Genomic DNA, 72089 nt, shown 5'->3' with positions numbered 1-72089 from the left:
CTGAAAATGACATTTACCATAGTCTGTAGTTCACATTGTTAGGGGATGGGAGTAATTTTTCACATTCAAACATTTGAAGTAAGGAGCTATAAAATATATCTATGTGAAAACCACACTCAGCTTTGAAACTGCTGAAGAACATTAATTTTTATTAAGAGAGACCATAGTTTTAGAATTAGTTACATTCCAACCATGCTGGGGTTACTATGGTGCTCTACTGGAAGCCACTACGTATACTGCATCTCTGTGTTGCTCCAATCACTGTCAAACTTTCTTCTCCAAATAGAGGGACGCTACCTTTCATAACATAGAACAAATAAGAAAATGTGCAACTCGCACTAACGACTTCAACTAGAAAGTTCAAAGGGTAGTTAAAAATGTGTTATTTTTACTTACAGAAAAGTTATTTTAATAAAAGTCTTTCGGCTTTTCCTGGTTAGGGGTCATTACATCGGAACTCCAGTCCGCTCATGATTGGCAGTGGATTTTATGGGGCAGAATTGCCAGCCCGACGCCCAACATTCAACGAAGGCACGCCCATTCATGCTCGTACCTACCTGCATGTCTTTAACGTCACTTGACCGCGGGGAGGACATGCAGACTCCACACAGAAGGCGCTCCAGCCGAACATCGAACGGGAGAACCTCTTGCTGTGAGGTGGCAATGCTAACTACTGCACCACCGCAGCTGCTATGAATTAATATAATTCAGTTATATTTACCATGGATATCGGTTTAAAAAAGTCCTAACACTGAGTGTGTGACAGTGTGTTTCAATGTGGAACATAATTCCTGAACTTTTCAAGACCCAAAATAAGAAACATTCCTCGCAAGAAGGTACAGTTGAGAGGTATGGGCCTGGTCCCCAGTTTGCATTTTATTATACTCCACATGCAGATTAAATCATTGAGCAAGCATTGTACAGACGTCATATATTTTCAAAGTGAGCACATTTGCATTGAGAGAAACATGAGGAACACAATGCTGATGTAACTATTGTGCTCTCCTACAGTTAGAACCGCTCAGACAAGAAAGAGTATTTTAGAGCTTTGAGAGCCACTGATCTTCACCACCTATTTGTTACTATATGCTACTAATCCTCCCCCACCTATTTGTTTATTCATGCTACCGATTTTCCCCATCTATTTGTTAATTCATGTTACTGATTCTCCCCACCGATTCATAAGTTCATGCTACAAAAAAAAAAAAAAAAATACAAGGCCTTAGTAGTTTACTCCCCATATTTTGTCTACATCTGCAGTCTCCTCCCACCTCTCTACATTATCAAAACGGACAACATTAGACAGGGTCACATACCTCCCATGACATTGTATGCCCCTTGAGTGTCCCAGTTTGTGGAATACTGAACATTATTGAAACAAGTCTTTGTATGTTAAAAAAATCTATCTTCTGGTAAAAGCAGAGTGCATTTTTCACAGGTGTGGTCTTTTGGGTGAAAACACACAAGTGCTGCAGCTCCTGTGACCCCGACTATTTTTGGTGCTCCTTAAACATGAAATTTCATACGAAAGCAAACAAGCTCTTTCCACAAGCAAGGTCTTTTCCTTTCAACATCATGGGAGCTGAGCGCAGGTGTTTTGAACTTACATGGGAGACATGGGAGGCGAGTGTGGGTCTTTTAAATGGAACACAATAGGAGAATGCGATCTTTGACTGTGTGTGTGTGTGTGTGTGTGTGTGTGTTCTATATGTTTGTATGTATAGGGAGGGCACTGTCTGGTTAAGTAACTTGCTCAGACTCGCACAATAGGCAAACAGATGTTGAAATAATCAAACGCTGTACCCTTAACTATAGGAGTCAGCTCATTAAAAGCCTGGAACCTTAATTGTTCACACCACCTGCCAGAACTCCATTAACTTCTCTTGTTTGGTAAATCACTGAGGATTTGTCAGTCAATGTCAGTCATTAGTGTTTCATAGTTTTTATTGTTCAGAAAATGCATGTCCATGCAACACCTGCAGTTCTGTTATCCTTTTAAGTGAATTAGAGTTGTCTGGCACTTAAGGCTCAGAGCTGTTAACAAACTGATTTACTGTAGTCAAAAGTACAGGGTCTTAATCCTCCCACCTCCATTTGCCTAGAGTGTGATGGTGAGCAAGTAACTCGGACAGTACTCCTGGGTCACTCCTGAAAAAGGACACTTTCTCCAGCGCGTTTACCTGGTTAACAAATAGATTAAAAAAAAAATGTCCCTTTTTGTGCCTCTGCCTCTCCCACAATTATTTTTTGGTTTTATGTAGAATTCTTGAACAGGGAAATTGAGAATTATGTGGGTCTGTTCCTTGTAAAATTGTGGCTTTCTGGCAAACTGTTGTGGATTACAGTCACTAAATAATGGTAAGCATGTTGAGTTTCAAACTTTGTGTCCTTATTTAGTGTTTGCTAATGCAACTCTCTAAGTATGTAAGAGAAAGAGTTAAAATCGATTCTTGATGGTTTAGTCTCTGTCGCTGATTCTTGAACTAAAAGGTTGGAAGGGCTGTGCACTGATGGGATGTGGAGTGGGATGCACTGTATGATTCTCACAGTAGTGAGCTGAAATACTTTTCTGTGTTATTACTTATGTTTTTGCTCATTCAGTTTACTGTAAGCAAATATCTGAATATATGCCTTTACAAGAAGCTGTAATTGATAATCATATATGTGTATATGTCTGTATATGTTTGTGTGCATATCTTGTATATCAGAGTTGTTATGGTGGAAAGGAAGGAAATCCATTGTAGTAAACAGGGGTTCCATCATCATATGAGCTATGTTCTTTGGGTATGAGGCTTGTTTTCTTTGTTTTGTTGACTGTTGATGGTGTGCTTATTTGGCTGTATGTAAAATGTACAGCATAAAGTCTGTTTAATGTTAAAATATGAACTATGGTTCATAGGTTCATAGGTTCATACTAGGCTATCTGCCCTGGGGCAATTATAAGCCTAGCCCGATTCTGCATGGCTTACGCCACCCCTTGATTTGAGTATACTGTGCCCTTTTTAAGGTTTAGTTTACTGTGCTTCTGTCTAATAGTGACACAGGAGTAATCCCTGGGACAAACCTACGATCCCCCATCCACTTATCGAGATTCCTCTTGAAGAGATTCAGTGAGGTGCTCTGCCTCACATGAACTGGAATTCTATTCCAGAGCGAAGGGAGCCTCTGAGTTATGAACCTGTCCCTCCAGCAAGTTCTATTTATTTCTGTGCTGAAGTTCAAGTCCCTCGAGTGTGTGGCTCTAAGGGATTTAGATTTACTGAGGTGGAGCATGTCCATTAATTCTGGATTTGACATAGCTTTGTATGTCAGGCATAGATCGCCCCGAAGTAGGCGGTATGCAACTGAGTAGAGCTGGAGTTTTTTTAACCGAGCAGCATATGGCATCTGTTTGAGACCCATGATCCTCTTGGTGAGATACTTTTGGGTTCTTTCTAATTGCTGCAGGTGTCGGGTAAGGTACATCCCAAAAGGGGCGTTGTATTCTATGATGGGCCTGATGAGGGATGAATAAAGGGGCACGATTACCTCTCTTGATCTAGATTTGAAACCCTTCGTGATGAATGGATTTTTAATTTACCTTGTATTATGCAGGCACAAAAGAGAAAAATGCACTATGTTGGGCTGCAACAGTTTAGTACTTAGTGCAGATGGATTAGAGCTATGCTGCTGCTATTGAACTGTTTCTTGTAGTGCAGCTTTTGATTTCTTCAGCCTTCATTTGTCTAGTGTAAATTTGACCAAGTCATTTCTGCAAATAGTGCTCCTGGACTGCTCCTGAAAAGAGACACATGTCCAGCAGGCTCTATCAAGCTGTTAGCAAATTCATTTCACATTTGTCTTCTGAATTCTTGTTTGCTTCAGATAGCCCCTAATTAATGCTTTACAATATGCTATCCAGCCATGTCTTCCTTACTTGTCTTTTGTAATTTAATGGATTGCGGGATGTTTTTTCAATAAATGTGAGTTTCAAAGGAGGAGAAGTTTAATGTTGCTCTCACTGTTTTTAATGTGAGAGTGTTTTGTTTTGTTTTGTTCATCAAATGGCTGTCAGTTTTTTGCACTATAATAGCAATTTTAAATTAAATACAAATCTCTGTGATCATTGCAAAAGTAAAGAAGACAATAGCATGCACACTGACAAGTTTCAAAAGTGTTTTATGGTGACTGGGAGAGAGAGCCTTGTAATGAGATATTGGTGTGGCTGTGGGGGGTATCTTGTCCTTTACTCTGCCTAGGATCCTATTTGATCATGATCCATCTCTGCTCTTATTGTTCAGAAACTACGCAATTATTCAACTTTTTATAGTTTAAGGCCATGAGCAGTACCCCAAAAAATGCAGGGCTATAATACCTTCCACACATTTAGATCAGCTACTGAAGCCACTGGGGATGCACAGGCCAGTGCATTTATTTGTGCCGGTCCCAAGCCCAGATAAATGGGGAGGATTGCATCAGGAAGGGCATCAGGTGTAAAACTTCACCAAATCATTTCATGCAGTCACCAGTAAATATTTCTATACCAGAGCGGTCGAGGCCCGGGTTAACAACGACCGCCACCAGTACTGTTAGCCAACAGGGTGCTGGCGGAAATTGGGCTACTGTTGGCCGAAGGAGGAGAAGAGGCGGAAGGCATGGCCAAAGGCAGGAAGAGAGGAGAAAGGCTAGGACTGTGGTAGTGAGGGTCAGAACTTTGAATGTTGGCAGTATGACTGGTATAGGGAGAGAGCTAGCTGATATAATGGACAGAAGGAAGATTGGTATATTGTGTCTGCAAGAGACGAGATTGAAGGGGAGTAAGGCTAGGTGTGTCGGATTCAAATTGTTTTATCATGGTGTGGATGGGAGGAGAAATGGCGTAGGAGTTATTCTGAAGGAACAGTATGTAAAGAGTGTTTTGGAGGTGAAAAGAGTGTCAGATAGAGGGATGTTTATGAAGCTGGAAATTGATGGTGTAATGATGAATGTTGTTAGTGCATATGCTCCACAAGTTGGGTGTGCAATGGATGAAAAAGAAAAATTTTGGAGTGAATTGGATGAAGTGGTGATGACTGTACCCAAGGGTGAGAGAGTGGTGATTGGTGCAGATTTCAATGGGCATGTTGAAGGGAACAGAGGGGATGAGGAAGTGATGGGTTGGTATGGTGTTAAACAAAGGAATGCAGAAGGTCAGATGGTAGTGGATTTTGCGAAAAGGATGGGCATAGCTGTGGTGAATACGTATTTTAACAAGAAGGAGGGTGACATACAAGAGTGGAGGAAGATGCACACAGGTGGATTATATCTTATGTAGGAGGGCCAGTTTGAAGGAGATTGGAGACTGTAAAGTGGTGACCGGAGAAAGTGTAGTTAGGCAGCATAGGATGGTGGTTTGTAGGATGACGTTGGTGATCAAGAAGAGGAGGAGTGTGAGTGCAGCACCAAGGATCAAATGGTGGAAATTGAAAAAGGGTAATTGTGAGATGGAGTTCAGGGATGAGTTAAGACAGGCACTGGGTGGCAGTGAAGAGTTACCAAATAGCTGGGTAACTACAGCAGAGCTAGTAAGGGAGACAGCTAGAAAGCTGCTTGTTATCACATCGGGACAGGGGAAGGACAACAAGGAGACATGGTGGTGTAATGAGGAAGTAAAGAAGAGTATACAGGCAAAGAGGTTGGCAAAGAAGAAGTGGGATTGTCAGAGAGATGAAGAAAGTAGACAGGAGTATAAGGAGATGAGGTGCATGGCAAAGAAAGAGGTGGCGAAGGCTAAAGATAAGGCATATGAAGAGTTGTATGAAAGGTTAGACAATAAGGAGGGAGAAAAGGACCTGTACCGATTGGGTAGACAGAGGGACCGAGCTAGGAAAGATGTGCAGCAGGTAAAAGTGATAAAGGATAATGAGGGAAACATACTCACAGGCGAGGAGGGTGTGTTGAGGAGATGGAAAGAGTACTTTGAGGGGTTGATGAATGAAGAGAATGAGAGGGAGAGAAGGTTGGATGATGTAGGGATAGTGAATCATGAAGTACAATGGATTAGCAAGGAGGAAGTAAGGATAGCTATGAAGAGAATGAAGAATGGAAAGGCTGTTGGCCCAGATGACATACCTGTGGAAGCATGGAGGTGTTTAGGTGAAATGGCAGTGGAGTATTTAACCAGATTGTTTAATGAAGTCTTAGAATGTGAGAGGATGCCTGAGGAATGGAGAAAAAGTGTTTTGGTACCGATTTTGAAGAATAAGGGTGATGTGGAGAGCTGCAGTAACTACAGAGGGATTAAACTGATCAGTCACAGCATGAAGTTATGTGAAAGAGTAGTGGAAGCTAGGTTAAGAAGGGACGTGATGATTAGTGAACAGCAATATGGTTTCATGCCAGGAAAAAGCACTACAGATGTGATGTTTGCTCTGAGAGTGATGATGGAGAAGTACAGAGAATGTCAGAAGGAGTTGCATTGTGTTTTTGTAAACTTAGAGAAAGCATATGACAGGGTGCCTAGAGAGAGTTGAGGTATTGTATGAGGAAGTCAGGACTGTCAGAGAAGTATGTAAGAGTGGTACAGGATATGTACGAGGGTAGTGTGACAGCGGTGAGGTCTGCGGTGAGAGTGACGGATGCATTTAAGGTGGAGGTGGGGTTACATCAAGGATCAGCTCTTGAGCCCTTTCTTATTTGCAATGGTGATGGACAGGTTGACAGATGAAATCAGACAGGAGTCCCCATGGACTATGATGTTTGCAGATGACATTGTGATCTGTAGTGAGAGTAGGGAACAGGTGGAGGAGACCCTGGAGAGATGGAGATGTGCTCTAGAGAGAAGAGGAATGAAGGTCAGCAGGACTAAGACAGAATATATGTGTGTGAATGAGAGGGAGGATAGAAGAATGGTGAGGATGCAAGAAGTAGAGGTGGCAAAGGTGAATGAGTTTAAATACTTGGGGTCAATAGTTCAGAGTAACGGTGAGTGTGGAAGAGAGGTGAAGAAGAGAGTACAGGCAGGATGGAATGGGTGGAGAAGAGTGTCAGGAGTGATTTGTGACAGACGAGTACCTTAAGAGTGAAAGGGAAGGTCTACAAAAGGGTAGTGAGATCAGCTATGTTATATGGGTTGGAGACAGTGGCATTGACAAAAAGGCAGGAGTTTGAGCTGGATGTGGCAGAGTTAAAGATGTTAAGATTTGCACTGGGTGTGACGAGGGTGGACAGGATTAGGAATAAGTATATTAGAGGGTCAGCCCAGGTTGGAAGGTTTGGAGACAAAGCCAGAGAGGCAAGATTACATTGGTTTGGACATGTGCTGAGAAGGGATGCTGAGTATATTGGGAAAAAGATGCTAAGGATTAAGCTACCAGGTAACAGGAAAAGAAGAAGACCTAAGATAAGGTTTATGGATGTGGTGAGAGAGGACATGCAGATGGTTGGTGTGACAGAACAAGATGCAGAGGACAGGAAGAAATGGAAACAGGTGATCCGCTGTGGTTACCCCAAAAGGGAACAGCTGAAAGAAGATGATGATGACTGAACATAAAGGGACCAAATGTGGAGGTGTCTTAATTTACATCAGAAACAATTTCACCTAAGGGTTAGTCAAGCAGTAGACACATTTGAGTTCTTCTATGTACAACTCATCATAAAATGAAGTACCATACTATATCTTTATGAGCTATATATCCCCCTGTATGACCCTGGAAATCCATACCACTTACTTAAATGAACTTGATTCACTTTCCATTCAACACACCATTTTCATGAGTAACTTCAATTACTTCACTATAATCTCGGAAAAATACACCACTTCTAACTTGCAGGCACAAAGATTCCTGGACTTTGTCAGAGCCACCTTGAGTGACATTTTTTCCTGTAAAAGCACATTTGAAATTTCACCAATACCTAGTTGCACACAGGACAACTAGTTTGTAGTGACAAGCACTGCCCCCCATTGTTGCAAACTGGATGCTCTTGACATTGCTTTATATTCTCACTCCAACTGTCTAATCAATAAAAAGGGTCTGTTGCCATGGATATGAACTTCCCCACTATCTTCATTACCAGCTTGGTGGAGAAGGGTATCGTGAGGCAGTGTAGAAATTGCCTCATGTTTACTGACAACCAATTAAGTCTAAAACAAACTGATATCGTATGTGAGAGATGTAATTACACAATGTCACTGGAGGCAAAACTCTCACATAAAAGCACTCCTAATGTCAATAAGGTTGTCGGTAGCACACACTCTGCACCCATCACACACAATTCAAAGCAGACACATAGACCCACATATACTGAGGCATTTAAATGTAACCTTCCTAAACCTGAGAGACGTCCTAGATGAACTACACATAACAAATGCCCATAGCAGCCCCGAATGCACTCTTTCAAAACAACACATACGGCCATATCTCATGGAGCCTCTAGTTCTAAGACCATAAGGCAAGTGACAACACATTCTGGTCATTGGAGACTCCATTGGGAGACACATGGCCCTCTCACCAGGCTGAGTAAGGAGATAGTCATGGTGAGTTGCTTATCAGAGGCTAGGACCTGCCACATTATGCATGCTCTCAGGTCATTGGACCACAAGTACTAGTATGAGTCCATCATAGTCCATGTGGGTGTAAATGACCTGAGATATACCTCCATAGACTGGATGAAAAGAGACATCATGGAGGTCTTGGAATATGTGTCCCAGGTTGGTATGAGCCTAGCATTAAGTAGCATTTTACCTTTTATGAGGATGATGCCACAATACAAACCAAAGATGACTGACTTTGAATATTAGCTAAAACATTGTCATCCCCCATAGTGTCTTTTTAGGCAATGCCAAACTGAAAACACTTTTGACATAGCAAATCAAAATCAAGAAAATCTAAAGGTATTACTGTTCAGTGCCTGGAGTCTAAACAAAAACCTCCACTCCCTTGAAGCTCTGTTCACTCTAGAGAATGCTGACGTCTGTGCAGTTACTGAAACATGGTTTAAAGCCATGGAGAGCACACTGACTGTGCAAGATTATAATGCATTTCACACATTTAGACCAGCTACTACACAGACAGGGACTAAAGGTTGGGGTGTCTCGGTTTACATCAAAAATAAATATTTCTCAAGGGTGGTCAAACAGGACAATGCACTTGAGCTTCTCCATGTTCAAATCACCCTAGGCAAAATCCAATACCACTTCCTTGCAAACCCTCTATGACCCATGAAACCCATACCATGTATTTAAAATTATTGGAAACACTTGCCATCCAACCCAATACCATACTCATAGGCAATTTTAACTACCCCACTATTAATTGGGAATCCTATATGACACCAAACATACAGGCACAGAGATTCCTGGATTTTGTAAACACAAACTCCCTGGACCAGACTGTCAATAGACCAACTAGAGGTACAACCATACTAGATCTGGTCCTCCTAGTGCAATGTCTTCTCTGGTAAGGTCAGACCATAAATGGTCTCCATTGAAGTAAAAATAAAACCTGGAACCCCAGCTATCTCTGGAATATTCATCAACTACTCTAAGCCTAACTTCCTGCTACTAAATGATAACCTAACAAAATTTCAAGCTCCCATAAACCCTGAGAAAACTGTTGCCTATGCAGAACTGTTCACAGAAACCCTATACAAGCATGTTAATATCTGCATAGAGACAGCTGTACACACCAGGAAGAAGTACAGAACTAACTCAAAAAAACAAGCCACCATGGTGGAATCACAAAATCAATAGGCTGTATAACAGGAGGAAGAAAATCATAGTAAAAATAAGGAGGTGTAGCTCACAGTACAATTAAAGCACTCTCATCAAACTAAACAACTCAGAGGACAAAGTTTACCAAAGCCAAATTTGAGTTAAATTTGCCTCCCAGGGCAAGGAAAACCACAAGGCATTTTTAACTATGTCCACAACCTCAAAGGCATTACACAACTGTGTGGAGAACTCATTGTGTGGAGCAGATTATACTGAGACAGAAGAGATAGCAAACCTACTGGCCGACAAATTCAACTCCAACTTTACCCCTTTCTTCCCCTCAACTTTCCATCAGGAAATTCAATCAAATATGGCTCCCCCTGCTATCACTAGGGAACAGGTCCTTTATGATCTCTCTAAGGCCTTAAACTCTGAGCTTTGACCAGCTAAGACCTACATGCAATCAAGTGGACGTATAAGTGAATTTAAGTAAATCTTTATCTGCACTTTTTTCAAATAATACAGCATTTAAATTGATTTATTTGTGTTGCATTGAATACTATCTAGCTGGAAGTTGTGGCTCTGTTTTTTCAGTTAATGCTTGTTAGAATTCCTGAATAGTAAGTGATAAGTGGGGGTAGTTCACTTCATTGTTATTCGGTTTCTGCCTTATATAAGTGGTACATTTTGGATTATTTTCTGCTTAAACTCCGAGCTTTGGCCAGCTAAGTCCTACATGCAATCAACTGAATGTATAAGTAAATTTAAGTAAATCTTTATCTGCACTTTTTTCAAATAATGCAGCATTTAAATTGATTTATTTGTGTTGCATTGAATACTATCTAGCTGGAAGTTGTGGCTCTCTTTTTTCAGTTAGTTCCCCATGCACCCTCCCTGCTTTTGTTTTGGTGTTGATCTTGGTGGCTTTGAAACTGCCCGCCCCTCTTGTAAATTTGCATTTGGATACTCCTCCTGAGCCCGTCTCATTTGCTCACTCAAAAAAAAAAAATCTGCACTTTTTTCATCTGCTTTTACTGTATTTGTGTTTCTTCCTACTTTATTTTACTTTTGCGTCATCTACTCAGTTGTATTTATTACTGTTTGGTGTAACTATCATTCCAAGCCTTTTGGTTTAAGGACTTGGGCTTCAGACCAATTGTTTTACATTAAGAATGTTTGTGGTCTGCACTGTTGTGTCAGGACAGGTAGCTTACATCCTTCTAAGTTGGGAAACTGCTGATTGAAGGCTCAGTGTCTGTTATTCTAAAAGTGTATTAGCTCTGGTTTAAGCACTTGGGCTTCAGGCCAGTTATTTTACATTAAGAAAGTCCATGGTCTGCACTCTTGTGGGAGGAGAGGCTGGACTCTGCCCTTCTGAGCTGGGAATTTCTGGTTACAGACTTATAGTGCCTGTATATTTGAACTGTTTCTTACTGAAATTGGTGCGCCTTGTTTGCTGTAGCATAGACTAGATCCAAGCCTGCTGAATCTAGCTTTGTTTGTATAACTTGAGCACTAATTCAGGCCTTCTTTTTTGGAGAAGGTTCCCCTGCACCCCAGTGGCAGAAGTGTGCAGTTAGAACTTGTCTGATTGACGACTACAGGAACAGGGCTCAGTTTTGAGATTTTTTTACTGGTTAATTGGGTAATTTGTTTAAAAGCCTTTTCTGATTGCGTGTAGTCATCTAAAGCTGTTTTAAGTATATTTTTACTGTTTGTAGTCGTTTAAAGATGTTTTAAGTGTATTTTTTACTGTTTTTGCCTTATCTTTTCAAAAAAAAATTTTTTCCTTATTTCCCACCTTTCTAAGCTAGTATAGTCCAGTTTTCAGGCTAGTGCTGAATTCAGGGCTGTGTTACAATTTTCTGAGTTGCCCATACCTTACTTGGATAGAGGGAGGTTTCTCTGTTCACCTGTGAGAGAGGGAGCTTTGAGTAGCCATCTGTCCCTGGAGGAGTGGTTCCAGCTCAGAAGTTAATAGTTTATAGGTCATTTTGGGCTAATTTCTATCTCTTTTATTTCCTTGCTGTAAAAAACGCGTTTGCACAGTTTTGCACGTCTGGGCAGTGCCAGTTAGCTAGGGCTCAATTTATCCTGGCTCCACCAAGTCTCCTCTTCAGTTTTTCCCTTGAAAGTAGTCTAACTCTCAACCTAAGCACTTAAAAAGCATCCTACAGTCCAGCAATTGCTCAGACCTAAGAGCAAGCACTAATATACCCTGACACGATTGCCCAGCAGGGCAAGGCTCATTATTCACCCCTCAACAACCAAGCGACTAAGCAGCTCACCCTACTATTCAGGCATGACCAAAGGGCAATTTCAGGTATACTCTCCAGTCCAGCTGGTGAACCTGGGTATCCTGAGGCATTGTTACAACTGCCTCATGTACACAGACAACCCTCTCCTTCTACCACAAATTATTAACATATGCGAGAGATGCAATTATATAGCTAAATTGGAGGCTAAGCTCTCTCATCCAAGACTAGAACAGGCAGTCATGAGGAGAAGGTTAACACTTGCACAACACCTCCAGCCTCATATAGACATACTAAACCAGCACTGGCAAAAAATACACATAAATACACAAAATCATACACTGAGGCTCTAAATAAAAACCTGCAAAAGCATCACAGACCTCCAAAGCAGACACCCAAAATACCTGCACCTCCCGTCACAAACCAGACAACACATAAAACACAAAATCAGTGTGCCACACAATCATAGCCCTTAAGGCGAAATAACATACCTAACGCACTAGTAATAGGTGACTCTATAGTCAGGCACACTGACGTCCCACTCACTAGGCTGGACAAGGAGAAGGTTACTGTTAGCTAACTGTCGGGAGCCAGAATCCGCCACATAACACAAGCACTCAGGTCACTCCAGAACAAGTACAAATATGACTCTGTCATTGTTCATGTTGGTGTGAATGACCTGAGATGTACGTCCCTGGACTACATGAAAAGAGACATGGAAGAGCTCTCTGATCATGTAGCCCAGGCGGGTAGGACCCTGACCCTGAGTAGCATCTTGCCCACACCAAGAATGATACTGCAGTATAAAGAACAAATGATCAATTTCAACAATTGGCTAAGCTTCTGGTGTCTTTCAAAGGGGATCCAGTGTCTGTCAGCCTGGGTTAACATGCTCGACAAGCCACGTTGCTTCACAAGAGACGGCTTGCACCTGTCAGCCCTAGGCTTTCAAATACTGGCCAAGGCTCTTGCTGCCCCCATAGTGCCTTTTTTAGGCAAGGCTCAAAAGTCAAACCCACCTCCATAAACAGCACAAATAAAAAAATGAGGGTTATGCTACTCAATGCCAGGAATTTAAATCTCAGAATGCACGAGCTTGAAGCACTCCTCAGTATGGAGAACGTCGACATTTGTGCAGTAACTGAAACCTAGTTCAAGGCTCCACAGAGCACCCCAGCACTACTGGGCTACATCTCATACCACACATTTCGGCCATAGAACATGGACCAAAACACAAAAGGAGGGGGTGTATCCATATTCATCAAGGATACCTACACCTCCAGGTTAGTGGTGCAGCATGATACCTCCGAGATCATCCATGCGCAACTAACATCAGACAAATCTGCAATGCAAATTGTGGCCTGCTACAGATCACCCTCCATGACCCAGGACCACCACTCCGCCTTTCTGGAGACACTGGAAAACATGAAGGTCCTATCGAACACCCTGATATTGGGCAATTTCAATTACCCTACCGTTAACTGGGAAAACTACTCAAGTACAAACTCCCAGGTCCAGCGCTTCCTGGAATTTATCAACTCAAATGCCCTGGATCAGCTGGTAAACTCCCCTACCATTGGTGAAAACATATTGGACCTGGTCATTACCAACATGGGTGACAGGTGTTCCACACTGGAGGTCAACCTGTCACTGGTTAGATCAGTCCATAAACTAATCACTCTGGATGTCCACACCACACCACCACCTCCAACCAAGGAAAAAACAGTGAAAAACTTTTCTATAGCAAACTTCACCTTACTTAAGACAGAGGTGGTAAGTTTCACAGCCCCCACGCTAAAGGATAACAGTGTCCAAGATGCAGGAACATTTACAAATGCACTCTATGAGCACCTACAAGGATGCATGGATCGTGCAATCCCTAGCAAAACCAAGACTCGCTCCCCTAAGAGAAGGAAACCAGTCTGGTGGACCCCTGCCATAAACAGGCTAAACAATAGAAGGAGGAAACCAGTTTAGAAAAAAAGCAAATCCCAAGAAGGAAAGACATCCCTGATCAGTATCAGTAAGAAACTAAGGTCCCTCATAAAATCCTCCAAGGCTAACTTTGAAAGAAAAATAACCAAGGATTCGAAAGATAACCACAAAGCCTTCTTTAGCTATGTCAAGAACCTAAGTGGCAACTTGCAGATATGCTCTGAGCTAGTGCAAAATAGCACAAAATATACTGAACCCACTGATATTGCAAACATCCTGGCAGATAGATTCAGTGCAAACTTCACCCCCTCTCACCCCCAAATGGGCCCACAACAATACCGGAAAAGTTTAGTGTCCCAGAAATCACAGACGCACAGGTGAAAGCAGCCCTTTCAAAAGCCAAAAGCACAGCATCAATGAGGCCAGGTGGTGCCCCAGGCTGCGTCTTACACGTACTACAGAACGAACTAACCCCTCACCTAAACACACTGTTTAACCTCAGCCTCTCCACAGGCTACATGCCCATAGAATGGCGCACAGCAACAGTTATTCTGCTCCACAAAGGAGGGGCCACAACTGACCCTGGTAACTATCACTCCATAAGCCTGACTATCTTGGTCTGCAAGGCTATGGAGCGCATCATCATGGAACTCATTAACAAAGACATTGGGAACCTCCAAACACTTGACCTGACCCAGTTTGGTTTTGTTAAGGGCAGATCATGCCTACTAAACCTGGTTGACTTCTTCGAGACAGTCACCAAGGCCATAGATGAGGGGAAGGTAGTTCACACAGCCTACCGGGAATTATAGAAAAACTCACCAGCCTGAACATAAACCCCTACATCACAAGATGGGTTGCCAACTGGCTTACAGACAGAACTCACACAGTAAGAATAGCGGGCTCCAGGTCCAACTCTAAACCAGTCACAAGTGGTGTCCCACAAGGCTCGGTCCTGGGACCCCTACTGTTTGGCATATACTTCTCAGAAGTACAGGCAAACACAGGAGGACTATGGCTAACCAAGTTTGCCGACGACTGCAAACTGGGAGCCATAATTGACTCTCTGGCTGACACGGACATCCTCCAAAAGGGCCTTACTGAGACGGACACCTGGTGTCAAAGTCATGTTCTCAAGCTAAATGCCAAAAAATGCATAGTCATTCCGTTTGGGAAAAACAAAACACCCATGAATTACCACATAGGTGGTAGCCCCCTTAATACAGAAGAGGTAATATGAGATCTGGGGACCCAGGTAGATAGTAATCTCTCCTTTGACAATCATATTGCCAAATGATTAGGAAATCCTTCTATGTATCCCATCTAATTACCAAAGGGTTCACATCTAGAAATAGAGGTTATAGTGTCCCTCTACTTGTCACTCATCAGACCCATCATAGAGTACAATGCCCCATTTGGGATGTACCTCACAAGACACTTCCAACAGCTGGAGAGACCACAAAAGTACCTCACCAAGAGGATTACTGGCCTCAAACATATGTCCTCTGCAGCCCGACTGGAAAATCTCCAGCTGTACTCAGTGGCATATCGCTAACTCAGAGGGGATCTCTGCCTGACTTACAAAGCCATGTCCAACTCAGAATTGATGGACATGCTCCACCTAAAGAAATCCAAGTCACTGCGAGCAACTCGCTCTAGTGAGCTAAACCTCGCCACAACAATAAATAGAACATGCTGGAGGGATAGATTCCTGTCACAGACACTCCCCATGCTTTGGAACAAAATTCCTAACTACATTAGGCAGAACCCCTCACTAACACTCTTCAAGAGAAACCTTGACGAGTGGATGGGTAACAGAAAATACACCCCTGGGATCACTTGATTGGCTCTTCTTGACAGAGGCTCAGTTAAGTAATCAATGGGGCGGTGAAAGCTGACATACTCTGGCTAGACTTATAAATGCCCTCGGGCAGATAGCCTAGTACCTACCTATGAACACTACATCAATGGGGCAACACAGTATCCCAGGATGCCTTTTAAATAGCATGAAACATGACCTATCAGGCACTCTGGACTTGCTATTTAACTGTAGTTTCCAAGGCTTTGTGCCTCATGAATGGAGAGCAGCAACAATCATCCCTCTGCAGAAAGGTGGGCCACCTACAGACCCATAAGTCTCACTAGTCTCATATGCAAAGCCGAGGAAAGCATTATCATGGAACTGATCAATAATGACATAGTTAATCTCCAGACACTGTACCCAACCCAACCCAACTTAGTTTCGTCAAGGACAGCTCATGCCTGGTCAACCTGGTGAACTTCTTTGAAAAGATCACTAAAGCAGTGGATGAGGGCAAATGGTTCACACTGCCTACCTTGACCTGGCCAAGGCATTTGACACAATACCCAACTCAGGCATTGTTGACTAACTCAAAAAGTTAGGTATAAACCCTTATGTCACCCGGTGGATAGCCACCTGGCTCACAAACAGACCCCAGGAAGTTAGAACTATGGATGGCACTTCTACATAGAGGCCAGTCAAAAGTGGAGTCCTTCAGGGATTGGTCCTGGGATGGCTCCTTTTTGGCATTTACTTCTGTAAAGTCAAGGCCAATGTCAATGGCCTTTGGCTGACTAAATCTGCAGATGATTGCAAATTAGAAGCTGTCATTAAATCCCATACTGACACAAATGTTCTCCAGGAAGGGCTGACATGAACAAACAACTGGTATTAGAGCCATGAACTAAAACAAATGCCAAGAAATGCATAATAGTATCCTTCGGGAAGTCATCCAGCCCTGGTAAATATCATATTGACAACACACCCCTAGGGGCTGACCCAGTAGTCAGGGACTTGGGGATACACATAAACAGTAATCTAGCCTTTGACCATCACATGTCTACAGTACTGAGGAAATCATTCTATGTTGCACAACGTATAAACAAAGGTATGGCATCTAGGTCCAAGGAATTCATTGTTCCACTGTATTCAGCATTCATAACACTGAGGAAACTTGGAGCTATAATATATAACATTAAGTATCCTGTTTTTTGTTTATTTTGTTCTTTATTTCTTTGTTATTTATAGCACTTTGTGTACTGTGTATTTTTCTAGCTAGTTTCACTGTGTGTGAGGTATTAACTGGAAATTGTCCACTTTTATTAAGCATCTGTTGGGTTGTTTGTTTCTGATAACTGGTTACAGTGAACTCTTTTTTTCCTAGAGGCTCCTTTAGCTGTTTAAAACTTTCATTTAAAGGCTCACTGCTGCTTTTCAGCTGTGAAACATTTCTGCAGTTTGTTCTAAGTAGTGGGGATATTTGTAGCATTTCCATATTCAGGCTTGTATTTGGGCCTAGTGTTTGTGGAGGCTGTGTGTCTGAGCACATATTCAGAGACATTGGTTTGGCCAAAGCCGTCAGGCATTTCTGTGAGAGAGAATTGTTTGAGGTCATTGGCTGACTGAGGTCACCTGGACTACAGCTTAGACTAAACACCTCATTGGTTCTTTTGAGATTTCTTTCTTAAAAGCTGTCTCAGGTTTCAACTTTCTGTTACCTAAGAAGTTCAGTTGTGAATGCTCTGCCATTTCACAGTGAACTGATCGAAGGAAGGACACTGAGGAAACTCGGAGCTATAATATATAACATTAAGTATCCTGTTTTTTTGTTTATTTTGTTCTTTATTTCTTTGTTATTTATAGCACTTTGTGTACTGTGATTTTTTCTAGCTAGTTTCACTGTGTGTGAGGTATTAACTGGAAATTGTCCACTTTTATTAAGCATCTGTTTGGTTGTTTGTTTCTGATAACTGGTTACAGTAAACTCTTTTTTTCTAGAGGCTCCTTTAGCTGTTTAAAACTTTCATTTAAAGGCTCACTGCTGCTTTTCAGCTGTGAAACATTTCTGCAGTTTGTTCTAAGTAGTGGGGATATTTGTAGCATTTCCATATTCAGGCTTGTATTGGGCCTAGTGTTTGTGGAGGCTGTGTGTCTGAGCACATATTCAGAGACACTGGTTTGGCCAAAGCCATCAGGCATTTCTGTGAGAGAGAATTGTTTGAGGTCATTGGCTGACTGAGGTCACCTGGACTACAGCTTAGACTAAGCACCTCATTGGTTCTTTTGAGATTTCTTTCTTAAAAGCTGTCCCAGGTTTCAACTTTCTGTTACCTAAGAAGTTCAGTTGTGAATGCTCTGCCATTTCACAGTGAACTGATCGAAGGAAGGACACTGAGGAAACTCAGAGCTATAATATATAACATTAAGTATCCTGTTTTTTGTTTATTTTGTTCTTTATTTCTTTGTTATTTATAGCACTTTGTGTACTGTGTATTTTTCTAGCTAGTTTCACTGTGTGTGAGGTATTAACTGGAAATTGTCCACTTTTATTAAGCATCTGTTTGGTTGTTTGTTTCTGGTAACTAGAGGCTCCTTTAGCTGTTTAAAACTTTCATTTAAAGGCTCACTGCTGCTTTTCAGCTGTGAAACATTTCTGCAGTTTGTTTCCCACCCTTCCTCCCTGCTGGTATAGTGTTTTTATAGTTGGTGGCTTTGCAGCTGCCCGCCCCTAGTGTAAATTAGATCTGGGACCATCCTCCCAGTCTAGTGTCATTACCTCATTCTACCCAGTACAGGGAGAACATTTGAGAAGGCCAATCAGCTTAGTTTTGGCTACTCCTTTCTCTCTTTCCTTTCTCTCTTTCCACTAAAAAAAAAAATAATAATAATTTATCTGTTTTTACTGTATTTGTGTTTTTTCCTACTTTATTTTGCTTTTGCATCATCTTAAAAGTACTCAGTTGTATTTATTACTGCTTGGTGTAACTTATTCTAAGCCTTTTAGTTTAAGCACTTGGGCTTTAGACCAGTTGTTTTACATTAGGAAGGTTTGTGGGCTGCACTGTGGTGGCAGGACAGGTAGGTTACATCCTTCTAAGTTGGGAACTGCTGATTGAGGGCTTAGTGTCTGTTATTCTAAAAGTGTATTAGTTCTGGTTTAAGCACCTGGGCTTCAGGCCAGTTATTTTACATTAAGAAGGTTCATGGTCTGCACTCTTGTGGGAGAAGAGGCTGGACTCTACCCTTCTGAGCTGGGAATTTCTGGTTAAAGGCTTATAGTGCCTGCATATTTGAACTATTTCTTACTGTAATTGGTACACCTTGTTTGCTGTAGCATAGACTAGATCCAGGTCTGCTGAATCTAGTTTTGTTTGTATGCTTGTTATTTCCCTGAAAAGCTAATTCCACCTAAAACGTGGCTTTTCAGCACTTCTGTGGATCCCTAGTGATATCTACATTGCTTACTGTACTTATTTCCTTGTTTCACTTGAAAGAAAGTTACTGTTTGTCATTTTTGCATTTAAGTTACCTGGCACTTGCTCACTAAAGCAATTATATAAGTCAGCACTAAAAAATTAGCTATTCTAGCATGTCCAAAGGTCAGTTGTCAATCTCCTCTCCAGTCCAGCTGGTGAATCTGGGAATCTTGAGGCAATGTTACAACTGCCTCATGTACACAGACAACCCTCTCCTCCTCCCAACAAATTCCAACACATGTGAGAGATGCAACCATATAGCCAAACTGGAGGCTAAGCTCTCTCAACTCAGTACTGGCATAACCAGTCAGGAGGAGAAGGAAACCACACTCATTAAATTCCAGTCTCACATAGACCTACCACGACAGCGAACCAAACACATAAACACACAAAAACATACTTGGAGGCTCTAAATAAAAATCTGCCTAAGCAGCCAGAGACCTCCAAAGCAGACACCCAAGCAACCGCTACCCCAAAACAAAACACGTGCAACACATAGCTCACAAAGCCAGTGTGCCGAACAGTCACAGCCCTTAAGGCTAAACAACACACCTGATACACTTGTAATAGGTGACTCTATCATCAGGCACACTGACGTCCCACTCACCAGGCTGAACAAGGAGAAGGTCACGGTGAGCTGCCTGTCGAGCGCTAGGATCCGCCACATAACACAAGCACTCAGGTCACTCCAAGGCAAGTACAAATATGACTCAGTCATTGTCCATGCTGGTGTGAATGACCTGAGACGTACCTCCCTGGACTACATAAAAAGAGACATAGAAGAGCCCTCTGAGCATGTAGCCCAGGCCGGTACGACCCTGACCTTGAGTAGCATCTTACCCTCACCAAGAATGATGCCACAGTATGAAGACAAGATTATCAATTTCAACAATTGGCTTAAGTATTGGTGTCATTCAAAGGGGATCCAATGCCTGTCAGCCTGGGATGACATGCTCGACAAGCCACGATGCTTCGCTAGGGGCGGCTTGCACCTGTCACCCCTGGGCTTTCGGATATTGGCAAAGGCTCTTGCTACCCCATAGTGCCTTTTTAGGCAAGGCTCAAAAGACAAACCCACCTCCATAGGTATCACAAGGGATAAGAAACTAAGAGTAATGCTACTCAGCAGAAGTCTAAACCTCAAGATGCAAGCACTCGAAACTCTCCTTAGCATGGAGAACATCGATATCTGTGCAGTAACAGAAACCTGGTTCAATGCTCTCGAGAGCACCCCAGTACTACCAGGTTATACCTCATACCATGCTTTTCGGCCCCAAAACTTGGACCGAACCACAAAAGGAGGGGGAGTATCAATATTCGTCAAAGATACCCACACCTCCAGGTTGGTGGCACAGCACGAAGCATCAAAGACTATCCATGTGCAACTAACCAGTTTATAGCCTGCTACAGACCACCCTCCCAAACCCAGGAACCCCACTCGGCCTTCCTGAGAACACTGTAAAATATGAAGGTCTCTCCAAACATCATTATATTGGGTGACTTAAACTACCCAACCATAGACTGGGAGCATTACTCTAGCTCCAACACCCTAGCCCAAAGGTTCCTAGAATTTATAAACTCAAATGTTATGGAACAACTTGTTACCACTCCCACAAGAGGGGAAAACATACTGGACCTGATCATCACCAACATGGGGACTCTATGCTCCAGACCAGAAGTGTATCCCTCACTGGTAAGATCAGACCATAAACTAATCTCACTGGATATTCACATCCCGACCCCACCCCATGCCAAGAAAACCACAGTGAAAAAGTTCTCTAAAGCAAATTTCACACTCCTCAAAACCGAGGTGGAATCCTTCAAAGCCCCCGGGCCTGTGGATATCTGCCCAGACCGCAAAATCCTTTATAAACACATTCTATGAACACCTTCAGGAATGCATGGATCGTGCAATCCCAAATAAAACCAAGACCCAATCCTCCAAAGGCAGACGTCCTGTCTGGTGGACCCCAGCCATAAACAAACTATACAATAGGAGGAGGAAGCTACTACATGATAGAGCAAAATCCCAAAAAGGGAAGGCATCTCTGATCAGTATTAGCAAAAAAACTACGGGCACTCATAAAATCGTCTAAGGCCAGCTTCGAGAGAAAAATTGCACGGGACACTAAGGATAATCACAAGGCTTTCTTTAGTTATGTTAGGAACCTGGGTGGGAATTCACAGATATGCTCAGAATTAGTCCAAAATGACAAAAAATACACCGAACCCACAGACATTGCCAACATCCTAGCTGACAGGTTCAGCGCAAACTTCTCCCCCCCCCCACCAAAAGGGCTAATATCTATCTCAGCAGAGTGCTGTCTCCCTGACATCTCAGATGCTCAGGTAAGAGCTGCCCTCTCCAAAGCAAGAAACACAGCATCAATGGGACCAGACGGTGTCCCGGGCTGCGTCCTACATGAACTCCAAGAAGAGCTAAACCCAAACCTAAACCTACTGTTCAATCTCAGCCTTACTACAGGATATGTACCCAAAGAGTGGTGTACAGCAACAGTGGTCCCTCTCCACAAAGGTGGTGCCTCAATGGATCCTGGAAACTATCGCCCCATAAGTCTCACTAGCTTGGTCTGCAAAGCTATGGAAAGGATCATCATGGACCTTATAAATAAAGATATTGGGGACCTACAGACACTGGATCCTACCCAGTTCGGCTTTGTTAAGGGCAGATCCTGCCTCTTAAACCTGGTCAATTTCTTTGAAACAGTCACCAAGGCCATTGACAAGGGAAGGTGGTCCACACAGCCTACCTGGACCTCAAAAGCCTTCGATACAATACCCCACTCGGGCATTATAGATAAGCTCACCAGCTTAAATATAAACCCCTATGTCACTAGATGGGTTGCAAACTGGCTAAAGGACAGAACCCACATGGTTAGAATAGCTGGAGCCATGTCAGACTCCAAACCAGTTACAAGTGGCGTCCCACAAGGCTCAGTCCTGGGACCTCTCTTGTTTGGTATATATTTCTCAGAGGTACAGGCCAACATGCAAGGACTGTGGCTGACCAAGTTCGCAGATGACTGCAAACTGGGCACCATAATAGACTCTCCAGCTGACACAAGCATCCTCCAAAAGGGCCTCATAGAAACAGACAACTGGTGCTAGAGCCATGGCCTCAAGCTAAACGCCAAAAAGTGTATAGTCATCCCCTTTGGCAAAAACAAAGTGCCCACAAATTACCACATAGGTGGTAATCCATTAAGTACAGAAGAAGTAATTAGGGACCTGGGGACCCAAGTTGATAGCAATCTCTCATTTGACAACCATGTGGCCAAAGTGGTTAGAAAAACATTTTATATATCCCACCTAATCATGAAGGGATTCACATCTAGATCAGGGGAGGTCATTGTGCCTCTTTACTCATCACTCATCAGGCCCATAATTGAGTACAATGCCCCTTTTGGGATGTACCTTACCAGACACCTGCAGCAACTGGAAAGAACCCAAAAGTACCTCACCAAGAGGATCAAGGGGCTGAAACAGATGCCGTATGCTGCCCGGTTAAAGAAACTCCAGCTCTACTCAGTGGCATACCGCCTGCTCAGAGGCGATCTGTGCCTGACGTATAAAGCCATGTCCAACCCGGAATTAATGGACATGCTGCACCTCAGAAAATCCAAATCCCATCAAGCTATGCGCTCGAGGGACTTGAACTTCAGCACTGAAATAAATAGGACATGCTGGAGGGACAGATTCATAACCCAGAGGCTCCCTTCCCTCTGGAATAAAATCCCAGTCCAAGTTAGGCAGAGTCCCTCATTGACTCTCTTCAAGAAGAATCTTGATGAGTGGATGGGAGATCGTAGGTTTACCCCGGGTATCACTTCTGTGTCACTGTTAGACAGAGGCACAGAATACTAACCTCGAAAAAGGGCATAGCAAAATTAATTTAAAATGGGTGGCGAAAGCCATACACACTTTGGCTAGGCTTATAAATGCCCTAGGGCAGATAGCCTAGTATGAACGTATGAACCTATGAACCTATCATTGAGTACAATACCTTCTTTGGTGTGTACCTAACCCAGCATATCCAACAACTCATCGTCCACAGAGGTTCCTCACTAAAAGAATAGAAGGCATAAGTAACATGTCCTATGCAGACTGCCTCAAGGCCCTATTCCTATATTCTGTCTTCTGCAAGGTGTTGGGGGACATCTATGCCTGGTATACAAGCCATTATTAGACCCCAATCAGATGGACCTCGTGCATATCTGCAAAACAAACAGCATCAGAATTACCCACTCTAAAGACTTACACCTTGCTTGTGATATAAATAGGACCTGTTGGGCAGACAGGTATGTATCCCAGAGACTACTCTGTCTCTGGAATAGGCTCTTCATCCACATGAAGCAGAGTTCCTCATTAACCTAATTCAAGTGTAACTTGGACAATTGGATGGGGAACAGGAAATTCATCCTTGGTTTGACACCTATGTCTCTAATAGACACAGGCAGCCTGTAAATGGTTCATCTCTCAGGCCCCGCTTGTAAATATTTCATCTCCCAAGACCCTATTTAAACTTATCAAGGGAATGAGAAATTGCCAGAGATTTGAGATCCATGGCTAGGCTTAAAAAGGCCAATGTGGTGATTAGCCTAGTAAAGACTTATGAATCTATGAGCATGAATGCCTTGGATCAGCATTTCTGTATTCCCACTAGGGGTAGAAACATCCTTGACTTAATCCTCACCAACATGGGGGAACATTGCACCCCCACAAGTTTGTTGTCCTCACTAGTCAGGTTGGATAATAAAGCTGTCACCTTTTGAAATAAAAATAAATCTCAAGACACCAGGTAACCCTGGGTTTTTTAGGAATTATCCCAAAACAAACTTTCTACTGTTAGGTTACACCCTGACAAAATTTCAAGTCCCTCCAAACCTAGGAAACACCACTGCCTATTCAGAGTCAGTTAAAAAATGTTTTACAATCTTGTATACAGCTGCATAAGGGCAGTGTACCTACCCAAAATAAGCACAGGAGAAACTCAAAAAACAAGCTACCCTGGTGGAATCCCAACATCAATAGGTTGTATTAAAAAGGGAAGAAAATAATGAGCAAAAATAAGAAATGCAATGTCCAGCAAGAACTCCATCATCAAACTAAACCAAAGCCAAATTTGAGGTAAAAGTAGCTAAGGTCAACTGCAAGGCATTCTTTAGTTATGTCCAAAACCACAAAGGCAATTCACAACAATATGCTGAACTAATTGTAAATGGAGATTTCTATACTGAGCTGATAAATTCAGCTCCAGTTTTACCTCGCTTTCTTTCCAAGGCACCTCTTAAGAAATAGTCCCAACCATAGCTCTCCCCACTAATCTAGGGGACAGGTTCTCCACACACTCTTCAAAAACAAAAACACTGCATTGATGGGACCTGACAGTATTCCAGGATGTCTCATTAATAGCATGAAACATGACCTATTGGGGCCACTAGAAGCACTATTCTATTATAGCCTCAAAATAAACTTTGTGCCAAGTGAATGGAGAACTGCAACTGTTATTCCTCTGCACAAGAGTGGGCCATCCACTGACCCAAGAAACTACCAACCCATAAGCCTGACTAGCCTTGTATCTAAGGCCATGGAAAGAATAATCATGGACATGATAAATAATGACATGGGAAACCTTCAGACATTGGATCCAGCCCAGTATGGTTTCAACAAGGGCAGGTCATGCCTACTCAACCTGGTGGGCTTCTTAAAGCAGGCCACTAAGGGAATGGATGAGGGAAAAATAGTGCATTGACCTGGGCAAAGCATTTAACACAATTCCCCACTCATGCTTTTGCAGACAAGCTCACGAAATTAGGTATAAACCCCTTACATCCCTCGCTGGATAGCCAGCTGGCTAATATATAGAACATAAAAAGTCAAGACAGGCAAATATACCTTCACAAAAAGGCCAGTCACTAGCAGAGTACTCCAGAGCTTGGTGCCGTGGTCACTTTTTTTTGGCATCTACATCTCTGAAGTTAAGGCCAACATCAAAGGCCTCTGACTAAACAAGCTCACAGATGATTACAAATTAAGTGCAGTCATAGAATCTCACAAAGAAACGCCTAACACAGACTAGTAGCTGGCGTCAGAGTCATGGTTGAAAACTCAATACCAAAAAATGCATAAAGGTCAATTACTGTATTGATAATTGTGACAACCCCCTACATAAACCTGGGGCAGTAACTAAGGAGTCTTAATCCTCAGCACTGGCTCTGGTAAGGGAATGTCACTGAAATCAGGGATAGAACACACAATTTCCCATAAGTGTAGACTGGGGACAGGCTCCAAACCTGGGACAGAAGTATATGCTTTACTCCAAGTCCCCAAATGAATTTTCACACTAACCACTGCAGAGCTCTGTGTCCTGGTTCTATGTATTTGACACACTCACTCTTAAATATTTGATATTCAGGCATACAAACACTCTTGGGAAAGATTGGTACAAATGTACCTGCTATGTCCTCTTTCCCAAATTACACATATTGGCTACCACCAGTCAAAATACCACAGTAACAAAATGATTTAAAACATATATACACTGAATAACTGATTTCAATAAGGCACAGAGTTTCACACACAGGAATTATAAAAACTACACTGTATTATAGGTTTCACACTGATTGAAGAAAAACTCTACCTATCTAACTATAGCTTCCTAACTGTCTAAAGATTAACTGTCCCTGTCTAATCTAAGTAAGTCAGCAAGGCAAGATGATACTCTTACTTCTGCAAGCCAAATAAGAATATATGTCCACTCTTCAGACTGTTTTCCGGTTCTCAGCAACTGGAATAGCAAATCCTATTATTTCTGCTGAACAGCTAGAAAAACTCTACCTAACTATAACTTCCTAACTGTCTAAAGATTAACTGTCCCAGTCTAATCTAAGTAAGTCAGCAAGGCAAGATGATACTCTTTACTTCCGCAAGCAAAATAAGAATATATGTCCACTCTTCAGACTGTTGTTGGGTTCTCAGCAACTGGAATACCAAATCCTATGATTTCTGCTGAACAGCTCTGAAAAACTCTGAGTGATAAGTACTGATCTGGAGAACAACCACTGACTACTGAACAACTCATGCAACTGAACAACACTGAACACAACTGACGCAGAACCTGCTTTTTGTAGTATAATTTTTTTAAAAGTCACAGAAAGCTGTTATGAGAATTTTACTCTCTCATTTTAGGCTTTTGAAAAGAAAACAAACACAGCTGCTGTGGATATTCCATTCCTTTCAGCTCTGGTACATGATGACATTACCTCCAGGTCAGCTGACTGGTACAACCTGCATTCAGAATTCTTTTTAAAAAACATGTACATTTGGTCAGTCAGAAAAAACACTGTTTGATTCTAACATTTTACATAAGTCAAAGTAATAATAAAAAATCATAAACTTATTTATAAAATTATAACTAGTCATGCTGGCATATATAACACAGGGTAATTTACAATTATTTACAAGTATTTACAAAACTGCAGCCAGACATGCTAGCACAGATAACAATATCTGATATCCTCTCAATAAAACAGCCTTAAGAATTGACTGTTTGGTCAGGGGGTTATCAACACATATAGACAGGGACTTGGCCTTTGGCCTTCCTTTGTCTACTGTAGTAAGAAAATCATTTCAAGCTGCGCAACTTAAAAGCAAGGTTATGGCACCTAGGCCCAAAGAGGTTATTGTTCCATTGTACTCAGCACACATTAGACCAGTCATTCAGAACAATGCCCCCTTCAATATGTACCTGACCAGGCATATGCAATAACTGGAGCATTCACAGAGGTTCCTCAGAAAAAAGAATACATGGTGTAGGCAACATGTCCTGTGCAGACTGCCTCAAAGCCTTATCTTTGTACCCTGTCTCTTACAGACAGAGCCTGAAGTGAACTATGCTCGGCCTTCAAAGGATGTTCTGATCCAGTGCTTATGTATCTGTTGTGCATTTGCAAAACAAATGATATCAGAAACACCAGATCTAGGAACCTAAACCTCATCTGCAACATACATAAGACATGTTGGAGAGACAGGTATGTGTCTTAGAAACTACCCTTTCTCTGGAGCAGGCCTCCCATCCACATGAAGCAGAGTTCCTCCCTACTATATGCAATTGAATCCTTAAGAACATAACAGTGTTGAATTTAAGAGGATGTAGTTTTTATTAAATTCTGCTGCTGGCACTTGTTCATAGACCGTTATAATAACATTCAGAATATTATAACTGCATCATTTAAATCCCTGCACATCCAAAAAAGTATTCAAATCCTAGAACAGGTTATTGTGACCAGGTGTTCCTTTCTGAGTGCTATCCATTCCTCTCAGTTGTCACTGTTTTTGCAGACTACCCCAGATTTTCCTTCAAATGTTTGTCCTGTTCATCATAACATTTTTGATTTTCTGGTAAATCTCTCATGATTACAGTCAGTTAGTAATACCAGTCATTAGAGTTTTGTTTCTTATTGTTCAAGAAAATGCATATTGAAGCAAAATGTGTTGCTCTGTTAACTATTAACTTTGTAAAGTTAATTAAAGAAATATTTACAAATTGTTCCTGATTTTATTACCTTCCCTCAATTATTTCTGGCATTGTCCAGAATTCTGGAGAGGCATGGTGCTACCATGAAGCATTCAGATCTAAATTATTTCTATTAGTGTTATTTCAGCAAACCAGAAATAGAGTACTGGGTGGTTCATGTTGCTCCATTTGCTTGGTAAAGTTTTTGTCTTTATCAGTGCCCTTTTCCTGGGTGGGGTGGGGGGGGGGCTGTATGGTTGCCAGTGTATCTCAATTATTTCATTATGTCTTTGTACTCTGACTATTTTAATACATCAGAATCATTAAGTGTTTATTAAATCTCAATGGGCCTGCTGCTGAAAATGAACTTGGAGATCTGATGTTGTCATTTTCATTTTCATTAACCTGTAGGTCTTGGATCTGACCTTCAGAACCGACTGGTCGCTCTACAAGCTTGAGATTCCAGACTTGAGCTCCTCCCTTCTACCCATAATACCCTGCTCCCCCACACTACCACAGATCTCATTTGTTGAGCATTTGTTCAGCAGAGAGGTTCCTGGGCTCTGAGGTCCTCCGTGAATTTTCTGAGTTGTGAGTATTAAATTCTAACTTTTTTGTACTTTCCTCTTCTTTCATCTCCCTGTTGTATCTTTCCTGACCTGCAAGTAGTTTCTTCTGTCTTTCATTCCTGTTTTTTGCTTCTCTCACCATAATCTTCTTTCTATCTTTCTAGTAAAAAAAAAAAAAAAAAAAAAACCCTTCCTTTGCCTATTCTCTCCTCTTTCCTTTTGTATGGCTGACTAAAAACCAATTGGTTTCAAGAAATGCACTTCCTGTGGGCATATGATCCCACTGTGTGATGCCCACAGGGAGTGCATTCACTACCTTGGGCCTGCAAACCTGGACGCCTACTGTTAGGTGTGCAAAGGGTTCCACCCTAAGGCCCTGGCGGATAAGATGAACAAGCTTATCCTTAAGAGCTTCCTCCCTCCATCCTCCTCTTTGGGTGTCCCTTCCACTTTGGGGACTCAGCTCACCCCCCCAAATAGTCCTGGGAGGCCTGAGATAGCAGTAAGCACTCTCCCTTGAGGTCCTCCTTGGAGCCACCTAAGAAGGGTCCGAGAGTCTCTGAGCTGATCCACTCTGACCCGAAGTCCTCAGCTCATATCTCCACACCTCCACCCCGATCATGCTGTGTGGCTTCAGGACCGAGTGGTACTTCTGTAGTGGTCTCAATGTCTGTTTCAGCCCCAAGTTCAGCACCAACTGGACTGTTTAGTAGGGCTCCCTTCCATTCTCCTAGGAGATCTCCGAGACCCCTCTCTTCCACTTCCTCCAGGTCTTCCCGAAGTCTGAACTCCAAGGACATGAGAAAACTGATGTGGCAGTTCCTCGAGGCCCAGATCCATATGGAGTTTGTGTCCATGCCATCCATATCTGGATCCATGAGGGTTTCCCCGTTCCAGCCAGTAGCTCCTTCTCCAACCTGTCCTTCAGTATCGGAGCCCTTGGTTCCTTTGGTGCCTGGCTCCAGGATTCGGAGCAGATCGAGATTCAGTCTGAAGTAGTTAACTTCATTTGGTCTGCAACCTGTGGGATACCAATCCGATCTCGGATCCAAGCCGGCAACTTTACAATGCTTAGATCCGAGCTCCTAGCTCCTCCCCTTACCCATAATCCCCTGCCAACCCTGACTGACCCCAGATCTAGTTTGCCACGCTTCTGAACAGCAGCTAGATTGCGAGCTCCTGGTCAATTGGTCAGATAAGTCCTTGTTTCATTATTTTCTCCCTTAAATTTGTGTGAGTGTTTTGTGTTGGTTAGGTTCCCTTTTGTTATAACCCTATTTTTAGCTAACCTTACTAAATTTTAGTCAAATTTTTCTTCCTCCCCACCCCTCGCTGGTCGTAGTCTGTGTGTGTGTGTCTTAGTGTGTTTGGGGCCTACTGAGTGAGTTTTACCTTTTAGTTTAATATGTCTGAGGCCCCAAAACCGATATTTTCTAAGTGCACCGAGTGTGGCCATAAGCTATCCCCAGCGGATGGCCACATTCGGTGTGTTCGGTGCCTTGGGGTTGTACACCTCTCCTCTGGGTGTTCTATCTGTGTGGCGTTCAACCCCAGGGCACTGAAGGACCGGAGGTCGAAGCTGATCCTAGCGGGACTCTTGCCCCCGGATTCGGCCTCTGGTGCTTCTGTGGCCTCCTCCCAGGCTTCGGTGGTGGCCACTCCTGCCTCTTTCCCCCCGGCCGGGACTCAATCTCCCGCTTCTGCACCAGAGGAGAGGGAGGCCAGGAAAGAAAAAAGGAGGGAGAAGCACCACAAGCAGCGGGCCGAGGCCTCCGCTTCGGCCCCCCCCCCCCGGCTAAGTGGGCTTCTTCCTCCAAGGCTTCTAGGTCTCCTCCTTCTCGGCTCCAGTCTCCATGCTTCTCACCGGGATCCGAGGAGGAGGAGACCCGATCTCCATCGAGGTCATCGAGGTCATCGAGGCGTAACTCCCAGCCAGCCTCGGTGGCCTTGTTGAGATCCACCCGTAGCCTTTTGGACGCATATTTGGACTGGATGATGCGAAGGTTCATCCAGGCCCAGCTGCAGATGGGAGTGCTCCTGCCTCCCCCCCCCTCCGCAGGGGAGCTCAACACCCTTCTTTGCCCCGATAGCTCCTTCTCCGACCCGCCTCCCGAGTTCGGAGCGCTCGGAGCCGGGCAGCGTTGGAGCCGGGGGTGGGTCGGCGCCGACAGTATCGGGTACTTCGGCTCCGACTCTTCCTTCGAGTCTGTCGGGTCCTTCCTTGTTGGATCCGAGCTCTCAGAGCCGTGGTCTGAGCTTCGGATCCAAGGGGGCCAGTGTGCCTTCGGCTCCGTCCAGGTCGGAGCACACTGGTCCTTCGGATCCGATGCTCTCGGCACCGGTTCCGATCCATCCATCGGATCCAAGTGAGGGTCTGCTCTCGGATCCCAGAGAGAGTGGCTCTCCCTCGGCCTTTGATGTGGTGGAGAGGGCTCTGTTGAGTGCATCTAGGCCCCCGGTCCTTGCTTCGGTTCCATCCCGCACTCCCTCTCGGTTGGGTCAGGCTTCCATCGCCCGGCCACAGGGACAGCCTGCTTTGACTTCTCAGGTTGTTCCCCTGGAACAAGATGTGGCTGGTGAGACGTCCTCGAACAGCCCCCCCGAGGATGTTCCTCACAAGCGAAAGTGCAAGAGGAGGCACATGGACTCCCCCGAGTCCTTGATAGAAGACACGGATTTGGATGAGGGGGAAGGCTCCCCAAGGTCACCCCCCCAAGGATGTCTCCTTCGGAGACATCATGGAAATGCTTAGGATAAGGGGGGGTGGTCTTCCCCCAAGGCTTCCTCGGACGAATCCGTGTTCCTGGAGGCATTCGAAGCAGGCCCATCTACCTCTTGGGTGTCCCCTCCGGCCGACCCCTTAGTGGACCTTATTACCACTAGGGCATGGAAGGAGCCGGACACTGTGGAGCCAGTCCCCAAATGTCCAGACAGAATCCTAAACCCCCCCACCGAGAAGTCCCATTGGAGTAAGGGACCCCCCCCGTAGATGCAATGTTGGTGGCGGCAGCCACCAAGAGGGAGTTAGCCCAAGAGAGTCCCTCGGTCCATCCCCCGAGCAAGGAGTCTCGCTCGATTGACCATCTTGGGAAGCGGGTCTTTAGTTCAGTGACCTTCGCTGTAAGGTCCCTGAACTACATGGCACATGTCATATGGCTGCAGTGAGACCTTATTAAAGAGTACGCTGCATCGCCCCCGGAGTCCATGTCGGCAGAGGACAAACAGTTGTACTCCACTCGCATGGCCACTCTTAGGTCTATATCCAGCACCTCTATGTGGCTTTTATCCCACGCTACAGAGGGAGCTGCTAGAGCCAACAGAGTGGGCCTAGTTATGAGGCGCCAGGCCTGGCTCCGACATTGTGATTTCGTGGAGCCCTTCAAGGCGTCCTTTGCGAATGCCGCCTTCGATGGTTCTGCCCTATTTGGCAAGACAGTTCGCGAGACTTTAGTCCAGAGCAAAAAGGACGGGAAGACATTGTCTGCCATCGGAGTCCACTTCTCTGCTCCCCAGAAGTCCTTCTCCAGGAACCAAAAGGGACAGAAGAAGATGTGGTTCTGAAAGTCGCAACAGTCCCAGTCTGCTCCAGACTCCCAGTCCTTTCGCGGTAGAGGAGGACAGGGTGGACACCGCCCTAGAGGCAGAGGGGGTCCGAAGAACTTTGGGTCCAGAGAAAATGTCTCTGATCAGTCCACGCAGCAACCCTGAGGGGTTGCCCAACTGCTCCACTCTGGAGGCAGTCGGGGGGCGCTTCTCGAGGCACCTGGCAGCTTGGGAGTCCATTACAACAGACCGCTGGGTGCTTCGTATCATATCCAGAGGATACAGATTTCCCCTTTCCTACATTCCCTACACCCCCGAACACCTTCCCGATGTTCCACCTAATCAGAGGGAGGCTGCAGCTGCAGAAATTTGGCAGCTTTTAGAAAAAGGAGCTATCCAGCACGTCCCCCCAGGCCAGTCTGGATCGGGTTGCTACTCCAGGTTCTTTTTGGTGCCAAAAAAGATGGGGGACCTAAGGCCCATCCTCGATCTTCCCCTACTAAATCTGTCAGTAACCAAAGAAAAGTTCCGGATGGTCACTCTTCAATCTATTCTCCCCCTCTTGCGGGAGAATGACTGGATGTGCTCGATAGACCTCAAGGACGCATACTACCACATATTGATGGACGTACGATCCAGGAGGTTTCTCCGCTTCCGGCTGGGAGCCAGTCATTATCAATTCAGGGTCCTCCCCTTTGGTCTCACCTCAGCCCCCAGGGTGTTCACCAAGGTATTAGCAGTGATAGCGACCCACCTGAGACTCCAGGGAATGCAGGTTTTCCCGTACCTGGACGACTGGCTCCTCACCACCCCAACAAGGCATCTGCTATGCTTAGCCAGGGACTATTTCCTCAGCCTTGCTCCACAACTAGGGATCACTATAAACTCAGACAAGTCCTCTCTTACCCCGACTCAGGTGATAGATTTTATCGGGGCCAGACTGGACACCAACAGGCAACTAGTCTTCCTAACTCCCGACCAGTTGCACACACTGAGGGCACATGTGCGGGTCATCTTTCTATCTTCAAAACCTCTGGTGGGATTGGTTTTGAGGGCCCTAGGATCCATGGCAGCTGCAATAAACCTTCTTCCCATGGCGCGTCTGAACATGAGGATTTTACAGTGGACTCTCCAAGTCCAATGGTCCCTTCATCAGTACCCCTTGAGTCACCCCATTCCTCTCAGCAGGGCCTGCAAGAGGGCTCTCATTTGGTGGCTTCAATCGCCGGACCTCCAGGCGGGATGCCCCTTTGACACGGCCCCCCCTCTCGCCACAGTGACCACAGACGCCTCTCGTCTTGGGTGGGGGGGGAGCATTATTCGGGCAGGACGGTCCAAGGCACGTGGAACGATTCAGAGACCTTATTGCACATAAATGTTCTAGAGATGAGGGCAGTGCTATTGTCGTTGCAAGCACTTCAGAGCCTTCTGCCTGCAGGAACAATTGCGATCCAGACAGAGAATATGTCTGTGGTATGGTATATCAACAAACAAGGGGGAACCAGGTCTTACCCACTCTATCGAGAAGCCATGAGAGTGTGGGAATGGGCGATCTCCACCAAGCGCTTTCTCATTGCAACGCACACTCCGGGACGGACCAACATCCTGGCGGACAGACTGAGTCGCACCATCCTTTCACCTTACGAGTGGTCCCTCAATCCTCAAGTAGCGAGTCGAATTTTTGCCGTATGGGGGCAGCCCTGTTGCGATCTCTTCGCATCTCCCTCAAACACGAAATGCAACAATTACTTCGGTCTCATTCCCCCTGCTGGGGACGCCTTGGTGCATGCTTGGCCACCCGGTCTTCTCTATGCCTACCCTCCTCTTCCTCTGATGCTGAAACTCCTTCAGAAAGCCAGTCGGTTGGGGAGCAGGATGATCCTCATTGCCCCATTCTGGCCTCGCCAAGCTTGGTTCCCTTACCTCTGGTCTCATCGAGCGAATCCGCCTTGGATTCTAGATTCCCTCCCGGATCTGATTTCCCACCCCCTGGGGCTCCCAGTTCCCGACCTGGTCAGCCTCAAGCTTATGGTTTGGCTGCTCCCGTTCTACGTGTAGCTAGGACTCCCAGTATCTCATCTCCAGTTAAAACTATCCTAGTAGTAGCGCACAAGCCCTCTACTAGGCAGGTCTATGGTAGTAAATGGAAGCGTTTCTCTATCTGGGCAGAACGCCATAATTTGGATCCTTTTACAGCCCCATTGCCTACGGTGCTGGATTTTCTTTCAGGACTTTTTAATGACGGAGCTAGCTGTTCTACTGTTAAGGTTCAATTAGCAGCTATCTCTCATTATCACGTAGGTACTGAAATGGGTCCTTTGATTACTACAAAATTGTGCAAAACGTTTCTAAAGGGCACCTTTCTACTTAGGCCTCCAATAAAGGAAGCGGTACCTCCATGGGATTTGATCTTGGTATTACAAGCCTTGACGGCTCCTCCTTTCGAACCTGCGGCTTCAGTAGACCTCAAATATTTGTCTTGGAAAACAGTCTTTCTAGTGGCTATTACTTCAGCCAGGAGAGTATCTGAATTACAAGCTCTTTCTGTAAAACCCGCATACTTAGCTTTTCACAAGGATAGGGTTTACCTCAGGACCAATCCCTCCTTCCTCCTGAAGGTAGTTTCTGAAACTAATATTAACCAATCTATCAATTTGCTGGTCTTCTTTCCTAACTACCAGAACAAAGGGGAGTACAGATTACATTCTTTTGACGTGCATAGACAACTTAGATTTTACATTCATAGGACATCTGGTCATAGACAATCCGACCAGCTGTTCGTCTCCTTTGCCAAATTTAATCTAGGTAAACCAGTCTCGAAAGTTTCCTTATCGAAATGGATTTCACAGTGTATCATCACGGCTTATCAAAATTCCGGCAGGCCCGCACCTCAAGGAGTTCGTGCCCACTCAACTCGGGCTATGGCTACATCTGCCTCCTTTAAATCCAGAGTTTCCTTGGATGATATCTGTTCAGCAGCCACTTGGGCCTCATCTCATACCTTCATCAATCATTACAAATTGGACATTATCTCCAGAGGGAGAACTTCTTTTGGCTCCGCAGTGCTCCGGAATATCCTTCCATGAAGGTTGCCCAAGGTTTAGGTAGCTGGGGCTCTGTCCCACAGGTTGCAGACCAAATGAAGTTAACTACTTCAGATTAAGAAGTTATGTACTCACCATAACGTTCCATCTGAGTAGGTAAACTTCATTTGTCTGCAACCGTTCCCCCCCCCCCCTCCGTCGCCCTGACCTTCAGATGTGTTTTATGGCATATATTGATGTACCTTTCTGAAAACGTAGTTAGTTAGCTACTATAGTGGTTGCGGGCAAACTTGATCTGAGGTCAGTCAGGGTTGGCAGGGGATTATGGGTAAGGGGAGGAGCTAGGAGCTCGGATCTAAGCTTTGTAAAGTTGCTGGCTCGGATCCGAGATCGGATCCGTATCCCACAGGTTGCAGACAAATGAAGTTTACCTACTCAGATGGAACGTTATGGTGAGTACATAACTTCTTATTCATCGTATCTGACTGTTTTCTCAACTCTCTCACGTCACTTCTTACACAACCTCCCTTCTGTGGATCCCAGAGTGTCTTTTGCCACCTCTCTGGAGTGTCCCACTGAGGAGGTCCCCCAGAAGAGGTTGTGTAAGAAGATGCACATGGATTCCCCCAAGGAATCCTTCATCACCGACACCAATTTCCCCAGGTCAAGACATGACAAAGTCTTCTTTGGTAACATTGTAGAGATCCTATGCCAGAGGGGTGGATGGTCTCCCGAAAACCCTTCCCTGGAGGAATTGATTCTGTGGGAGGCTTTCTTGTCTGGCCCATCTACTACCTGAGTGTCTCCCCCTGCTGACCCACTAATTGAGGGATTGGAATTAGCCGAATACAGTAGAGCAGATTCCCAAGTGGGTGGACAAGATTTTGAGTGCCCCTTCGGAAAAGACTTTTTGGACCAAGGGTATCCCAGTAGATGCTATGGTTGTTGCAACAGCTACCAAGGAGGAGGTCACACAAGTGAGCTCTTCTGTCACCCTCCCAACAGAGAATTGTGACAGATAGACAGATTTGGGAAAAGGGTTTATGCCTTTTCCATGTTTACCTTGAGGGCATTACACTACCTATTGCATTTCACAAGGCTACAAAGGGATCTGGTTAAGGAACTTTCTAGCTCATCTCCTGGGACTATATCTGGAACAGAAGACCTTTTCCTCTAGACTGGCCACCCTCCAATCACTGGCTAATGCATCAAAGATGCTGATATCCCATACTGCAGAGGGTACCGCAAGGGCAGACTGTTCCAGCATTACCATAAGGCACCATGCCTGGATGAGGCTGTGTGACTTTGTGGAGCCTTCAAACAGTCTTTTATCAATGTCCCCCTTTGGTTCCACCTTGTTTGGGCCTACGGTTCATGACACACTCTTCCAGAGCAAAAAGGACAGAAAGACCCTGTCTGATGTTGGGATCCATTTTTCTACCTCACAAAGCTCCTTTTCCAGCTACCAGCATGGGAGTAAGAAGACATGGTTTCCTGAATTGCAGGATCCTTTTCAAGATGCTCAGGGAGAATTTTCCCCCATGGCAGAGGGGGGAATAATCAGAATGGAAGATGCCACCCACAGGGCTGAGGGGGTCCACAAAATCAAGGGTCATGAAAAACTTTCTAGGACTCACCCTTCCAGTGCTCCTGAATGGTGGCCCAGCTGCCTGTCTCTGGAGGCAGTCGGGGTGCTTCTCCCTGCACCTAGCAGCCTGGGAGTCCATCACAAATGATCTCTGGGTGCTAAGGATCTTATCCAGAGGATACTACTTTCCCTTTTTAGAATCTCCCAAACAATGATGTCACCTCCCTGATGTTCCACTCAGTCAGAGGGAAGATGCGGTCTTAGAAATTGCAAAACTACTAAGCAAAAGAGTCATCCAAAAGGTCCCCTTGGATTGGGCGTTTACTCCAGGTTCTTTTTAGTACCCCAAAAAACAGGGGACTTATGGACGATTCTGGAGTGACCACCTTGAACAAGTCTGTGAAGCACCCGAAGTTCAGGATGGTCATGATTCAGTCCATCTTACCTCTTCTGAAGATGAACAGTTAGATGTGCTGTGTAGACCTGAAGGATGCATACTACCACATAAAGATGGAGAGACACTCCAGGCAATATCTACGCTTCAGAATGGGAGCCAGTCACTACCAATTCAGATCACTCCTGTTTGGCCTCACCAAATGTTTGGCAGTGGTGGCAGTGTACCTCAAGCTGCAAGGTTTCCAGATTTTCCCTTATCTGGATGACTGACTTCTGACTGCATCAACCAAACATCTACTGATACAGGCCTGGGATTATCTTTTACATCTGGCCCCTCTCCTAGGAATCACAATCAACATTCAGAGGTCTCAGCTGCAACCAGTTCAGGTTATAGATTTTGTTGGAGCATGTCTGGACACAAGGGGATCACAAACCTTTCTAACTATGGAGAGAATTACAAATTTAAGACTTCAGGTCACACAGATTCTGGCCATCTCGACTCCTCTGGTCAGCTTGATTCTCAGAGCATTGGACTCTATGGTGGCCACTATAACTCTTCTACCTACTGCGTGCCTATACGAGTGGATCCTGCAATGGACGTTAGCAGTCCAGTGGTCTCTCCAGAGGAATCTCTTAAGTTTCCCCATCAAACTCTCCTGAGTATGCAAGGATTCTCTGCTTTGGTGGCTTCACTATGCAGACATTTTTCAAGGACAGCTATTTATCCTTCCTCCCCCAGATGTGACTGTGACCACGATGCCTCCCAGATGAGGGGGCATTATCTGGGTTGAACGGTTCAAGGCACATGGACACCCCAGGAAACCAACTTGCATTTCAATGTACTGGAGATGAGGGTGATTCTTCTAGCATTGCAAAATCTTCACAGCCTTCTGCCTCTGAGGACAATTGTGATACAAACTGACATTATGTCTGTGGTGTGGTATGTCAACAAACAGGGGGGAACCAGGTCCTACCCTCTATGTCAGGAAACAATGGGGGTGTGGCAGTGGGTGATCTCTACCAATCATTTTCTGATAGCAACACACATTCCAGGATAGTCCAACATATTAGCGGACAGGCTCAGTCGAGTGTTACTCATGCCTCAAGAGTGGTCTTTAAATCCACAGCAAAACTGATCTTTCGGAAATGGGGTCACCCTTGCTGTTATCTGTTTGCGTCCTCTCTCAACAACAAATGCAGGAGGTATTTGGCCTTGAGCACTCCTCAGGGACAGTCATGCATGGATGCTCAAATGCATGCTTGGCCTCCCAGTCTTCTCTACACATTCCCTCCTCTACAATTAATTCCCAAGTCTTTACAGAAGGCGCTCAGTCTGAAGAGCAAAGTAATCCTCATTGCTCCCTTCTGGCCCCCGACAAACCTGGTTCACCTTTCTTTGGTCTCACCTGATATGCCTGCTGTTGAGGTTGAAGCCAATTCTGGACCATCTTTGCCACCCATCAGGACATCCCCACCCAGACCTTCAGGGTCTGAAAGCTAACCTGATGGCTTCTTCAATTTTGATGATGGCAAGACATCCCAGGCTTTATCCTCCTTCCAAAAAATTGTGATCTCATCCCTTAGGACTTCAATCCACATGATTTATAAACGTAAATGGAAATGTTTCTCCATTTGGGCACAGCAGAAGCAAGTAGACCCCTTTACGGCTCCTGTTGCAGTTATTTTGGACTTTTTGGCATCCCTCTTCCACAATGGCACTAGCTACTCTACTATCAAGGACCAGCTTACAGCTATTTCCAGTTTTCATTTACACTTAAGACTCTTCCCCCCATGGCATCATCAAAACTTTGTAAAGCTTTCCTTAGAGGCACCTTTTTGCTTTGTCCACCGGTCAAAGACCCTACTCCTCCATGGGACCTGACTATGGTTCTGCAAGCATTAGTTCATCCTCTCTTTGAGTCAGAAGCTACAGTTGACTTAAAAGTTCTGTCACGGAAGACCCATTGTCTAGTGGCTGTCATCTCCACAAAAAAGAGAGTCTGAACTTAAATCTCTTTCCTTTAAATTTCCGTATTTAATTTTTCAACAAGACAGGTTAATTTTACTTACGAATCCATCCTTTTTGCCTAAGGTAGCCAGGGAGGGGGAACATTAATCAGTCTGCCAGTCTTCCTGTCTTTTTCCCTAATTATCAGAATAAAGGAGAGTACACCCTTCAGCTGCTGGATGTACACAGGCAATTATGTTTATAATTAGACAAAACCAAATCCTTCAGGAAATCTGAACAGCTGTTTGTATCCTTGACTGAGGAAAGAAAGAAAATCCATTATGAAGGTTACTCTGTCTAGATGGTTGAGCGACTGTATTTCCTTTCTATATTCAGCCAGAACCATCCAGGTCCTATTAAAGCTCATTCTACAAGGTCTATGGCAACTTCTCGAGCCTTTTGGTCCAGGGTCTCGATTAAAGATATTTGTGCTGCAGCTGCCTGGTCAAATCCTCATACATTTATCTTGCATTGTAAGTTGGATATTACATCCAGAAGCAGGAGTGCCTTTGGCTCTGCCACACTCTGGAATATCCTTCCATGAGAGCCATCCAGGGTTTTTCGGTAGTTGGAGATTCTGTCCCACAGGTTAATGAAAAGAAAGATGACAACATCAGATAAAGAAGTTATGTCTTACCATAACATTCCAGCTGTGTTTTCCACCTTCATTTTCATTAAACATCACTTCCCCCTTCCAGTCTTTGTGAGACCTGGTAGAACTTTCAGAGGAACCTGTGTTCCTTCAGGTTGAGTTTCTGATCCTTTTTCTCGTGGTCTTGGATGATTATCTTTATCTGGGATAAAATACTGGTGTTTATACTTGGGGCAAACTCGATCTGAGGTAGTGTGGGGGAGTGGGGCATTGTGGGTAGAAGGGTGGAGCTCAAGTCTGGAATCACAAGCTTGGAGTACGGCTGGTCAGTTCCAAGGGTCGGAACCGAGACCCACAGGTTAATAAAAATGAAGATGGACAACACAGATGGAATGGTATGGTAAGACATAACTTTTTTTTCCCCAGAAGCCGCTTCAAGACCTCCATAAAGTTTCATGCTAGCCATAAGGAAGTATTTTTTTAACTTACATGTAAATACAAAGCAAAATAAATAAAATAAGTAATGTGAGTCATAGACATCTTGCAGAATTTCTGGAACTGGTTTTTATTTTAACTTGTTTGCTTGAATTACTGTTACTTCTTCAACAATAGTTGTAAATGTTCATTAAAGTAAACTAGCTGAACTGCATGTTATAACGCTTTGCTTTTTTTAGTCCAGGTACTGACAGACCCTCTCCCACATTCTTCCTGCAGTGTCTACGTTGCCTATTCACCAGTGTGTGCACTGGGAAGATGTGTGGTTTATCCTGAATGTTTTTCAAATGTGCTGTACTACTTTAAAAATATTTTCCTTACAATGCAGCACAAAACAAAATAACTCTGACTTTCTACTGAGGCACAAAAGTCTTTGTGTATGACATTTTCCCACCTTAGTTATATTGGTAGCTATAGGTGTGACTTATTTAACTGTAGCATACCAACACTTCATCCAAATTAGAGTCCTTCAGCATGACAAATTAGTAGTTTTTAGTTTTGTGAACATTGCCAGGATTTGTAGGATTATGGTATTCACTGTTTTTGTATTGAAATGGTCTTTCATTTTTAACAGTGGATTATGGACGAAGTATTACCATGTATCATGTATTCTATACTTTATTGGTTTAATGTTTTTGTGTTTTTTTTTCTCATGTGTCCTACGTGCCCCATCAGCTAGCTCTTGTGTTCTTATTGTACCCAGACAAGAAAAGGAACCTGGCACTGCCACTGATTATCAAAAGGCATTCATTAGCAGCTTGTAGTTGTTCATAATCCATCAATGTCAAATACACATCAAACGTCCCCTATCAGTACTTTTGCATGCACACAGCAAATGATAGTACATCCTATGTTAGTACATGCAGTGTTATTTTTTTTCTTTTGCATTTTGGTTAAAGTTTAAGAATATTAAACTAGGAGATCACTTACCAGAGTTTGTAACAGAAATAGTTTGCCAATTCTTTACTCATTGTACACAACATGTTGTGTAACTTTTGATGTGATAGTGTTCAATCTCGCCGTTTGTTCTTACACATGGGTTCGGAGCCGATCCTCGGCTCCGTGCCGGCCTCTTGCAAGCTCTGCATCGAGAAGAAGCTCGAGACAATCTAATACCCACAATCCCCCTCTGCCTTTACCTCAGATCCAGTTTGCCGCTGCTGCATACGCATCGTTGGGAGCTAGCTCGAGAGTTTCTAAGCTAAGATATAACTTTTTTTGTTGTATTTTATTAAGGATACTAGTCTAGTTGATATTATCTGTATTAACAAGTGTGATTGTGTTGTGGTTCCGTAATTCTTTGGTACCGTTAACCTTATTTTTCGGTATTTTTGTATCGGGGCCTACACCCTTCATATCTTACCATATTGAGACAAATTTTTACCGGATTTGACAATTACTCGATTGTGACTAACTTTTTTCGGATTTGACTGTGTTTTTCTGGAGTTGTATTTTTATTCTACAATGTCTGAGAAGGTAAAGTCTGGTTTCAAGCGTTGTCAGTGTGGCCAAAAAATGTCGGTCACTGACAACCATAGTTCCTGCGTCTACTGCCTTGGCCCTCTCCACTTACAAGAGGATTGCTCCATCTGTCACTCTTTTAGTGGGAGGGTCATGACAGATAGGCGCAGGAAACTGATGGACAGAGGTCTATTGAAACCAGCTTTGCAAGAGGCTTTGGATGCTTCTGACCAGGCATCGAAGTCCTCTAAGGAATCGAAGACGTCGGAGCCTAAGTCATCGGCTCCGAGCTCTTCTTCAAAGGTTAGATCACCGGTTCCACAGACTTCGGGGCCGAGTGTTCAACTGGTGTCGGTTCCTGAGCCTCGAGTCTTGGAACCGGTGATGGAGCTCCCTCCTTCGGCCATATTGAGGTCGGCTCCGTCTTCGGTTCCTTCGACCCGTTCTTCCTCCAAACTTTCGGATGTCGATGTGGATCGCGTGGTGCAGAAGTTGTTGGAGCATTCGCCCTCTCTAAACTTATTTCGGTTTCCACCCAGTTGGTGTCGAAACTTGAAGGCCTTCCTGTATCTCCATCCATTCCTCCTCCGAGACCGATTCAGTCTTTGGAGCCGGAAGAGGCTGATCTGCTGATTGTGGAGCCCTCGGGTCCAGAACCGTCCTTTTCTCGGTCTGTTCCCTCACCTCGACTCCGTCGGACCGGTACGAGTCTCGGAGCCGACGGTCTGTTCTTGGTTCGGGGCGAGTCGAACCGGCGTGTCGGTTCCGACTCTCCCTCGGGGCCTCGGCACGGATCGATTCGGCTCCGTCCTCGGGTCGATGCCTTTGGTGCCCGTGTCGGGATTCTTCCCATTTCTTGAGCCGGGAGACTCTTCGATCGCGGGACCCGGGAGCGTTCGACCTGATGAGGAAGGTGTTGTCTACCCAGACAACCACATCAGTGGAAGCAGTTTCTCCTCCCCATAAAGGGCCTTTGTCTTCATCTGCACCCACGGCCACATCCAAGCGTCGGGCACCAGTGCCTCAGCCACCCCTGGAGGTGCCACTCTTCCTCCGAGGCTTCTTCGGATGCTCCCCACGAGGAAGTCCCTAGGAAGAGATTGTGTAAGAGGAGACACTTGGATTCTCCACAGGAATCCTTGACATCTGATACTGACTTAGATGAGTCAGAGGGTCCCCTAAGTCACCTTCAGAAGATGTCTCTTTTCAGACATTTTGGAGATCCTGAAACAGAGAGGTGACTGGCAGTCCCTTCCCCTTCTGAGGATGAGTCAGTTCTGCTGAAGGCATTTGGTGCTCGCCCTTCCTCCTCCTGGGTCACTCCGCCCTTGACGAACTAATGGAACTTATTGCTCGAAGGGCGTGGGAGACTCCTGACACAGTGGAACCTGTTCCAAGAAAACCGAACAAGTACATCACAGCACCTCAGGATAAGTCCTACCTTACAAAAGGAGTTCCAGTAGGCGCTATGGTGGTGGCTGCAGCCACGAAAAAGGAGATGTCGGAGTCTTCTTCGTCTGTCCATCCGCCTAATAAAGATTCTAGGACGATGGATAGATATGGGAAGCGCATTTTTAGTTCAGCGGCTTTTTCCATGCGGTCCCTGAACTATTTGACCCATTTTACACGTCTGCAGAGGGATCTAGTCAAAGAGTTGGGAGATACCCTCCAGGGTGCTACAGATGCAGCTGTCTCAGAGAAAGTGACAGCGCAACTTAATACCCTAACATCGATTGTTAACTCGTCCATGAGGCTGATTTCCTCGCGGCGAAGGTTCGAGTAGGGCAGCAGCTTCAGCGATTGCTCTTCGTAGACAATCCTGGATGCACCTATGCTCCTTTGCGGAAGCCTTCAAGTCTTCCTTTACAAACGCCCCATTTGACCGTGCCACTCTTTTTGGCCCCAAGGTAAAGGAGACCCTTACCCGGTGTGAACAAGAGGGAAAGACTCTGTCTGCTGTCGGAGTCCGTTTTCCACCCCAACCAGACCGTACCCCAAAGGGCAGCGGTGGGAAAATGTGGTTTCGAAAACCCCAAGGGTCTTTCTCAGGCACACAGGGTGATGCCCCTCTAGAGGCAGAGGAGGGGCAGAGGTGGAAGACGCCGCCCTGGCGGCAGAGGGGTCCGCAACATCAAGGTGACAGGGAAACACTCCTGGTAAACCTTTCCAGCACTCCTGAGAGGAGGCCCGACTGTCCTGCTCTGGAGGCAGTCGGGGTCGCTAGCTTTATACCCTCAGGCCTGGCAAGATATAACTACAGACAAGTGGGTAAAAGCGTAGTCACCAGAGGTTACTCCATACCCTTCCTATCCTATCCCATTCCAAAGAAAAGACTCCCAGATGTACCGCCCCATCTGAGAGCCAGCAGCTTTAGAAATTTCAAAGTTGCTAGAAAAGAGTCATCCAGCCAGTCCCAGCGGACCAGCAAGGATTCGGGACTTACTCAAGGTTCTTTTAGTTCCAAAGAAAACAGGGGACTGGAGGCCCATTCTAGACCTAAGCTACCTCAATACTTTCGTCAAGAAAGAAAAGTTCGAATGGTCACGCTTCAATCGATCCTTCCATTCTTACAGAAGGACGAGTGGATGTGCTCAATAGATCTAGAGGATGCATACTACCACATCAAAATGGCCAGGGCATCCAGAGATCATTTGCGCTTCCGGCTGGGAGCCAGTCACTTTCAATTTCGAGCCCTGCCCTTTGGTCTGACCTCAGCCCCCAGGGTCTTCACCAAATGTATGGCAGTGGTAGCGTCTCACTTGAGGCGTCAGGGATTCCAGGTGTTTCCGTATCTGGACGACTGGCTCCTTTCGCCACCACCGGCGTCAACTACTGCAGGCCAGAGACTATGTTCTTCAACTGTGTGTTCACCTAGGGATCTCCGTAAATTTGGAAAATCCTTACTTCAGCCATCACAAAATATTTTGTTCATAGGAGCAGAGTTAAACACACGTCAATTAATTCTGAGGCTTCCCCCAGAAAGGATATTATCACTGCAGACTCACATCGTCTTCTACTCTTGTCAAGGAAATCTCCTGCAAAACTAGTACTGAAGGTGTTGGGTCTCATGTCAGCCTCCCTTATTGCAATTCCCCTGGGAAGGCTGCACATGAGAGTCCTACAATGGCTACTGTTTGCTCAATGGTCATTTCAACAACTACCTCTAACACACGAGATTCTTATAACAAAGACTTGCAAAACAGATCTAAACTGGTGGCTTCAAACGTGCAACCTTTCCCAGGGGAGGCCGTTTGTGCTACCCACGCCCACAGTTACGGTGACCACGGACGCTTCCCTGATAGGGTGGGGGGGCATCTTTCAGGGACAGACAGTCCAAGGCGAATGGACCAATTTGGAGTACAATCTGCACATCAATGTTCTAGAGTTGAGGGCAGTGTTTCTAGCGTTGCAACACTTTGCTCCCCTTCTTCCTCTAGGGACTATTGCAGTTCAGACGGACAACATGTCGGTAGTCTGGTACATAAACAAACAAGGGGGAACCAAGTCCTATCAACTATGCAGAGAGGCCATGAGAATTTGGCAGTGGGCGGAGTCCACGGGTCGCTTTCTAATAGCAACGCACATCCCGGGGTCATCCAACGTCATAGCCGACAGGCTGAGCAGAGCAATTCTGTTACCGCACGAGTGGTCTCTAAAACAGTCAGTGGCGAAAAGGATTTTTCGCACGTGGGGCCAGCCTTCCTGCGACCTGTTTGCGTCTCCAATGAATGCCAAATGCAGGAGCTACTTTGCCCTATTACCCCTCCAGGGAAGTCCCCAGGGACGCACTGGTTTCTGATTGGCCCCGGGACTCCTATACGCATTTCCCCATTTCCTCTGATATCAAGTTTCTCCAGAAAGCCAGGAACCTACACAGGACGATAATCCTCATTGCTCCATTCTGGCCTCGTCAAATTTGGTTTCCCTTCCTGAAAATTCACTGCATTCGGGGACCCTGGATTCTGGACCCAGAGCCAGATCTATTGACTCACTCGTCAGGGGTTCCCCATCCCGCTCCTGTCACTCCATCTAGCAGCTTGGCTGCTCCAATTCTAACTTAGCCAGGTCTGATCTTTTGTCACCAGCAGTCCAGGATATATTAGTGGCTTCGCATAAAGCTTCCACTACTAAAACATATACTAGCAAATGGAAACGGTTTGTATTCTGGGCGAATACACACCATGTTGATCCCTTTATAGCTCCTTTGAATAAGATATTAGAGTTCTTAACAGACTTATTTCATCAGGGTGCTTCTCCTGCTACTCTAAGAGTTCAATTGGCTGCCATTTCGAATTTCCATGTGGAAGAATGTGGAGCTCCTATTATGGTTCACAGACTTTGTAAAGCCTTTTTAAAAGGAGTTTTTCATATTAGACCACCGGTCAGATCTCCTTGGAGTCTAAACTTGTTGCTATCTAAATTAATGTTGCCCCCTTTTGAACCTGCCTCTTCTTGCCCATTAAAATTGTTGTCCTGGAAAACTCTCTTTCTGGTAGCCATTACTTCTGCTAGACGAGTGTCTGAACTTCAGGCTCTCTCCATCAAGCACCCTTATTTGATCTTTCACTCTGACAGAGTTTCTCTTAGAACCAATTCATCCTTCCTCCCTAAGGTGTGTTCTATTAACAATATTAATCAGTCCATTGAATTACCCACTTTCTTCAAAAACCACTCCAACAAAATGGAGTATATGTTACACAAATTGGATGTTCACAGACAGCTAAGGTTTTATTTGGATAGAACAAAAGATCACAGGAAAACAGATCAACTCTTTGTGGCTTTTGCTGATAGCAGGAAAGGACTTGCAGTTACCAAAGAACTCTTTCTAAATGGTTAACGGATTGTATAATCTATGTCTCGATTCTTCAAATCAACCCCTTTTACACAAACCCAAAGGACATTCCACAAGGTCAGTGTCTCGTCTTTGGCTCATGCAGCTCGCCTACCACTGGGCGCTATTTCAGCGGCTGCTACTTGGTCTAAGCCACATACATTTATTTCTCATTATAAAGTAGACAAGGTTTCTAGGGACAGGGCAACCTTTGGTTCCACTGTGCTCAAGAACGTCCTCCCGTGAGTTCCTCAGGATCAAGGAGCTAGGGACGCTACCCATGTGTAAGAACAAACGGCGAGATTGAACACTATCACATATAGAAGTTATGTCCTTACCATAACGTTCCATGTGGAGTGTTCATCTCGCTTTGTTCTTACAGTCCCACCCTCCCACCCTTAGGAAGAACGTTCTTTGATGCCTGGCCAGAAGTATTTTTTGCTACTGTTATTATTCTGTGTACATAGTTGGTATACACATATACTTTTATATGTGTCTGTTTATATATGTATAGGTGTATAGCATGAATGTGCTATTATGTAGGTTGGTTTGCTTGCAAACTAGATCTGAGGTAAAGGCAGAGGGGGATTGTGGGTATTAGATTGTCTCGAGCTTCTTCTCGATGCAGAGCTTGCAAGAGGCCGGCACGGAGCCGAGGATCGGCTCCGAACCCATGTGTAAGAACAAAGGCGAGATGAACACTCCACATGGAACGTTATGGTAAGGACATAACTTCTATTTACTGTTCGAATAACCTTTCGTATTTTAAACCTAAAAGAACTTAGTGGTTTGACCTGGGTATTTTAACATCTCTCCTGCTGAACATTTCTGCTACAAAGTATAAACTAATACCTGTAAATAATGTAACTGTAAATTTAATTGTATTCATCATGTATTTTATCTTATTTTATTTATTTTGCTTTAGTTTACCAGGTTTCTCTAACTTGGTTTAATCAAAAAAAAAAAAAAAACTTTTCAGCCAATGGCCCAGGAAGAAAAGCTCCAGGATAATGCAAACAACTTTAAACAGACATTCAGTAATACAATACATGAACAGGCATTAAGTAATATGCATTAATTACTACACATACATTTGCTAATTGGATTACATTTATGCAATTACCTAGTACATATTTTATGATTCAATTTACTGGTCTTCCTCTTGTGACATACCTAAAAATTTTGTAACAATGGCCTGCATACTTCCTGGCTTAACAAAAGGAAACAGGTAAATAACGGACATTTGAACAAAGTAATACTAACAATAAATAGTGCTCTTTTTGTATTGTCATATTTACAGAATGAAGTTTCTGTACTAGAAATGCTGACGTAATGCTCTGAATTCTGCATTGAAATACCTCTTTATGCTGCAGATTCATCTCTGTGTCTGTTTTAGTACATTTAATTAATTAACCATTAGGAACTATTCACCAGCATATATTGCCTTTGAGAAATATGAGCAATACTTTCTTAGATTATTACACAGGTTTGCCTTTTAAAAGAGAATCTGACAAGAGAATAGGGTAGAATGTCTTTTACATTCCACAATGGCTCTTGCCTGATGGATGTTTGCAAATTCTAGCTCCTTGGGTTGATCCTTTAACCTCAGCCAACATTCTCCAGATATCCGAACTACATCATATATCATATCAGTTAGAATGTGGCTTGAGATAACTACTTCAGTCAAATAGTCAAACATGCCACAGCCAAACAAAACTACCTGTTAAGAGTGCTGACATATGGACAGTTGCATAAATGGCACTCGATTTTTTTCAGCCTTGACAACTTTGTCATTTAGCTACGACTCATTCCAAGCTAAAAAACAGACCATTCAGAAATGGGCATGTCCTCTTTGTTTCAGACCTAATCTATAACTCATTTTACTTTTATAAGGCCTACATCTTCAGTTTTACTGCTGCAGTAGAAAGCAGACAGCCAAGAAGTATGGGCTGTAAAGAACCTCTACGTTCATGTCTGGGCTCTGAAATGCCCTCCTAGGTCACATGCTCAGTCCACTTATTACCTATGAAAAAGATTAGAAATTGAGCCAGCAGCTGTGGTGACGTACACCAAACTTTCAGATGATTTTCTACAAGAATATGTACTTTGTAATGCTAGCTGTGGAGTCATAGTATTTAAATTTTGTTATCATTCTGCCTTTAATTTATGCATCAGTACTGCACATAATTCTCTCTCTCTGTCTGTGTAAGTGGAACCTTGTATATGGAAGTACCTCAGCTTGCATTCACTTGTGTAATATATTTGTTAATGTTTGCCATTACCCATTTTATGTGTCATCTATATGGTGTAACTTATGCATCTGATGTTGTAAATCTTTATTTATTACCATTAGGACCTCGGTTCCATCCTCAGAACCGATATGACCGTTTCCAAGCTCATGCCATCCAAAAACTCTCAGCTAAGACCTATTCATAATGCCCCTCTCCTAGTTACTCCAGATCTTGTTTGCCGCGTTCCTAGTCAGACGTGCTAGCCATCTCTTTCAAAGCTAAGTAGAAAATTGTTAATTTTAAGACAGTTTCTCTTCAAAATTATTTAATTTCTAGTCAAGTTAGCCTTTTCTCACTGTCACCTATAACCTAAGCCTATTTCCTACCCTTTTCCTTGGTAATTTAGTTTTTTTTTACCTTTATTGGTACTGTCCCTCTGTTCTGCCTTTGACAGGCCTTTCCTTTTTATTAGTGGTATTTTTTTTTTTAAATAACATCAATGGTATTTTCTCCCTTAATTTTTCTATAGGATAGCCTTGTTGCCTTACTATGTCAGACAAAGCTAAGTTGGGATTTAAACAGTGTGACAAGTGTGGACGTAAGATGCCTAACTCAGATACACATGTTCGTTGTGTCTACTGTTTGGGCATGGATTATATTAAAGCTGACTGACATTTGTGTTAGTTTTAGTAATTGTACACTAGCAGAACGTAAAAATAAACTTATCTTAAAAAGACACCTTTTTCAGGGGCTTTATCTGGGTCGGAGGTCTCACCCCCTCCAAAGACCAAAAAACATAAGGAAAAACAGATTACTCAAGACACCTTTTTCAGAGGCTCTATCTGGGTCGGAAGTCTCACCCCCTCCAAAGGCCAAAAAACATAAGGAAAAATGGATTACTCAAGACACCTTTTTCGGAGGCTCTATCTGGGTTGGAAGTCTCACCCCCTCCAAAGACCAAAAAACATAAGGAAAAACGGATTACTCAAACCACCTTTATCGGAGGCTCTATCTGGGTCGGAGGTCTCACCCCCTCCAAAGACCAAAAAACATAAGGAAAAACGGACTACTCAAGACACCTTTTTCAGAGGCTCTATCTGGGTTGGAGGTCTCACCTCCTCCAAAAAAACCAAAAAAAAAATGAGAAACGGAGTCACTTGGTCCTGCATCTCCATCAGTTATGGAACCGAGTCGGCTCTGTGCTTCATCGGCACCCTCGGCGCAGACCTCTTCTGCACCAGGATCTGTGTCTTTTCCCTCAGTGCCGTCCATGATATCCACCCCTATTTCGGTTCAGACCTCAGCACCACTGACTCAGTGCCGTCCTTGGATCCTACATCGACTCCGATGACTGTACCTACTTGGGCACCATCCCCAGCCATGGTGCCAACAGTTTCTTCAGCTCCATCAGCTCCAAATCTTGAATACCTGCCAAGGACAAGATACTTCCACTCCAGTGCATACTGTCTTGGTTCTGACAGCAGAGTTTTCCCTATCGGCACCATCCACCCTTGCTGCATCAACTCCGGTGGAACTGATGCTCTCCCGAAGCAGTGCTTGGACCATCCATACCTTGGTACTTAGCCCGGCACCTATTTTCTCACTGGTGCCGTCTATGTCCATGGCTCCGATGGCTTCCAGTTCTCTCAGAGCTCCTCACCTGGAGGTGGGCTCCTCACGGTGAGGTATGACCCCGGTTCCAAGGTTGTCCCTCCTGGTTCTGGACTCCCATCCCTCCTCAGGTGGGCCTGCTGTACAGGTAGTGGACTTGCAGTCAGCACCAATGACATCAGTATCAGAACCCTCCCCTAGCATGCACCTCTCCCAACCCTCCATTTCGGGACCCCAGGCATGTGAGTTACAAGAACCCTCTTTGAAGGGAACCCCTTCTCCGGAGTACTCCTCAAAAGATCCCACTGGGGAGCCACCCCAGAAGAAACGGTACAAGAGGAAGCACCTTGATTCACCGGAGGAATCTATCAACAAAAACACTGATTGTGATGAGGGAGAAGGGTCCCCACAGTCTTCCCCAGATGACATTTCATTCAGAGACATTCTCAAAGCCCTCAAGCAGCAGGGAGACTGAAAGTTCTATAACCCTTCTTCTGTGGAATCGGTGTTCTTGCAGGCCTTCCATGCCTGGCCATCTTCTTCCTGGGTGACTCCACCGGCAGATGACCTTGTTAAAATCATTGTGTAGCATGCCTGGAAGGCCCCGGACAATGTAGAACCTGTCCCTTAGAGACCAGACAAAAAATTTTATCTACACCTGAAGACCAGCCCCACTGGTCCTAGCAGTTGACAGTTGATTCTATGGTCGTGGCAGCGGCCACCAGGAGGGAACTGGCAGAAGATAGTTCCACCTTCCATCCTCCAAACAGGGAGTCCCAGACCATGGACAGACTAGGGAAACTCTATGCTTCAGCGACATTCGCCATTCGGCCACTGTTTTATCTGACACACTTTACTCACCTCCAAAGAGACCTAATTTCTGAAATTTCCCCCTCTTTGGTGGGGTACAGCCTGATGAGGTGTGTGATGCTGTCGCCTTGCAGCTAGCTACCCTTGAATCCATCTCAAACTCCTCGTTGCATTTGATATCTCACTCCAACGAGAGGGCAGCTTGAGCTGCCGCATCAGGCGTTGTCATGAGACGTAATGCTTGGATGTGGTTGTGTGACTTTGCAGACCCCTTTAAATCTTCCTTCGTCAATGCACCTGTCAACGAATCTGCACTTTTTGGACCCAAAGTACGACACACACTTACACGTAGTGAGAAAGATGGAAAGACCTTGTATGCTGTGGGCATACGCCTTTCCAACCCCCAGAGTTCCTACTCCAGAAACCAGAAGGGAGGAAAAATGTGGTTCAAGAAATTCCAAGGACTTTTTCGTGACACTCATGGTGAACAATCCCCCCGGGGCAGAGGGGGAAACTCATATGGAAGAAGTCCCTTTTGGGGTAGAGCGGGTCCGCATAACCAGGGCACTAGAAATTCTTTCTCCAGCAGACCCTACAACCGCTCCTGAGCAGTGGCCCAACTGCTTTCCTCTAGAAGCAGTCGGGGGTCATTCTTCTCTGCATCTACCAGCCTGGTATCTTATTACTACCGATGTTTGGGTGCAGAGAATAATATCCAGAGGCTACCAAATACCATTCGATTTAACCCCCACCCCTGGTGTACCACCCAATCAGAGGGAATTAGAAAAGCTGCTAAGGAAAAGAGTCATCCAACCAGTACCACCAGACCAGACAGGATCCAGGTTTTACTCGAGGTTCTTTTTAGTGCCAAAAAAAAAAAAAGACAGGGGACTGGAGACCAGTCCGGGATCTCATCCTATTGAACAAATTTATTAAACTTCAAACTTTCTGGATGGTCATGATACAGTCCATTCTTCCCTTTCTAGGGAGGGATAACTGGATGTGCTCTATAGACCTTCCAGGATGCGTACAACCACATAAAGCTGGATCACCGCTCCCGGAGGTTTCTCCCCTCCCAGTTGAGAGCCAATCACTACCAGTTAAGGGCACTGCCATTCCGTCTCTCAACAGCCCCTCGAGTGTTCACCAAATGTATGGCAGTTGTGATAGCTCATCTTCGACTACAAGGATTTCAGGTGTTACCCTATCTAGATGATTGGCTCCTTACTGCTCCGACCAGGAATCTTCTTACACTCAAGGTCTCGCTCTCCGCTTGGGGATTACAATCAACAAGGACAAATCTCAATGTCTCCAACAAAGACACTGGAATTCATTTGAGTGGTCTTCAACACAATATCCTGTCAAGCTTCTCTCCCCCCTCACAGGTTTTCGAACGTAACACACCAAATCCAAGACCTTCTTCTCAGACCTATGTACCAGCACATCTTGTACTGCAACTCTTAGGCTCCATTACTTTGGTACCACTGGCGAGACTGCACATGAGAATCCTACAGTGGCTCCTTTCTGCACAATGGTCATTGCTAATTTACCCACTCGACCACATGTTATGTCTTTCAAACTGTTGCAAGGAAGAAATGTTATGGTGGATGAACCCACAAATGAATCCTTGGTGTCAACCGTTCTGTCTTCCCCAGCCCACGGCCACAGTGACCACAGATGCTTCCCTGTTAGGGGGGGGGGGCATTTCCAGGGAAAGACTGTCCAAGGCACCTGGTCCCCCACAGAGGCCAATTTGCACATAAATGTCCTGGAACTGAGGGCAGTTCTCCTAGCATTGCAAGCATTCCATGTGTCCCTACCCTCTGGGACCATTGCAATTCAATCAGACAACATGTCAATCATCTGGTATATCAACAAGCAAGGCAGAACCAGGTCTTACCCCCCTGTGTTGGGAAGTCATGAGGATTTGGCACTGCGCGATAGCTTCCAACTGCTGCCTTATAGCAGCACACATTCCCGGGAGTTCCAACCTTATTGTGGACAATCTGAGCAGGAACATCCTGATGCCTCGTGAGTGGTCCCTCAACCCTGTAACAGCAGATTGGATCTTCCAACGCTGGTGCAAGCCTTGCTGTGACCTGTTTGCTTCCCCCGTAAACTACAAATGCAGAAGCTACTTTGCCCTGATCCCTCCTTAGGGGGATCCACCAAGGCACGCTCTAAAGCATGATTGGCCACCGGGTCTTCCCTATGGCCTCATCTGATTCACAGTCCATGGATCCTGGATCATTCCCAAGACCTGTTATCTCACCCTCAGGGACTTATTCATCGAAACCTGCACAGTCTCAAGCTCACAGTTTGGTTCCTTCACTTCCATTAATTGCCAGGCTGCCTGACATCCCATCTCCTGTTCGTGAAATTCTTCTGGCTTCACACAAACCTTCCACTAGGAAAGTTTATTCTAGTAAATGGACTAGGTTCTCTATTTGGGCCAAAGATCAGAACTTAGATCCTTTCTCTACGCCTATTCAAAAGATCCTACAATACCTGACTATTGTTTTGCATGCAGGAGCCTCAGCTTCAACAATCATTGTACATTTAGAAGTTATTGACAATTTTCATAATGATCTTGATAATTCTTCAATTATGTTACACCGCCTATGCAAGACCTTTTTGAAAGGAGTGTAACATGTTAAACCTCCGTGTCAAGCCTCCCTTAGAACCCTGTGACTTGACTTTGGTACTTCAGTCTCTCACAGGTTCTCCTTTCGAGCCTTTTGATTCATGTGATTTGCAATTTTTGTCATGGAAAACCTTACTTCTAGTAGCACTTACTTCAGCAGGAAGAGTATCTGTGCTGCAGGTTTTGAGTGTCAAGAGTCCTTACTTGATCTTCCACATGGATAGGGTGTCCCTTCGTACTGACCCTTCTTTTTTGCCCAAGGTCATTTCTGGCTTTTTCATTAACCAATCTCTTAACCTTCTGGTTTTCTTCCCTCAACATTCTAACAGAGGGGAGTACCTTTTTCACACCCTTGATGTGCATCGGCAGCTTCATTGTTATCTGGACAGGACTAAATCTTTCAGGAAAACAGATCAATTGTTTGTGGCCTTTGCAGGACCCAGATTGGGTAAACCTGGCTTACAAACGTCATTACCTTTATCTACCAACAGAATATACTATCTTTACCTTCCAGAATAAAGGCTCATTTTACCATATTTATGGCTACTTCTATAGCATTTCATTCCAGAGCCTCTATGGATGATATCTGCACAGCAGCCACTTGGGCAAGACCTCATACCTTTATATCTCGTTACAAATTGGATTTGGCCTACAGAGGACAAGCATCTTTTGGTTCTATGGTGCTCAGGAATATCCTTCCTTAGGGCCACCCAGGACTCAAGTAGCTGGGGACTCGGTCCTAATGGTAATGAATAAACAAAGATTTACAACATCAGATAAAGAAGTTATGTCGTACCATAACATTCCATCTGTGTTGTAGATCTTTGTTCATTCATTACTTCCCACCCTCCTCCCCCCTGCCTAGACTCCTGGCGGACTTTAGAAACTCCTGGTTAGGGTATTTGCTCAGACAGAGCCTCCTACTATTTTTTTCTATTACTACATCTATTATCTAAGGGCAGGCAAACTCGATCTGAAGTAACTAGGAGAGGGGCATTATAGGTAGGACTTAGCTGAGAGTTTTTGGCTGGCGCGAGCTTGGAAATGGCCGTATCGGTTCCTAGGATGGAACCGAGGTCCTAATGGTAATGAATGAACAAAGATCTACAACACAGATGGAACGTTATGGTAAGACATAACTTCTTTTTTTTTTAATGTTTCACAAGGTCATTGCACTTACTGGTATTACATATATAAATAACTACTGGCCTCCATTCTGCTTCCACTGCTGTTCAGGGAAATAACATAAGCTTTTCTCCATATATCAAGAACCACAGCTATATCAGGGCAGGTGTTTATGCTACCTATAATGTACACTGCGCATTATGATTCTTTGGCTTGGATCTGAAGTTGCCTAACATATTACACACTGCCCAAAAAATGCCTAACATATTACACACTGCCCAAAAAATGAACACCACTGTATAACACTAAAAAGGCAAACTGGCTCCCAGTTAATCAAAGAGCAGAAATGCTCCTAGGATCACAACTGTTCAGTCTATTACATGAAAATGCTCCCTTCTTCAACCTCAAAAGGAGTAAGACATATCTCCACATACAAACTAAGAACACTGAACCACTCAGGCTGTAAAATGCAAATATCACATTCCAGGCTGCATATATCTGACATTGCATTCTCGGTTCTTGGACACAAACCTTGGTAGTCCCTTCCACTTGAAATTAAAGACTCATCTTCTTATTCCAAGTTCCATTCTCTACTAATAGCCCATGGTGTTAATCAAGCAGAAGGTACCTCTTATCCCTGAGGTCACATCATTTACATGTATTGTAACTCTTCTCCACTCTAACACAGTCACTAAGATCATTTGCTCCTTTTAATTATTTTACTCTAATATATGAAATGTTATGAAACTTTTGAACATATTGTAAATAAACACTGGGTTTACTATGTATCCAAAGCATTGCTCTACCATCTTACTGCTTATTATCACTTATGAATTGTTGTCCTCTTCTCTATATTGTATGTCTGGTCAGTTTTTTGACTCTGGGCTGAGAGTGAAATTGGTCAGATTTGATCAGTGTTATATCCTGGTAAACAAATAGAAATATATATATATATATATATATATATATATCGATATTATTTTTATATATATATATATATATATATATATATATATATGTGTGTGTGTGTGTAAATATATATATATATATATATATATATACATCCATCCATCCACAACCCCTTTTTCTTATTTTTGAACATGGTGTTGGGGTTGTCAGTTCAACAGTGACAACTATCACGAGCCAAAATACACACCTCCAGGTGGCTAGCAATGCCACAATTGTTCTTTCACGCCACACACTCACACCTATAGACAGTTTGGAGTGTCCAATCCACCTACTGCATGTCTTTGGCATGTGGGAGGAAACTAGAACACCCAAAGGAAACCCATGCAAACAGAGGGAGGACATGCAGGCCCGCACAGAAGGCACCCCAGCCGAGAATCAAACTGGGAAACCTCTTGCTGTGAGACAACAGCACTATCTGCTGAGCCACGTATGAGCTCCACATTGATAGAGGATGACCCAGTACTGTTCAACATACTGAAAATTGAACTTTATTTTTTTAATTAGAAAAAAAAAAATCTGAAATGCACTCTTTTACCTTTCAGGTATTTTTGTAGGGGGGGGGCACTCCTACACCTCCACTACTTATATATACTAACTCAAAGATTTGTGTACCTTGGAGATGGGGGGACTACACTAAATTACCACAATTTTGGAATTAGTATGTACTCAAACTAATCATGCTTAGGTTTTTAGCCTTCTGAGTATTGTAGTTAATGTCCTTGGATGTCCAACAGGCACCCCAGATGCATGCATGTCATGTTTTGTTGAATAATTTGTTCAGCTGGGCCAGACCCCATTCTCATTGTAAGGTCTTGCAGAAAAGCTCCAGATTAATACAATGAAACAATGAAAAGCATTAGTTAAGTAAGACTTTAAAAATACATTAAAGGCATATATAAATATATATATATATATATATATATATATATATATATATATATATATATATATATATATATAAATAAATATAAATACATAAAGGCAGAATAAGGAAAACGAAGCCTTTGCATGCGTGAAAGTTAATAAGTATCTCCATTAATCCACAACCCCCTTTTTCCCATTTTTTGCACATGGGGTCTGGGTGTCACTTCAACAATGACAATCATCTAGAGCCAATATTTACACCACTGAGTGGCTAGCCCTGCTACGGTTGTTGTTTCAAAGCACACATACACACACTAACACTTATGTGTAATTTAGAGTGTCCAGTTCACCTACTGCATGTCTTTGGAATGCAGGAGGAAGCCAGAACACCCAGAGAAAACCCACATGAACACAGGCAGGACATATACAGTCTGCACAGAAAGTACCCCAGCTGAGAATTGAACTGGGGAACCTCTTGCTGTGTCGCAGCAACACTACCAGCTATGCCACTGTGCTGCCCTAAAAATAATGAGCATATAACTTATGAATATAAAAACTTTCTAATGAACTTTTTTTCTTTACAAAAACGTATATCTTCCCATACCCAGTCCTTGTTTCACTGTCTTTACATATCAATACATCATCACTCCGACTTCAAGGAGTAATCAGTGTTCTTCAACAAAAGTTCCTTAATACTCCACTTTAAAGTCCACCTTCTGTGACTGAAATGTGGCATTTATGTCACTGAGATAACTGAAAAAAGCCTTCATTTTCACTTTCAGCTCCTTCAGGTATCTTTTCCCCACTGTATCATTTTCTTCATTTTCCATTTGCATCCTGTGATTTATCAGTATGCGGTGTGGGCAGGGGGAGGCAACATGATGGCTTAGTAGTTAATCCTTCTCCCTCATGAGTTTGGATTCTTTTCTGACCTCTGGTCATTGTACATGTAGAAAGTATGTATTCTTCCTGCATTTGCATGGATTTTGAGTCTGGGTTCATTATTGATGCCTGGTTACGGTCTATATTAGAACACCGAACATTCAAAAATTTGAGTGTTCTAATATCGAACCCTATGAATCGAAAATTTAAAAGATCGAACATTCAGAATAGCAAATTATTTCCTAGGGAAAAAATTCACTGTTCCAAAAAACATACACACAACACAAGCACACCAAACAAACAGCAATCCACACACATACACCTAAACTCTTAGACCTAACCCTACACTAAACTATACATACACCACTAACTATCCACTTACCTTAATCCAAACCCTAACCCGAAGGTCCATCACTATTGTACAGTCACCTCACCCGCCCCCTAACCCTAGCTCACCTATCCCGCCCTAACCCTCATGTCCACACAATCGCACACTTACCTGACCCATGCCCTAACCCTAACTCACCTAACCTGCCCTAACCCTCACATCCACACAATTGCACACACACCTGAAACTGACCTGTAACGTTCCACCACAGCGCTGAAAATACTGAAGCAACAGAAATGGACAACCAAATTCTTTCCGTAGGAAAAAAATTTGGTTTTCTGTTTCCTCGATATTTTCAGCATTTGCTGAAAACAAGTCAATATTAGAACACTCGAAATTTTGAACATTTGGTGTTCTAATATAGACCCCCTGGTTATTTTATATGTGGAATTTATATGTTGTTCCATCATTTGGTACTCCATTTTCCTTCTTAAAACATACTGGTTGTTTGGCTACTCTAAGCTGATTGTGTGTGTGTGTGTGTGTGTGTGTGTGTGTGTGTGTGTATGTGTGTGTGTGTGTGTGTGTGTATCTATATATATCTATCTAGTGAGCTTCTTTTGGCTGATGCAGTGGTGTGGTCTCAATGTCTATAAATAAAGCCATGAAGATACCATTTATAGTTGATTTATTTTTAAAAGTTTCATTTGGAGTTTGATTGGATATAGGTGCATATTCACCTGAGTTTCATCTCAGGTGCAAATATAAGGACAATTATTACATTTAAAGATGGCAGAAGTTCAAGATTTAAAAACTTTTTTAGATACACTGGCTACCAATAGTGATGATTTGACAACTTTTAATGTGGGAAGAGGACTGAAGCATTAACAACAGGTCATGAAAGAACTAATTTGGAGACACAGTTCACTCGGTTAACCGATATTACTAAAAAAGTTAGAGTCACTGTATGACATACAAAATTGTTGAAAGCATATGTTACAGCTAATATAGCTCCCTGAGGCCTTAGGGTCTATTTAGAGCCTGGTATTGGGGCTGATAATGAACATTTTCTTACTAAATGGAGACAAGTTCAGCCTACAGCTTCCAGCATGTTCATTAGATTATTAACAGAGTATTATGAGGAGCAGCATACAGAGATGGTTGCCAAGTTAAATCAAGCCTATGAAGATATGGTCAAATGTAGTCAAGAACAAACGTATACTGAAAAATACATGCAGTATGTAAACGAGGTACAAAAAATGGAGAAGGAATTATCAGATAGAAAATTAAAAAAATTTCAGAGAGATTCCAAGGATTATGCTAACGATTTGGCTTACACCTGGAAGATAGTTAAAAGGTCATTAAGATGTTCATCGTGTTACACTGCTGCAGTCATCACACTTGGGTTATCCTGCCGTCAGGCGGTCCCGCAGTCGGCCAGAGTTCCAAAGTCTTGGTCCGGTGTCGGTTGCTATCGCTTCTTTCCCTGACGTCAGTGCACCAGGGGTATATAAGAGGCATCCAACACCATTTTCTTCAGTCTTTCTTGCCGCGCGGTGCCCAAAGCAGAAGCAGTTTGCAAGTGCCGGTCGGCCGACGCCTGAGATTTTCAAGTCTTCAATAAAGCTAAGTACCCTATTGGGGAACCTTTTCTTGCCTCAGTCCAATGTCAGAAAAAGTTAACAATTGTATTTCTTGTGGGAAGCAAATACTTCATAAGGACTTTCATTCTTATTGTACTCCTTGCCTAGGCCCAGACCACGACGTCACAGGTTGTCGGTTTTGTGCTATGTTTAACAAACGAACTATTAAACGTCGGTTTGATTTCGCCCGACATTATTTTGGTAGGAAATTTAATTATACCATGCCATCGGAGCAACCGACGACCGGAATGCATAAAAAACGCAAAGATAAGGACAGGCAACCGAGACCCAAACCAGACTCCGAGGCTTCTGCTAGGCCAGTCGCCGGTTCTCCGGTTTTCAGTGAGGTGCCTACGCAGCCCCTGATGACCGCTGATTTAGAACCCCAGGCGGCATCCGATTCCCAAGCGGAGATTGCTAGGCCTCCACAACCTTTATCTTTAGGCCCTTCCGACTCCATGGCTGAAGGGGATTCCGGTGCAGTTGAAACGCCTTCAGTTGCAGAAGGTGTCATCAGACCGACTACACTCACTATTAAATCCTATGCAAAGCTGAAAACTCCTTTAAAAGCAAAGAAGACTGTACAGCAGTCTCCAGTACAAGGCCCCATGCCTAAGAAACAGATGCTTAAGATGGCTGAAGACTTAATTACCCTAATCAGGGGTTCCCATCCCCCTCCTGATAAAAGGCCTAGACAGGAGGAGGACTACGCTTCCTCTGACCAGGTTTCAATTTCCTCAGATTCTTCTGAGGAACAGGAATACTCTTTTCTCCCTTATGAAGACTCTGATGCTGAAGAGTCTATTGCTTCAGCATCTCCCCCAGAAGACTACTCTTTTGGGGAAATTTTACATACCATAAGGGAACATTTCTACTGGGAAGGCCAGGATTACTCTGATTCTAAGAAAAGGCTCCGAGAGTTCCTTTTACTACCCCAGCACAGACCACTTGCTATTCCACCCGTGTTAGACATTGTGGATGATGTTAATTCAGAATGCAGCCTTCACCCAGATTCACTACCTCCTGCACAAGCCAAACCAGACAGATACTACAGAGTCCCTGACTCACACAAATTCCTATATAAAAGCCCTGTTGCTGACCCAGAAACCATTTCCCAGGGTCCCAAAGGGGTTAAGGCCTCTATTGCTAAAAATCCTGTACCCTCTGAAAGGGATTCTAGAGCACTAGACAGATGGGGAAAGAAAGTATATACCTCAGCTACTCTAGCTATGAGGGCCTTAAATTGCCAGTTTCACATGCTGAAATATCAACAATATTTGATGTCTCAATTAAAACAAAAAATGATCACACATACAGAGCAGCCTGATTACAAGGAAATGCAAGATTTGTTGCATGCAGCTGAACAAGTGGGAAAACATACTTTGCAATGTGGATTTGATTCATTGGAAGCTTCTTATAGAGCAGCAGTGACAGGGTCTGTCATACGTAGGCATGCTTGGTTAAAAGAACAAACTTTACCCGATCATGTTAAAGCAAAGTTATTGGATGCACCTTTACAGCAGGATGTTTTATTTGGTGTAAAAGCAGAAGAGGTTTTAAAGAAAATGGAGGATAAGGCAAAATCTATGCAGACGGTCAAGGATTTTTTACAGGTTCAACCCCCTCGTTTCAGCAGAAATTGGCCAACCAAAAACTGGTCCTTTCCATCTTCTGACAGACCACAGAGGGGCAAATACAGATGCCCAAGGGGCAAAGGTCAGTCACAAGGCTCTTACAAGCCTCGACAATGGGGTGCCATAACCCAGAAAGGAGGAGAAGACAGGTCTCAAACTATCAGAAGACAAACACAATGACTTACCCCTCAGACTGCCAAGCAAATCCCTCTTGGCAGCTCCCTTGGGAGGAAAACTAACACTTTTTGCAGACAACTGGCACATCATCACAAAAGACAAATGGGTCCTAAATATTGTATCTCAAGGATACAGATTCCACTTTCACACTTTACCAAGGATAAAAGGAATGCCAAACCTGCCACCAAATCAATGGGCAGAGGCTCAAAAACAAATTACAGCTCTCATGGATATGAGAGCCATTCAACAGGTTCCTACACAGGAGCAAGGACAAGGATTTTACTCAAGACTCTTTCTAGTTCCCCGAAAGGACAAAGCCTGGAGACCCATTCTGGACCTGTCAATTCTAAACACATATCTGGAAGTACCCAAATTCAAGATGCTAACACTACAGCAACTTCTTCCCATGCTGGGCAAGAAGGCTTGGCTAGTAAAATTGGACCTCAAGGAGGCATACCTGCATGTCCCTGTCAGACAAAATTGCAGAAGATACCTCCGATTTATAGCAGGTTCAACCCATTACCGATTCTCTGCACTGCCCTTTGGCTTATCTACTGCGCCCAGGGTCTTCACAAAATGCCTGGCACCAGTAATTGCATACTGCAGACAAAGAGGAATTCAAATATATCCATACCTGGACAACTGCCTTATTCAAGCAGAAAGCAAGGACATTCTTTTAAATCATCTGGCGTTTGTCAAAAACCTATTAACTTGCCTAGGGTATACAGTAAACGAAAAGAAGTCAAAACTAGTGCCCTCACAAGACATAATATTCCTGGGTGCCAGCTTAAATACAACGGCCCAGATGGCTTATCTCACGCCAGACAAGCAAGGACAACTGACTCAATACTTCAAAATGATGGCAACAAAGACCCAACTCCCTGCAAGAAAAATTCTGCAGGCTTTAGGATTCATGGCATCTTGCATACTACTAATACCATATACAAAACTGCATATGAGGAAATTACAATGGTACCTGAAAAGCGTATGGACTCAACACAGCCACAGCTTGGAAACAATAATACCACTCATTCCCTGCTTTCAACAGGAGTTTCTATGGTGGGTTCAGGCAAGTCACCTCAACAAGGGTCAGCCTTTTACCTTACCCACAGCCAGGCAAACTATAACAACAGATGCATCGGATTATGCCTGGGGAGCACACATGGCAGGACAGTGTATTCGGGGCAAATGGTCTGCAGATCAAAGGCATCTACATATCAATCAAAAAGAGATGTTAGCTGTACAAAATGCACTAACAGCTTTCAAGGACCTCCTACATCCAGGACAACTCCCAATAAAGACGGACAACACCACAGTGATGTGGTACATAAACAAGCAAGGGGGCACACATTCCTACCCCCTATGCAGGCAAGCAATGACCTTGTGGAACACAGCACTAACCTACCAAGTTCAACTACAAGCACAATTCCTGCCAGGAAAGAAAAACACATTGGCAGACGATCTAAACAGAAACATCATAGAGCCTCACGAGTGGAAACTAGATCCACAAGTATTCACAATGATAACTCAAAAATGGGGAAGCCCAGACATAGATCTGTTTGCCTCCCCCCAAAACTACCAACTATGGAAATTTTGCACAAGGACATACCACACACTAGCTTGGAAAGTGGACACCCTCTCATTCAGTTGGAAAACATTAACAGTGTATGCCTTTCCTCCACTGCCTTTTCTGGCAAAGGTGCTGCTGAAAGCCATATTAGACAGGCCACAAATGATACTCATTGCTCCAGACTGGCCACGCCAACACTGGTATCCAATGCTAAGGAACATGGCTCAAGGCCCACCATGGATTTCCTCACCTGCTCACTCAGCAAAACAATCAGATTGTACACAGCCAGCTAAAGACTTTAAATCTGGCTGCATGGCAAATTACCTAAACAACCAGTCAACACTTCTCTCTAAAGCTGTTATGGATGTCATTCTGGAGGCCAGGAGGCCCAGCACTAGGAAAGCCTATTCAGACAAATGGAAAACATTCTGCGCCTGGAACCAGGCTAAAGGCCAAAATCCCCTTGTCCCAAATATTCCTCAGATTCTACAATATCTAACTGAGATGTTGCACAAAGGACTTTCCTTTTCATCTATTAAGATCCACGCCTCAGCCATTTTAGCTCAGTACAACACGGATCCTCCTATATTTTCACATCCATTGCTAAGACAGTACCTCAGAGGGGCTAAAAATATAAGTCCGCCCCAGAGAGCACCAACACCAACTTGGGATCTCAACTTTGTTTTGGAAAAACTTACACTACCTCCCTTTGAACCAGCTTTTACAGCTGATTTACAGTTTCTATCATGGAAAACTGCCCTGCTGCTAGCAATAACTTCAGCAAGAAGGGTCTCAAAGCTACAGGCCCTAATGGCAGTAGAGCCTTTCATCATTTTTCATCAAGACAGAGTCGCTTTACGAACTAACCCTTCCTTTATGCCAAAGGTGGTATCCAGTGTGGCCCTAAACCAAACCATTAATTTGCCCACCTTTTATCCAAACCCCCAGAACAAAGGGGAAAGGCTCATACACTCTTTGGACATTCACAGGCAATTACGTTATTACTTGGATAAAACTAAGGCTTTCAGAAAATCTGACCAGCTCTTTGTATCCTATACTGCAGGATCACAAGGAAAGGCTATCTCAAAACAGACCATTTCAAAATGGATAGGACATTGTATCCATTTCTGCTGCACACACCATGGGAAACCTGTACCTGGTAACATTAGGCCCCATTCCACCAGGGCTACAGCAACATCAACAGCCTTCCTCAGAGGGGTACCAACCAAGGATATTTTGGAGGCTGCAACTTGGAGTTCATTGCACACCTTCACCAAGCACTATCACTTACCTCTATACTCTAAAACCAGAGCTGGCTTTGCCACTGCATTTCTGCAGGGCCTACTAGCTTCTCCAAACCCTGTTTAGTTCCACCGCCCATCCTTAGCTTTGGGATTCAACCCAAGTGTGATGACTGCAGCAGTGTAACACGATGAACATAGTACAGTGTTGTACCTACCATAAATGTAGATGTTCGAGTGTTCACACTGCTGCAGTCCAGGTTACCCTCCCTCCCCTCTGACCTAGCTGAACTTTTCTATATCTTTCTATCCTGTACAACCTTTGTGGTGTATTTGCTTGTAACTGAAGGTATTTCTTTTATTCCTTTTATATGTTTTATTAGCAATATGTATTGCCTACCTACTTGTGGGCACCTGACATCTGGGGCAAGAAAAACTGAAGAAAATGGCATCGGATGCCTCTTATATACCCCTGGCGCACTGACATCAGGGAAGAAGCGACAGCAACTGACGCCAGACCAAGACTTTGGAACTCTGGCCGACTGCGGGACCGCCTGACGGCAGGATAACTCAAGTGTGATGACTGCAGCAGTGTGAACACTCGAACATCTACATTTATGGTAGGTACAAAACTGTACTATTCACTGAAGGTAAATATAAGGGATAAGTGAGACCTAATAGGAAAAGACCAAGATCTATCTTAACTAGAAGAAGTACTGATAATTCAAGTATATCTGATGTATCTTCAGGGTATTCAAATACCGATACAGAACTGGAGGGGACAGAACCCACAGTTTTGAGCTCCCCAATACCAAAAAGGGTAAGGGGCCCTTTAAGAGAGGGGGCAGGAAACATACTGGTTCAGGAAATGGAAGAAATGTTCAGCAAAATGGTCAACAACAGGTAGATAATACCATCGATACCCAGAATATGGACAATAATTTAGTGGTAAACCTGACTAATTATGCATTTTCAGATTTGGAATATCGAGTGTTAAACAAAGGCCTCAGCTTCGTGCCTGATAGTTTTGTGTCTCATTTTGAAGTGGTGAAAGATGTTAAGGCCTTTTGTCGTAAATTGAATTTAAAATATTATTATGCTCATAGACCTCAGTTCAGAGATACACAGGATAGATTTGTATTTAGGAGATCTGAGTTTCAACCCCTGTACCATGGGGCAGTAAAAATATTTGAGGAACAAGTGCTACAAGATTTACAATTGAATCAGGGTAAGGTGTTTAGACACTTTAAGGAGAACATGACTATGGAAGAAAATCAAGTTCTGCACAATTTGAGTAATAATGATAGCTTGGTCATCACTACGATGGACAAAGGTGGCGCCATAGTGGTTTGGGGCAAAGAGGCCTATGAAACAGAAATTCAGCGACATTTGACTGACGTAACATCTTATTGCCATCTTCTTATAGACCCGATAGTGGGATTTAAATTAGAAATTTATCAGTTTTTGGAAAGAGCTAGAGGGGTGGGTATTATTACTAAAGAATTACAACAACATTTGACAGTAGAAGATCCTTCTCCACAATATTTCGATTTGGTTCCTAAGATCCATAAATCTATTTCCCAGATACCAGGACGACCCATTGTAGCTGGCTCATTGATTGAACCTCTATCAGTTTATTTGGAGTCTAAACTGAAACCATTATTGACTTATGTGTCGGCTAGGATAAAGGATACAAACCAGTTTTTACAGTTAATGGATGATCTGTATATTCCTAACCATGCATATATAGGTACACTAGATGTACAGGCTTTATACACGAGCATTCCTCATCATGGTGGAATAGCAGCCATACAATACTGGTTTCAGGCTTCAAATTATTATCCCAAAGAAGAACAAGAATTTTTATTAAAACTTTTAGGTTTGGTGTTGGAACATAACTTTTTTAGATATGGGTCGGACTGGTACCTGCAGATTAAGGGTACAGCTATGGGAACAACATTTGCTCCCATATATGCTGACCTGTTCATGGGGTTTATGGAGGTACAAATGATTTATCAACAAAAGGAATTTACATCTGAGTTATTGATGTGGAGAAGGTACCTAGACGATTGCTGGGTAATAATGGCAGGGTACTGTGGATAGGTGGCGACAGTTCATCAATTTTTTGAATCATAATCAATATGGAATTTTTTTCAGTGGTAAACTGGAAGAATAAAGTATTGAATTTTTAGATGTTATGGTTACCAAGGCTAATGATGGTATGGTATATACCAGCCTATATAGGAAGCCTTTTACCAAGAACTGATTATTGAGGGCAGATAGCGACCATCCACAGCACATTATAAATAATATTCCCCAAGCTCAGTTCAAAAGACTTAAGCATATATGTAGTCAATCAGATGATTTTCAGACACAAGCAGATCAGATGAGGTCTAGATTTTTGGCAAGGGGCTATAAAGCTAGGCAAGTTGATAGAGCCCTAAGTATAGTGGACTATGGTACCAGAGAACAATTATTAATGGGGCTCGAAAGGCCACAAGTGGAAGGGAATCAAGTCATTAGGTTTATGACTAAGTATGGAAGCAATAGCTTCAAAATAAAAGACATAATACAACAACATTGGCGCATATTGAAGACCGACAAGTTTCTGGACACAGTAATAGACTCAAGGTGTTCCTTTGGATATAGGAGAGGGAAGAGCATAGGTGAAAGTTTAGCTAACTTTAAGAAGAGTTATAAAAAAGTTAGAGATAACAAAGCCAGCAAAATAATGGGCAGTACATATTGTGGACATTGTGTCCATTGTAAAGGTTATCTCAAAAACTAAATCATTCACGTCTATAAACACGCCTAAGGTTTATGATATTAGACATTTGATCACTTGCAGTAGAAAATGGGTGATCTATATGGCGATGTGTTAATGCGTGGCTTTTTATGTGGGCCAGACCTCTTTATCTTTTCGACAGAGAATAGCGTTACATATCAGCGATATCAATTGTAAAAGAGTACGGAGTGCCCTGTACAAACACACCCAAATACATGCAGGAGAACACTTTATTTTTCTGGGTATCGATCAGGTAGTAGGGAAAAACTTAATGTTGATTAGTAAACATAGGATACTAACTGAAAAAGAAAGGAAATGGATAGTGTATCTAGGAGCATTATTCAAACCCGGTCTAAATGACCATTGGTAATGTTATTTAGGGTATAAAATGTGTCAGTTAGTGTGCAAGTTGAATTAACAAAGTATTTAGGTAGTTTTATGCATTAAGGTATCTATAATGTTTATTGTACTATGGGGTATGGTTTTGGTGTTTTTAAAAACATCACAATTGTATTTGCTTAAAGCAATGGTGTCTTTAATTCATACTGATTGTAAGGGGTATAAATATGTCTCTGTTCCCTACTGGCAATACACACTGATGATGCCAAGGGGCGAAACCTAGGTTTGTATATTGTGTACTGTGTTTTATGTGAGCCAGACATTAAATCCATGGCAGTACCAAGTCATGTTTCTGTTCGGAGTTCTTTTTTATTAAGTTTCATTTATTAGTATCACACTCATTTTGGGTGTTCATATGCTGTTTGGTGCTGGACTTTGGAGAGTGTGGTATACATATATATATATATATATATATATATATATATATATATATGTATGTATGTATGTGTATGTTTGTATATATATATATATATATATATATATATATGCATGTGGGTACGTATCACTTCACCTAACTCATTTCACCAAGACCAAATCACCTAAAACTCATTTCACTGACAAGTAGTACTCTAAAGCAGTTCAATGGTATATGTCCTTTTCCTTTTCCCCGCTATAGTGCGATCTTGGTGTTAGTATATGTCTTTTTCCCCACTATAGTGCGATCCTGGTGTTAGTATATATATATTAAGGGGGTGTGGGTGGCGCAGCCCCCCACATTGGAGTATGTGGATGGCATAGCTCCCCACCTAGTTGGCTTTTAAACGATAATGTAAAACAAACCCAGACACCATAAAACCAAAGTAAATGGGGGCTGCGCCCTCCACCCCCCCAATTAGATATATTAACACCAGGATCGCACTACAGTGGGGAAAAGGACCTGTACCTTTGACTTGCCTTATTGTACTACTTGTCAGTGAAATGAGTTTTAGGTGAAATGAGTTTTTGGTGAAATGAACTTTAGGTGATTTGGTTTCGGTGAAATGAGGTTAGGTGAAATGAGTTTTAGGTGAAGTGATGCGTACCCATATAAAATATATATGTGTATATATGCACGTTTGTGTGTGTGTATCATTTCTCCTTGTCCTTACAGCCTGGATTCTGGCCCTCAGAGGCTGTGGGAAAGACCACCCCACTAACTCTGTTAACAAACCAAATGGAATTAAATGGAGCTTGTTGCCTGCTTCCTGTCTTTTGGTCACTTTAATTACACATCCGCAGAGTTGTATTTCCCTCCTGGTTTATATCAACTTTCCATCTTACTCATACCGGTGAGGACCAGGTCTAGAATATTAGAGCCCCTTGTGGGGTGGTACACTATTTGTTCCAAGACGTGTTAACAAAGTCCAGGAACTTTTGGGGCATGTGTTTGGGCTCATATGTTTTCCCAGTTAATGGAGGGATAGTTGAAATCACCTATGACTAGGGTGTTAGGTTGCACTTTAATTGTCCCGGGTAGGTCTAAATAAGCTGTATGGGCTTCTTGATTCATGGATGGGGACCTGTGACTGACGTTGACATGAAGGGAGGTCTCACCCACGGTAATTTGGACTTGGAGTAACTTCATAGGTTATCTTGTCTAACCAATCTAGAGGCATAATTATCTTTAATGAAGATAGATACTCAACCTCCTTTCGTTCTTGCACCTTCAATTTGCGGTCTGAAAGTGTGGAAGGCATTGTAGCCTTACAAGTCCAGGGTACTTACTGTGACCTTGAACCAGGTTTCTGTGACTGCACAGATATCAACGTCTTCCAAGGAGAGGACTGCTTTCAGAGAGTGCAGTTTCTGATTTAAACTCCTAATGGATAGTAGCACGACCCTTAGTTTCTTTGTGTTTGATATTTTCACATCAGAAATTTTGTTTTTGTGACCTTGCCTAAAAAGGCATTATGGGAGAGGCAAGTGCCTGAGCCAGCAACCAAAGGCCTAAAGGTGCCAAGTGAAGTCTATCTCTGGCAACATTATGGGGGAGGCAAGTGCTTTAGCCAGCAATCGAAAGCCTAGAGGTGCCAGGTGAAGTCCATCTCTGTCAAAGGAGCGTGGTCTATCCACCATGTAATTCCAGTCTGACAGGAACTGGATCCCCTTTGAATGACACCAGAAACTTAGCCAATTACAGAAGTCAATCATTTTTTGTTTATGTTGTGGTATCATCCTTGGACAGGGTAAAATGCTGCTCAGATCTAGGGACATACCTGCCAGGAACACACATTCAGAGAGGTAAATCATGTCTCTCTTCATATAGTCCAGAGAGATACATCTCAAGTCACTCACACCAATATGAACTATGATGGAGTCATAATTGTATTTGTTGTTGAGAGACTTGAGTACATGTGTGATCTGATGAATCCTTGCACCAGACAGACAGCTGACCTTAACCTACTCCTTGTTTAACTTGGTGAGTGGGGCATCTGTATGTCTCCTATAACTAAAACATTTGAAATAGATGTGCATTGACTTAAGGGCTTATTTAGTGAGAACTAGTATTTTTATGTGTATTGGGTGCTTGTAGAGTAGTGTTAGGTGTAACATGTTTATTTAGGTAGATTTCTGAAGAGTACCTCCACATATGAAGGTTTGTGTGTTGGGTGCATATTATGAGTAGGAATCATGGTGTGTGAGCTGACAACCTGTTTAGTGTTGCTGTTCTGGGTGCAAGAGAACAGTGATTCCAGATTCTTAGTGTAGGAGCATCTCTCCCAAATTGTACTTGAGTGATTTAGGAATAAAGGGTTTCAAACCCATGTCAACCAAGCTAACAGGAGAAACAGAGGGAAACTGTCAGTCCATAACGCAAGGTTTGAACCAGGTATCTCCACAGATAAGAAGAAAAAGATAGGGGTATCTGATAGGGGCCTGTTTTAGGGGGACTAACCTATGGGGTGTACTGTAGGAGGTCTATAGAAAAAGGGGATCTATAGATCTGATGTTGATAGGTAAGAGGTAAAATCACTGCTTGGTGGTTTACTGAATAGCTGAGAGCTGTTTAAGAACTGCTGTGCAAGATAGCAGCCACGTCTAAGGGAAAATGCGTCTATTGGCTCTTTTGCGTGTATAGCCACCAAGAGTTACCCCCTCTGCATGGCAGTGTGCAGTGGTGCTCTATGTGAAAACAACAGCAAAGCAGCTAATACAAAGAAAGCAATCAAAAAGCTCAGACCGAGCCCTGCGCCAATTAAATAGCTCAAACTTAGCCCTGAGCCAGTAACCTTCAATTAGATAGTCCTACTGTATGCTCCTGCCATGAGGGTACGGGGAAAGGGGGTTGCTCCAAAAGAAGATATCCTGATTTTTAGTGGTCAATCCTCAAAACAGAACTGGATTCAGCCGGTCTGAATCCAGTCTGTACTGTGGCCAATAAAAGTGCAACAACAGTATAAAAGCAGAATACCTTTTTTTTCTTAAATTAAATAGGCAACAGAGGAAAAAGCAGCATGTTTTTTCCTAAATTAAGTATAGCAACAGAAAAAACATCAGAAAAGATCTTTTCCTAAATAAGTAAAAGCAGCAGTTAGTGTGAAATCCAGTCAAGTTCAACAAATCCAGTAGTAAAATCGAAACTTAGCATTCGTAGTTCTCTCGGATGGTTTGGAATGGTCAGAGGAGCAGAGGCTGATTGCTTAACTCTCAGGAATCTTTTATAAACTGATTCAAAAACTATCTTTACTATATGCTAGTGAGTTCTGGGGCACAACAATAAAGAAATCTCAATAAAAGAAGTTCAATTTAGCTATAATATTTACATTTTAGGGAACTGTGGATGGTTCAGAGTCAATGCACTTCACTGAAAGATTGACACAAATATTACGCAGCCTTTCAGTGATTACTCTTTCTTCTTTATCTTCAATAATCCTACCTACTCTTCCCTATTTCACCATCTCTATAAAACTTTTCTCTTATTGAGTCTAAGTATAAATACTCATATTGTACCATACTAGTTCAGAAATTCCAAATGAGACAAAAGTACAAGGAAAAATGGACACATTGCTATTTCTACTGCACACGTACTAACTTTATCTGGAGACAGCTATTCAAAGCCAAGTCACTGTAACTACTCTTGCCAACATAACTTATGCATCACGCCTGATACCATAACATCTTCTGGCAATCATAATAATATCACTGGTCTAAAATTATATCATCTCAACTTCCAGAGTTTTTGCCTTAAACTTCCAGAACTGGATGCTTTGTTAGCCCGCCATTCTCCAGATAGCCTACTAGCAACAGAAACTTGGTTAAAGCCTACCACTAAGGATGAACAAATTGTAACCCCTAGCCATAAATATTCTTAGACTAGATTGAAAGAATAAAAATCTGGAAGAGTGACTGTTTGATATAAAATATATTACAAATTAAAACATTTCAAGTAGGAACTCTACGATTCCATAGTGCCAAGTTATCTATTTTATGCTTAAAACTCTCTCTGAAACCTTAAGTGATCATCTCCCTACCTTCATGATTAGACATCAGAAACATGATCCTTACCGACATCACTACAATGCTATCAGAAATCTTGCCAACTTCCAATTAGAAAACTTCACTAACACTCTGTGTGTTTATAATTGGAATATACTATATAGCTTATCTAACAAATGTAGCTTACCATTAGATAAGGCTATAATGGAATTCAATGTTTGTTTGTCTTTTCGGCTTTTCCTGGTTAGGGGTCGCCACAGCAGAACTCAGGGCAGCTAATGATTGGCAGCAAATTTTTATGGTGTCGAGTTACCAGCCCAATGCCCAACCTTCAGCGAAGGCACGCCCATTCACACATGTCTTTCGGAGGCCACTCGACTGTGGGGAGGACATGCAGACTCCACACAGAAGGCACTCCAGCTGAGAATCAAACAATAGAACCTCTTGCTGTGAGGCAACAATGCTACCGCTGTACCACGTCTTCTTATCTAGCCTAAATAAGCATGCCCCTTTAAGAACCAAAAGAACAACTCATGAAATTAGGGGTACAGCTTGGAAAT

The sequence above is a fragment of the Protopterus annectens genome, chromosome 4.part0, assembly GCF_019279795.1.
Source record: "Protopterus annectens isolate FY-2018-M chromosome 4.part0, PAN1.0, whole genome shotgun sequence".
Lineage (NCBI taxonomy): Eukaryota > Metazoa > Chordata > Ceratodontiformes > Protopteridae > Protopterus > Protopterus annectens.
This window is presented reverse-complemented; position numbering follows the sequence as displayed.